The sequence below is a fragment of the Bidens hawaiensis genome, unplaced genomic scaffold, assembly GCF_021521415.1.
Source record: "Bidens hawaiensis isolate Kalapana, Puna unplaced genomic scaffold, B.hawaiensis_p1.1 tig00003372_1, whole genome shotgun sequence".
NCBI classification, from domain to species: domain Eukaryota; kingdom Viridiplantae; phylum Streptophyta; class Magnoliopsida; order Asterales; family Asteraceae; genus Bidens; species Bidens hawaiensis.
The window spans coordinates 148,901-220,989 of NW_027491187.1; the positions used below are offsets into that span (position 1 = coordinate 148,901).

The 72,089-nt window shown below is 39.3% G+C and overlaps 6 protein-coding genes across 7 annotated transcripts; 5 read left to right on the plus strand and 1 right to left on the minus strand.

The window, feature by feature from the left end:
* Nucleotides 1–1,632: 1,632 nt before the first annotated feature.
* LOC143623304 (uncharacterized) lies at nt 1,633–3,491 on the plus strand. The gene is made up of 3 exons (XM_077094239.1): nt 1,633–2,090; nt 3,054–3,253; nt 3,305–3,491. The coding sequence occupies exons 1-3, from the start codon at nt 1,794–1,796 to the stop codon at nt 3,489–3,491; spliced, it is 684 nt and encodes a 227-aa protein (XP_076950354.1). The 5' UTR covers nt 1,633–1,793.
* On the plus strand, nt 3,491–5,444 carry LOC143623305 (uncharacterized). The gene is made up of 4 exons (XM_077094240.1): nt 3,491–3,799; nt 3,902–3,987; nt 4,798–4,886; nt 4,997–5,444. The coding sequence occupies exons 1-4, from the start codon at nt 3,491–3,493 to the stop codon at nt 5,239–5,241; spliced, it is 729 nt and encodes a 242-aa protein (XP_076950355.1). The 3' UTR covers nt 5,242–5,444.
* LOC143623315 (protein DEHYDRATION-INDUCED 19 homolog 4-like) lies at nt 5,421–8,475 on the minus strand. Of its 2 annotated transcripts, none has more exons than XM_077094249.1 (5): nt 8,311–8,475; nt 8,049–8,206; nt 7,291–7,368; nt 6,139–6,389; nt 5,421–5,793 (listed from the first exon to the last, which is right to left on the minus strand). In XM_077094249.1, exons 1-5 carry the CDS (start codon nt 8,369–8,371, stop codon nt 5,673–5,675), a joined length of 669 nt encoding a protein of 222 aa, XP_076950364.1. In that variant the 5' UTR covers nt 8,372–8,475; the 3' UTR covers nt 5,421–5,672. The 2 variants fall into 2 exon arrangements, with proteins under 2 accessions (XP_076950364.1, XP_076950365.1); XM_077094250.1 differs by having other exon boundaries at nt 8,049–8,203; nt 8,311–8,474.
* A 5,117-nt stretch (nt 8,476–13,592) lies between these two features.
* Nucleotides 13,593–13,940, plus strand: LOC143623306 (uncharacterized). Its single transcript, XM_077094241.1, has one exon. It carries the CDS (start codon nt 13,593–13,595, stop codon nt 13,938–13,940), a length of 348 nt encoding a protein of 115 aa, XP_076950356.1.
* A 2,683-nt stretch (nt 13,941–16,623) lies between these two features.
* On the plus strand, nt 16,624–17,043 carry LOC143623307 (uncharacterized). The gene has a single exon (XM_077094242.1). The coding sequence runs from the start codon at nt 16,624–16,626 to the stop codon at nt 17,041–17,043; it is 420 nt and encodes a 139-aa protein (XP_076950357.1).
* Nucleotides 17,044–45,641: 28,598 nt separating this feature from the next.
* Nucleotides 45,642–46,475, plus strand: LOC143623309 (putative ripening-related protein 1). Its single transcript, XM_077094245.1, has one exon. The coding sequence runs from the start codon at nt 45,803–45,805 to the stop codon at nt 46,370–46,372; it is 570 nt and encodes a 189-aa protein (XP_076950360.1). The 5' UTR covers nt 45,642–45,802; the 3' UTR covers nt 46,373–46,475.
* Nucleotides 46,476–72,089: the final 25,614 nt, after the last annotated feature.

A 72,089-nucleotide genomic window follows, 5' to 3' on the forward strand; every position in this document is an offset into this window, starting at 1 on the left:
CCCTGGTTGGTTCTGTATACATCTATGGGAAATAAACTTGTGCAGCCCCACATTTATGGTGAATATAAACTTCCCGTAGGACTTCACCTGTTTTGATCAAATCCTAAACTTCTCACTTTGTATAAGTGTATACCGGCAAACTTAAACGTCGCCATGATAATTGCAAAGAACGAAGGTCTACAGAGGTGCATGTTTTGTTAACTATGTTAAAAGAATTTGTCTTTAAAATGTTTTCTTTCAAACAACATCACTAGCATCATAATATAAACCAAAATAGAAAGATAAAACAACGAAAATATACTGGTTTTCCTAAATCAGGTTAAACGATGGATGATGACTGATGGCCCAATTGGGTAAATGTAGTGAAACATTAGTTGTATCATATAAAATTGGAGAGAAGAATATCACAAGCCTCATTTGTATCATTACCAAAATTTACGTGAAATTATATTAGAATGATATCTTTGGGTCTAACTTTAGAAAGTTGTTGAGTTATATGATTTTAAAACTAAATTTGTAAGCTTTTATAATATTAATAATTAAAAATGTATTAATTTCTTATTTTAAGTTTTAAAATCTACAATTTACACAATATTTGATAACTTTTAAATTATAGTGTTTAATTTTTATATTTTCTTTCCAAACGGCTACAATTACAAATTTCATCAGTTATATAAATTTTAACTATTATTAAATTAAATATTAAATTACTTAGTTTTATAAGTTCAATACATTTAATTTAAATAAATAAAATGTGTTAATGATATCACAATGTTCACAAGTATTGAGTTTCGTCCTTAAGTTTGTTTACATTTTTACAACAAAACATTTAAGCTTTTACTTTTGACAATAAAACTTTTAGAAAATCTATGATAGAAATTATTGTCACAAAAAAAGGCTTTTAACTTTGGTTAAAAAACTTTTAGAAACTTTAACAATTTCTACTACCGTCACAAAACTTTTACCATAACAAACCAAACAAAAACCTAAAAAGTTACGTCGCGTCCCCACCACAACGCACAAGTAGAAATACTTGTTAATTACAACACAATATAAATATTTACAATATAATATCGTTTGATATGATATGACATGATATAACATGAAAAATAAAATATGTATATAACATTATTTTAAAATTTTAATTTTTAATACAACATGATATGATTAGATATGAATATAAATATGAATACGAGATAATATAATAAATATAATAATATATAACACGATACGATATATGTAATATTACATGACACAATACAATATAACAGATGTAATAAAATGTAATATGATATAATATAACATGAAAAATAAGATATGATATAATTTAATATAATATTTTATTAAATTTAATTTTTGAGTTTTAAGTATATCAAGGACATAATAATATCTACGTTACAACACCATTTAAATATTCAATACCATAGCTGAATGTTCTTTTTGCACATATCTGGTTTAAATAAAAAGACAAAAATACCACTGATAAGGACACCTGGAACAACAAGACGTCACAGTTAGTGGCAGGGGTAAGACTGTAATTGTGATAAACTTGCCACATAATAACATAAAACATCATAAAAGTAAAACACCGTCTTCTCCCACAGTCTCACACCCGTTTCCGTGTCTCTCTCATTCTCTTCTTCAATCCATAATAATATTAATAATAATAACAATAATAATCTTACAGTCCTCACAACAAAATTACTCACCAAAAACCCTAACAATCTCATCATTTTCAATCCAATTATTATCCTAACCGTTTTCTGCTGCTGCTATACAAAATTCAATCGGTAATGACGTCAGGTTCGGACCGATTCGCCGTTACTGGTGAACGAGTCGGTTATGATATGGATTTGAATCCACGTGGCAATCACGTGTCACGGCAAGTTCAGTTACGTGAAGAATATAATCAGCATCAGCAGCAACGGATGGCGGTGGTGACGGAGAATGAAACGGAATCCGGTGAGGCTGATGCTGCATTGTTGATACCTCCGTTACTGACGTCAGCTTCCGTTTCGAGGCCGTTGAGTAAGGTGACTAACTTGGAGAGCTTTTTGGACTCCGTCACCCCAATCGTTACCGCTCAGAAGGTATATATTATTATATTATGTATCTATGTTATGTATATATAGGTTTTGTAGTTTTGAATTGAATTGGTTATAGTTATAATTTGAATTGTGTTATTTAATTATTTGTATATGTAGTATATGAATTATTTCTGCTAGCTTAGGGAATTTAGTTGTAACCTAAATAATTAGCCTAATTTGGATTATTTATGTGCTAACTTACTCTATTTTGCTAAGTAAACTCATTAGAATGAAGTAGGGGTGCAAACGAGGCTAGTCGAAGCCGAGCCCGAGCTCGGGTCGTTTAACTTATACAAAGCTCGGGCTCGGATCGTTTACGGTTTACCAATAATTATTTTTATATGTTTTTTCTATTATAATATTTTATGTATAAAATAACATATATTATTTAGTTATTTTTATTTATTTTTTCATAACATTATATATATTAATTAATAATTCTTAAATATATATTTAAAAATTATATAAATGGCAGGCTCGTTTAGGCTTGTGAGCCGGCTCGAGCTCGATAAGTGAAGCTCGGGCTCGTGCTCGTTTATTAAACAAGCTTACTTTTAGGCTCGAGCTTTTTAACGAGCCGATCTTGAGTAGCCTGCTAGCAGCTCAGCTCGTTTGCACCCCTAGAATGAAGAAATTGGACTAGCTTTCTTGCATAGATACACACAACAAATACAAATCTAGTCAAATAAGCATATAGCAGTACATATGTGGGTCAAAACTGGTCAAATGTAGGGGTATGGATGGTTATGTAAAATGACCAAAAACGGTGAAGAGGTTATGAATGGTTTACGTGAATAAAACACTAATATGTAAACGAAACGAGAGAGATGCGGCTTTTGGTTATGCATAGAGCAATGACGCGCATATGTGTAGCATTCGGTTTAAAAAATCGATGACCATTGTGATGTTTCGTTTGTTAAATTATATTATTATACTATCTAAAATCTATTATGGCTGCACATATAGGTGAATTCAAAGGATCAGGAAAGTAGGGAAGCTGAAACTCACCCATATTATTGCATTGGGGATTTGTGGGAAACTTTTCAAGAATGGAGTGCATATGGTGTTGGAGTGCCATTCTTGTTACATGGTATACACCCGACCACACAGTACTATGTACCCTATTTATCGGGTATGCAGCTCTACGTTGACCCTAAAAAAGCCAGGTGAGTATTTCTATTTATGTTTTGTTTGCTCTTGTTGTTTAATTGTTACAGATTAATTGTTGCGATGCAACATTTTAATTGTTTGTACACAAGTGTTATACCATACAAGAATGCTATATATTCATTCGTATGTTATCAGTTGCTTGAATTCATTTCCTTATTAGTTAACTGGTTCCTTTATGGAAAAAGAAGCATATGCGAAACAATATTGAGAACTATGAATGAATCTAGTACCTAATGATTTCTGAATCAGAAATTAATAAATTTTGCATTCATGATAACTATTTTGTTTCTCTGAACAATACTTATTACCCAAATTCCATCAGGTGCCCAGCTAAAGAAAATGATGTTGCCTCTCATGAACCAAACCATGGGACCAGTTCTGGTTTGGCTCGATCATTTGATGCACTGAATTTGAACCACCAAAAGCTGAAACCGGTCTTGTCAAGGGACAGTAAATCTGAAGCTCATGGCTCACGTGGGACGCTTGCCTTTGAGTTTATGGAACAAGAGCAGCCACATACTCGGAAGTCTTTAGTTGACAAGGTTATTTATTGATTTACTGTTTGGTTGATAATTTGGTTTTTGTTTATCAATGCACTGCTGACTTTTTAATGCTGAAACTTATGCTTACTTTCTTTAAAATAGGTTTCGGTTCTTGCATCCCAATTTCCTGAGCTGAACAAGTACAGGAGCTGTGATCTTTCTCCTTCAAGCTGGATATGTGTTGCTTGGTATGGTTCTTACTTTGAGGTGGCAAATGGGTCAAACGGGCTGGGTTGTCAAGAAGCACTTTCGGTCCATAATTTTTAATATTTCTATAAACATTTAATTTATTTCAGTAATAAAACAAATTTTTGAATAAATATATTTAAGAGGTTTTTTTCTACACAAAAATATACTTTGGGTGATTTTCAAACCGTTGAAACCTTTTAGAGATACAAACACAGCCTGAATCATCTTAGTATTAGTCTAGAAGCTAAATTTTTCTACAAATAACTAGTGTGTTAAATATGATTACAAAAGTTATATTACGCAGCAATAATCTAATATTTGGTAATAAAAAAAGCCCGGAAAACATCCCTGGAGTTAGCTGCACGGTCTTAGGTGCAATTAAGACCAATATTTTTTTTAAAATCACATTTCACTTCACTAATATTTTGAAATTTACACAATTATTTATCTGTTCACTTCACTAGTTTTTTGAAATTTACACAATATTTTATCTGTTTTGCCTTTGTTTCTAATAAGATCCGTGCGGTTAACTGCCTGGTCAGTTTCTTTAAAAACAAAACATTGAGGAGGTTTTAAGATTAAATATACACCTTGGTGACTATCTCGTCTACCAAGTGAGCTGTTAACTCATTTGACCAATTTACTTTTAGGCTATTTTCTTTTCGTTTCAATATATTTATCTAGTTAAACAATTAGAGATAAAGCATGATCCAAACTGTAAGTAAACGGGTCGAAATTGATGTCTATGCTCTTACTGTTTCAAGGTTATTTGTGGATCTTGATATCATATTCAACTGACTTGATTGCAGGTATCCAATCTATAGAATACCTGTGGGCCCAACACTAAAAGATCTGGAAGCTTCTTTTTTGACCTTACATTCCTTGTCAACTCAGCCTGGTGCCTCTCTCTCTCTCTCTCTCAAACACACACACACTCGCTCCCGCACATAAGCAGATGGTTGTTATTTTTTCATGAGCCATAATTTTATGTAAATGATGCTCATACAGGCTATAGTGAGTCAGGGTTTCGAAGCGGGAAGGCTCATGGAGTTAATAATACACTTGATCTTTCTTCAAAGATTCGTTTACCAGTAATTGGACTGGCTTCCTACAAGCTAAAAGGTTCAATAATATCTCCTTGTGATCCCAAAGAGCGCGAACAAGAAAATGCTCTTTTTGAAGCAGCTAACAACTGGCTCAAACGTTTGAAGGTTCCTCTCCCAGATTATCAGTTCTTTCTTAAGCGTTATTAACCATAGAGAAAAATACATCAATCTGACTTCAAATCTCTTCCTAATTCCTAATAAGTAATAAACTTGTAACATAATATGGTTCAAGTTTATGCACCGAAACCATAAGGCTTAGTAGATTCTTGTGACTTTGAAAGGGCTGAGCCAATTTAGATGGCAATAGCAGTAACGCGAATTTTGGACAATCCATGCCCGGAGAATCAATACATAGCATTTACATAAACTTAAAAGTTGATGTTATACCTTTTTTTGGCAGTCTTCGTGGTTTTGTTTGAAACGGTATAATTTATGTGGTATTAGAATCATTAAATACTGGAATACACAGGTTCCGATCAATAGACAACTAATCTACCAAAATATTATGACCTAATGGTTACATTATGTGAGATAACAACATGAACTAGCCACACTGCCTACATGTTTTGATTGCTTTGTTACAAATCATCAGTGAAAATGGTGGATAATAATATCGTCTGCACGAAGTCTGATTTCTGAGCTTTTTCTTCATGGTCTTTGCTTGTAAAGAAACCAGCTGGGATGTCACCGTCATTGTTGCTGCCAGCCAAAAAACAGTAAACATTAGATACACATGAAAACAATATGTTTAGGATGGATAGAGTCTAAATTCTAAATCAATTATTCTAATACAAATCAAAATAGTGCGGGTTAGGTTGGGTTGACAAACAAACATATAGTGGTCTATATTTTAGATTTACCTTTAACAAATTACAGACAAAAAACATTCGACAATCATGTTTAGGATGTTATATGCATAGCTGGTATTGTGCGACTTTTAACTCATTTGACTCGTTACCTTTGACCTACTTTAGACTCATCAGAAGCAACAAAAGCGACTTAAAGTGAAGACATTTATTAGAGAAGAGTGATAGAAGTTTGTACCTTAGTGGTGTTTCATTCTTAGGAAGGATCTTTGATAAACTTGGTTCAGCAAAAGAATCAGCTTGGGGTTCATGACTTCGAGTTGAATTATTGACAAATGAGAACAGCAACGGATCAGTTTCAGAATTGGTTAAAGATGTTACAGAAGCCGATTCCCTTTGAAAAGTGCGTGAATGCTCTTGCAGTTTCTTCCTTAATAGTGATACTATAGAGAAAGGTTCATCATCATGAAGCTTCCTCTTGCAAAGACCTTGATCTTTAGTCAAAGAATTCAAGATTCACCCAATAGTCCATATAAATAACCCCAAAAGGTTCAATTTTTAAGTAAAAGATAGTCTAAAACCAAACAGAAACCAAGAAACTGTAAAATTAAACCAAAAATAGACAGGGTTGTTTAGTAGCCTCTTAATGATTCTGCTAAAAGACTACCTTTGAATCGGTCAGTGGCAGAGTGTGGTTCACTTAAAAGACACCTTTTAATGGTTCATGGAGCCTCTTCATAGGTAAGTTTTAGATACATGCTAACCGATTCAGGCTAGCCAGACAAAAACTTAAGACTAGTGATTTAAACATAAATTCTCAGTTTTGCACTCTTACTGTCATGAAGAAATTAAACTAATAGTACAATTAGCTAATTCATGTATGAAACATTAATAACAGAAAATTATAAAATGCAAATACGCCTGTTTTATATAATCAGAGCTATTGGAACTATTGACAATAGGATTGTTGAATTTATGCTGTTAACAATGTGAAAAATTTGAGCATTCACCGACTCACCTTTTATCATGCTTTCTATCGTAAACAACACAAAGTGTGATATTTCTTTGTCTATAAGTTATCATAGAATAAAAATTCATTATCTAGATATATGATTTTTGATTATGAAGGATTCTACAGACCGGCCAAATACGGTAGTGTTCTAATAAGCCAAAATACTGTACTTGCCACCCTTAACTAAATGCATTTAGTGACCACTATGGCGAGTTATTAGCTAAAGAAAATAGACACATAAGCCCAATTATCATAGTTAACACATATAAGTATCAGACAAGTACACTGTACACGCATCGGCATCACTAAACAGATTAACATAGTAAGATATAATATAACCATCATTAGCTGAACCAACTAGTTAAATAAAAAGGATATTTTTAGAGCACTTTCATGTTGAATAATTAAGTGTGATATCATATTCTTCCCCAAATTAGTAGCACAAAGAGGACATACCTGCAAGATAAAAACCTCTATCACAAACAAATAACACCCCAAAAAAAATATAACAAAAACCTAATAATCTTGTATATATTTTTTATTTATATGTATAAAAATATACTATTTGTCAAAGTTTCTAAAATTTAAAGTTCAATTTTAAACCATAGCCACTCGTTTTATTTATGTTTTCTTGATTAACTTTGAGTTTTAGACATTTTAGAGTTGGAAGTTTAGACAATTTAGAGTTAAAAGTAGGGCTGTCATTTTTATTCGTAACCCGAAACCCAACCCAAATAACTATTAACCCGAACTCGAAAGTGACTCATGAAACCTGAACCCGAATAACTCGGGGGAGATTAGGGTCGGGTACGAGTACTCAAAATAAATTTCTCAAACCCGAAGAACCTGACCCGAGAAACCCGAAACTCGAAAGCATAACCCGAATAACACCCCTAGTTTAAAGTCTTAAATTAATGATATTTTGGAGTTTTAGAAATTAAAATTGAAAACTTTGTACGAAATCAAGCAAAACCAAGCCGCTCGGTTTCAAAGCAAACCAAATTCAAACATAAATATATCGCTCGTTTCTTTAAATTAAATCCGCTCGCTTTCAAACCAAACCAAGTATGAGCAAGGCTGCTTTCTGTTCGTAAACAGCCCTAAATTAGGAATAATGAAACTAATAATAATATTACCCCCAACTTAATTTCAAGTGGATGTTGATCCTCAAGATGAACACATAACCCTAAGGCATCAAACCCATCTGAACAATACGGACACACCATCTCCATATTCGACTCGTCTTCATTCTCTTCGTCTTCTTCACTATCCTCTAGATCAATATAACTATCTACTAAACAATAATAATATTATTATTATTATTATCATTCACGTTAGACGAATAACATGTTGTTAGCAATAATAAGACAATAATAATTAACAGGAACAGAGAGTGACCTGGAAGATGGTTCAAAACACGACAGTGGAACGAATCATCGTCGTTGATTGAATTCCGCATGGTGTGTGTTTCGATTAATTGACAGTAGATGGATTAGGGTTTGATGATGAATTATATTAAATAAATTTGAGAGATAAATAAATATATAAAAGGGGAATAATAATATTATTATTAATATGGAAGGGGCTCCCGCGTAATTTCTATATTGTTTCTTAACGACCACAAGGAATCTTCCTACTTACGAATTGGTCTTTGCCTATTTCACCGACCCATAAGTACCAGGGGCGGATCTATAGTGATATCGGGTGGTTCCTCGAGTTTTGAAATAATAGTGTAATTATATATAGAAAATAATAAAGAAACCACCCTATAAATTAGAAAGGAACCACCATATAACCATTTGAAGTGTTTGTCTGTCTGGTAACACGTCGGTTTTGTAACCCGGAGGTCGCGGGATCAAATCTTGTTTTTTTAATTTTTTTTCTCTTTTTTACTAACTTACCTAACATCAGTTAGGGTTTTAAACAAACACAAACACAAACACATAACCAGCACAAACAACACAACGCCTCTCCACCCCTTACCTGATTTCAGCCTCTGACTCGGTCACTCCCGCACTCCGGCAGCCTCACTCAGTCACTCCCGCACTCCGGCACCGTCACTCCGACCATCGCCGTCGGCCATCCCCGTCCTCTGTCAGCCGTCTCCTTACAGTCCTTACTCGAATCCTCTTAATCTCCCACTTCGAAGGTAATTTTACATTTATAATTCATTGTTAAATGTTAATTGTTCTTGACTTCTTGTTAAATGTTAATTGTTCTTAATTGTTAAGTGTTAACTACTTAATTGTTTAAGTTATTTGTTAAATTTAGTTTTAGTTTGTTAGATTATTGGTTTTAATTTGTTACTTTCTTAGTTTTAGATTTGTTAGTTTGTAATTGTTGATTTGTAGGTATGTTGAATGTGAAGATATATTATCAAAGTGAACCATCGAACCTTGGATCATAAGTATTTTATTTTTATTCGTAAAGACTACTGTATAGATATTATGTGTTTTTTAATTTCTAATTACGGTGTCTCTTTTATTAATTTATCGTATATTTATTATGTAATGAACTTTTCCCGAACCATCGAACCGACCGAAACCTCAAACTGACCCGGAATTTTTTATACCCGACACGGTGAAATTGAAACATCTAAAAGTAGTGCACCACCCGAAAAAAATTTATGGATCCACCACTGCCCATAACTAAATTAACCGATGAAACCGAAAGAAAACGAAACCGAACTTTATAAAAAAAAACTGTGAGATGCTTTAATGATTTTCATAAAACTGGCGATAGAGGGTCGGGTATGGTTAATAAGATTTCCATACCCACTAAAACTGAACCGAATCAAATACAAGGCCGACTCGTGGGCCAACAAAACCAAGGAAGGGCTTTAGACCCACACTTGTCAAACGGATATCTTTTCTTTTTTTCTTTTCTTTTCTAATTTACAATTGTATGGTCACCTATAATAAGCGTTTTTTTTTTTAATTATTGTCATGAAATGGGAGCACAAAATCTTATTTCGATTTATGCCTCCAAAATTGTTAAGCCGGCCTTGACCAAATATATGTATTTTTTTTTAATTCTATGCAAACGTATAACACACTATTTTGTGGTAAAGAAACTTCAAGTCCAAACTTTCAAGTTACCAGACCCATAACTGACCTGCTATAACCTTAAAAATGATTAACCGAAACCGCCATAACTGACCACTTGTGATTATGATTATTCATTAACCGACATCTCAGTTACGGTTATTGTTTTGGGCCAAAATCACCCAAACTAACCTATACACACCCCTAATATCACTTATGGTTATTTGATGAACCATTCCATCATATGAGACAATCATCCTACAAGACAATGCATGTGGCAAAACCCTCCTCATTGCTATGGTAAATACATGAGTAGATGGCTACTACTAAAAAAATTGTCTAATTTCTGTAAATCCAAATCTAATGACCCTTAGTCGAAATGATGAACTTTGCTACAAAACATAAACATAAAGGATATTTCTTGTTATTTCTTTAGTATAAGAACAGAAAGTGAAATTATATCTAACTATTTATATAACTGTCTACCATAAAATCCTAGGTGTCACTCTCAGGTTGTTCCCCCCATTCTCTAGAGCCACCAGATTGTTTAGTTTATAAATAGAGGATTCTCATGCATTTGACCCGAATTCGCGGGTATGTGTCTCACCAAACCCGGATAGTCTTTAAATGGGTTATAACATCTCATTTATTTGTAAAACTATTTCATAATCAAACAATAATTTTCACGGGTCATTGGTCTCACCAAACCCGGATAAACCTTAAACGGGTTATAACTTATAACATCTCATTTATTTGTAAAATAGCCCCTTAATCATCAAAGAATAATTTTCACGGGTTACGAGTCTTACGAAACTCTAAAAGCTCTAAAATGGGTTACAAGATCTCACTTATTGATAAACACTTTCATCATCAAACCCTAACTTAATTTATCTTCTTTACATGTTCTTCGTTGATGGTCTATCATCTCCATCGTCAGTTAACTTTCGATACTGATTAAAAACAAAACTTTAAATAAACTCCCGTAACACGAGAGGATCAAACTAGTATATATATATAGAACGAAAAATGCAATTTACTTTATTTTATTTATTAGATTAATTAAGATATATAAATCGAGATTTTATAAAAGTTTGATGTATATTATATTAACATAAGGTATATATATCAGATATATAAATCATACATAAGAGTGATCAAACTTTTTTTGTTCTTTCAATTTGTAAATATGATCGATCAATATTTTTAAAGGTTATTTTATTATCATCTTTTTAACTTTTTAAAATAAGTTTGATCTGAACTCTGAAGACTGGACTATTTCTTGTTGGGCAGTATCGAGTTAGTCCATTCAACTTGGTTATTGATGATGGGCTGCTGGGCTTTTCGTGTTACACTTCAACTTAGGTGTGATTTTACGTTCTCAAAACTCTAAAGGCTGTTTTAAAATTAGATACAGGTGTATAAAAATAATGTTTTATTTCATACTAAAACAAAAACCTACTAAAATTCGATACGGGGTCGTCATCATACTCTGCGAGATCATTTTCCTTACCAAAACATCAACTCTCATGATCATTAACCTTTTGATTGTTCGCAGCCATGCTTTGTTGTTTTCTATACTCTCACCAAATTAGTTCGGGTTTCTTGCTTCTTACAGTTTCTTATTTTGTTACGTGCTATCTAAGACTACAACATGCTTTTCGCTCTTGTGTTGATATTGCTTTTTTATGATATGTATATGGTGCATAAACTTACTCTAACTTAATAATGGGTTTGACCCCCCTTAATGTGAATTATAAATGGTGTTTCGTTATCTAGTTAGTCAAATACGCTTCCACTAACCTTTTAAAAATGAAAAAGAAAATTGGGACTGTCTTTTTGTGGACTTCATATAATGAAATATAATAAGATGAATCAAATTAAGAATGTTACATCTTTATTTTGATCTTGTGTTTCTCGTTTGAATAGTGATACGTTAGCCTCTATGCTCCAATGCAATGTACAATAGTACTGTGTTAGGCTCCATTACACGGTGCATCAAGATCAATAAAATGTTGTCAAGATTTATAGGTGTTCGTCGGACAAATTTACCATTCACCCTTGGGGACGCATGACGTCCTGTTGCTTCTTATGTTTTTTTTTACGATTTGAGTATTTGTTGAATAAATGGCCCTATGTATGTTGTTAGTGTGTTTCCTTCATTGTAATTATAATAAGCGGTTATGACATAATGGAACCCGCGTTCTATGCGTCATGTGTCATATCTTATTTTAACATCCCTTAAAGTTTATGAATGTCACATGGCATCCACGGTCATCAATCGTCCATTTCCACCAATAAAAGTTAAGAACTATTCATCAAAGTTTCTGATTATGTTGTGTATAATTAGGCTTTATATATCTTATAAATTTTATATATCTTATACTAGTATAATAAAAAATGTGTGTGGGATTAGGTAAACCTTTGAACATGGTGTGTTTGATTTCCCTTGTATGTGTATTTTCGATATTTTTTTAAGTAATCAAAAGGCGTGCAATAGGTAAAACGAATATTTTAAACTTTACGTCCATAAATTGTTTAATTTACCACTAATCACCACGATTATCTCTTAAACTTTTTCTGGTCAATGGAGACAAGCACGTACGGTTTAAGCGCCAGATATTTGGTGATGTTTTTATTGGACCATGAGGAAATGTGAACCGGTATATGATTTTATCTATGACTTTAATAATAGTCTTTTATTTACTCACGTACATATAAACTTAAAACAGCTTCTTCTTTAGTACTTAATTATTAGAAACCAAAACTTGGACTAAAGTAATCCTACTTTTTGTTCAAAACAAAAGTGTGGTGGTTGATTAGAGTGGTTATCCTTAATTATATCAGTGTTGTAAAAATAGAGAGTAGACGATTAATCATAGACTGGTGATCAATTAATTTTTAGGTAGTTGATCAGAAATAGATAGTCGGACCTTAACTCCGGCCTTAATTCTGGCAGATTTTGGGCAATTTCTAACAGTTTCCGCCCTGATTCTGACTACTCTACCAGTTTTCAACTAGTCCATATATATATACATAATAATCATAATAATGCATGTGTATATAAATTACTTATAAAAATGTATGGTTTATATTAAAATTACTTGTGCATATATATAAATTCAATCCGATTAATCGTTAGTATCCACTCCACCACCGACTAGTAAGCTATAAGCCTATAACAAAATCAACTTTTACTTTTAATAAATCCAACTTTAATAAAGTATAACAATTCAATAATTTATTTTAAGTAGTCTTTATACTTTTGTTTAAAACTTTATTTTTGGATTATAATTCAATACTCAGTTTTCATATAGTATATCAAAAGTTAGTAATCATTACATAAATTATATTTCTAATATTAAAAAAATAATTTTTTTAACATAAAAGCATTTATTACATTTATTTTTGTACCATATTATTTTATGTAAACATTTATGATTTTAACATAATTAGCCTTTTCCGATGACCCAATATCCTGAGGGTCAAACATAAGATCCATCCAACGGTCAGGATAATCTGAAAACCCACAGAAATTATTACTTACAAAATCCACATGTTCCTATCCAAAAACCATGTCCTAACTCCTAAGCCTATTTATATCACTACATTTTCACCATTCCACTCACAGTAAAAAAAATGGAACGTATCGGTATCACAACTCAAGTGTATCAACGAGTTAAACGTTACTGGCAACCACGTCGTTGCGTGCGCCTAGGCGGCAACAACAAAGCTGGACTAAACCGGCCTAGGCGGATCCGAATAAAACTGAAGAAGAAGTTGAAGCTGAGATATTACTCTCCGAAGAGTTTATTAACCAGACTTCGTGACGCCTATGTGAACATAATGATGCGAATGGCTAACTCGCCAATGCTGGCTGGAACTGGTGGTTATGGTGAAGAGGTGGATGAGTTCGGGATGAGACTGGTGAAGGAATACCATGATGAGAGGTTGATGGTCCAGATGTACAAAATGCCTATATTTTAAGGAAGATATTATTGTTAAGTTATATGGTGTTAAATGTTAATCAACCAGTGGTATTGATATTAACTTAATATGATTATATTTCCTTAAATTTTGTGAAGAGTTTAGATTATATAAATTTGATCTTCGTTACAAATGCACATGGAAACCGACCTAAAGACACTCTTGATGCATGGCTTATTTTAGAACACAAACCGAAGATTGTGCATATCTTTTTTTCAAACTGTAAAAATGTTTTTCCTTAAATAAATTAAATACATTTTTTAATAATATTTTTTCTCAAAAAATAAAAAAATAATTATAATAGCATTACTCTAACTAGTATTTTCATTTTACATACAGAATACGTAGGCAGTTCTTTGTCCGTTCAAAAAAGTATTTTCATTTTTCGTAAAATGTTTTTAAAAAACAATCATACTATGTTTTTATAAAAACAACAAAAAAAAAGTTTTATATATATATATATATATATATATATATATATATATATTTGTTAAATAAATATAAGTTTCTTTTGTTTGGTTCAGGGTGTATACTTGAGCAATGAACCAAATTTGTTGATCATCAAGCCATATGCATTTAATCATTTTATATTTATAACATCTAATAAGATTTTTTTAAGCATCTCTAAATAATATTTAAAAAAAGACACTCTTTAAAAGGTTTTAAAACAATTATATAGATATATCTATCTATTCTTTCTAAAGCAAGAAATAAAAAAAAGTAGAATTCTTCTCGGTTCTGGTGTACATAGGTATAGATTTGGGATGCACCTAAGATCCCTCGTAGGTGTTGGCCTTGGGAGAGAAACGAGTGTTTAGCATGGTCGGGCCACTCGGGCTGATAACGAGGTTGAAATATATTTTAGCCCTCGAAGAAAGAGAAAATAGTGTTTAGGAGGGTCTGACTAGGGGATAAAAAGGTTTGTGAAAATTGTGATGGTGGGGGGGGGGGTGTCTGAAATCGGTAGTGTCTCTCGGTCGGGGATGGGTCGAATGGATAATGGAGGTGCGATTGGTGGGATGAATTGGGTTTGTGTGCTAACATCAAAGGAAAGTCGGAGTTGGAACACCATTAAAGTGTTCTTCTTTAATGTGGTTGAGTATTCTTTTTTATCTAGATGAAGTTGGATCTTACCCATTTGGGTGAGAGTTTTATTCCTTAGGACAAGGCACTTGGATCAGGCCGGGGTGCTGATTGTGATGGGCTGAGTAAGTAATGTGATTTGTGATGAAGCTACCCAAAGTGGAAGAAAGGCTAACCATGTGTAAAGTGCAAGTCTGTAAGGAAGATCCTGGCTTTCCATAGTGATAAGAGAGAAAAGTCAAAAGACTGGACGTGTCCCACGGATGATGCCATTATTAAAACCGGTAAGTCCGAGTCAACGTGATATACCCATGTAAGAAAACTAGGTAACATACCGAGATCGGATAATTAGTGTGTTGAGAGAAAGTTATGAGTGAGCTGAATGTCTGCTTCTGGTTGTTGAGGTTGTATTTATAATGTTTAAAATGTTATTCATCACATTTAATTTGATCCCTGATCATGATCTATTTCGATGTAAGGCTCATTTCCATTTATTGAACACTACTCCTTTCTTAGGGTCTCTTTTAACGATTATGCGAAAAGCTAGGTTTGTGTCTGACTCCTTAGGACTTAGCGTGGTACAACAGTTATGTTGTTGAAAATCCGTGTGTTTGGATCGGTTGATGATGAGTATGGAATCCGGAGTTGTAATAGATAGACTCTGGACCCCTAATTAATCATGTTTGTCGACTCGTATGTTCATTTGTCCAGTGTTTTATAGTTAGTCCAATCAGTCCATTCACGGATCCATTCCGTCTGATCGTGATGTTCACCCTTGATCCATTGAGTCCGAACCCGACATCCATCATTGGTATTTGTTCCTTTCAAATAAATATGCATATGATTCAAACTCTTTATTTAATCGTACGCAACATATGTTTTCCTTGAAACAAATAAATGTTAATATTAATATGAATCTTATGTAAACGGTTACCACTTTTATTTTTCTTTACTTAAAAGAGAAAAAAATTTTATTATTGCTGTTAATTTTTTTTATGAATTCTCTATTCTAGCATTTCACAATAGAGGTAGGCAAAAGAACTGGTTAACCAAACTGACCCGAAATCGAACCGAAACCGAACCAGTTTGAAACCTATTATGTAGAAACCGGTTTGAAACCGATTAAAACTGTAGCTTTGGAACCGGATTGTAATTAACTATCTCCACCAAAACCGGTTAACCGAATCAAAACCTGCTAAAATCGGCCAAAAACCAGTCAAAACCCGAACCGAAACTGATTGTAACCTGGTCAAAAACCGGTTTCAACCCGAACTGAAACCTATCATAAAATATTAAAACGGTTTTGACTTTTGTTGACAAAATCAAACCGGTTTCAACTCAAAACCGTTTTTTTTTTTATTTTAAACCGATTTGTGCATCTCTATTTCACAAGATTCATCCAACGGCGATCAGGAAAATCAGAAAATCCACAGAAAACTATTACTTACAAAATTAATAATCCACCCATCCCCATGTTCCCATACACACACTCTTTCCTAACCCTATTTAGTATTTATATCCTCACCATCACCCACCTATTAATTCTCCTCCCTATCCACATTTTAACCACCCTCCAATCACATCCATATAACCCTCCAAAATGGACGGTATCACAACTCGTGTGTACCGAGGAGTAAAAGGCTACTGGCGCCGAAGACGTTACAAGCGTCTCGGCGCCAACGGTTCTGGACTGAACCGGCAAAGACGGTTCTGGAGGATCCGAATTACATCGAAGCTGAAACTTAAGGTGAAGAGGAAGTTGAAGCTTAGATATTGCTCTCCGAAGAAGCTGTTAATTAGTCTTCGTGATGGTTATGTGAGCATGATGATGCGAATGGCTAACTCGCCTGTGGTGGCTGTAACCGGTGGTTATGGAGACGGGTTCGCGAAGTTTGGGATGAGACCGGTGAAGGAATATGATGAGAAGTTGATAATTGAGATTTACAAAACTTTGGCCAAGAGACAAGCAGCAGCAGCAACAACAGCTCAGTTGACTCCGGTATATCAACCGGAAACCTGATTTTGTTTTTTAAAACTACGTCTTTCTTGTGTGTTATGTCACCACACTTCTTAAGTTTGGAGCGCTCAGTTATCCCACTCTAACAAGATTATATTGTTTTAACCCAAAATATGCTGACTTCAGAGTTTGACTTGGGTGTTTTCCTAAAAACAGATGAACTTTTGGTGTATAACGTTAGTTTAAGAAATATTATTAATATGATTATTATTATTATTATTGTTAATTAAGTAATAAGTGTTATGAAAGGAGCAGTATTATTATATTTCTTTAAATTTTGTGAAGATTTTGAAGATTATAGATCGTCACAAACGCACATGGAAGCCGACCTCAAGCCACCTTTCATGGCTTATTTTAGAAGGCAACAAAAGATTTGATTTTGCATATCTTTTTTTTTCTCTTGTTAAATATGAGAGCCGTCAGAAAAAAATGTACTAAGATCAAGTAAATGACATTTAAAAGATTATGGTCAAAACTAAGACAAATCATGTGCTTACCACTCTTGTTAAGATTTAAGATTTTAAGGTTTGAGTTTTGCGGAAAAAAAACTCAAAATATTACAATAAAGTGACAGGTTATAAACAGGTAAAAAGTTACGTCACAACCATTTTTTTCTAGTGAGATCATCATTTCTACTAATCAAACAATTACGTATATAAAAAGATTAACTATATAATCTCTCTAATGTTATAAATAATAAAAAAATGTACTAAGATCAAGTAAATGACATTTAAAAGATTATGGTCAAAACTAAGACAAATCATGTGCTTACCACTCTTGTTAAGATTTAAGATTTTAAGGTTTGAGTTTTGCGGAAAAAAAACTCAAAATATTACAATAAAGTGACAGGTTATAAACAGGTAAAAAGTTACGTCACAACCATTTTTTTCTAGTGAGATCATCATTTCTACTAATCAAACAATTACGTATATTTATCGATCACTGTTTACAAAAGATTAACTATATAATCTCTCTAATGTTATAAATAATAATTTATCGGTAAAACTAACATGTCATGACACCTCAAGTTTCAATCACTCGAACTTTGTGTTGTTCGATCCGACGCTTTCACAAGCATCGCTCCGGTTAATTTGATTTTGACCTGAATTTGTTGCACTGTGTTGATTCTACAACAATTTCTACTTACTTGCAGTTATTTAGGTTTACGTTTTTTAATTCGATCCGGCAATTATGTTTTCAATCTGAAATGTGAATTTATTTATGTGTAACCGTGTTCTTGTTTCCTTTTGTTTCCACCTCAACCGCCTGTAGGTTTTCCTGTAAGAAGATACGAATTTGTGAATGCAGATGTCACCTCAACTTAACAAATTCCAAACCTTAAACTTACTAACCGAAACGGACTCTGTTTGCTGGATTCAGTAAAAACAAGCTCTACAAAAAGTTCACGCCATTCAAATTTTGATTTGTGTGAAGAATCACTTTAAAATGGAACTAATTATATTTAACAGAACAAAAGAGTTATCCTTTTGGTCTATGCTTCTAACTTTTTTTTATAAATACCTCTTCAAGTTTTGATGGTAGATTGATAGCAGATCACATGATGTATGACCTCACGTCATTTCTACTTTACCAGTAAAATACAGTGTGCTGGGTAAAGAGTTTAAATGGGTTAGGATTAAGATGTGTAGTAATAGTTGCAGCTTAGTCGGGTTGGGTAAAGAGTACAAAAGGGTTCGGGCCAAATTAATTTACGTAAAAATGGGTAGTTTTAGTTGTAGATCACGGGTTGGGTTAACCAGGACACGTTATTTAGTTGCAGATTGGACCAGTGTGGCCTATGATGCTTACTTTTCGAATAGTTTACAAAATCCGGATCATTACAATAACATTCTAATTTGTTTTCGTTTAAATAAAGTGCCTTTATATGCGTAACACTTACACATCAGGAATTCGACCCATTTAACTGATTCTATCCATTTGACCTGTTACGGATTAAACGATTAGCGATCGCTTTTACCAAAACATAAGCATACATGACATTCAAAATTGTACATACATCAACGACATCATCAATATTTATAGGATTGGCCCAGTGGAGCGTTCATTGTGTTGTCATTAGAGGAAATGAACATTTGACCATTCTTAGCCACCTGCTATTGCTACTACATTTTTGGGCTGTCAGGTTAGAGCTTTAGAACTAAAAACATGTAAGTTTGGTATGATATCTAGGCAGTATATAATGTTGAAAAAAGATTAGGATATTTATAAGTAGTTCCATCTTATTCGAATCAATATATAATTTGTTTTTCTTTAAAAATTGTTGCCTCTTATTTCAATCAATATAAAATTGTTTTCTTGGGCAGTTTCTATACCTAAATCTTTATATATTTAATGCTTTTGTATTACAATGTGTGTTTTCCTAATTGGATTTCTTAGTTTAAGTTAAATGTTTGCCAACTTATTGTTGCTTTTGGTTCAAGTTGCAGGCCTTTTTATCCAAAAAGGATTGGACTGCATCACTGCATTTGTCTTTCTACTTTTGTTGTTTTAGTGCTTATGTTATGTTTAGCTAAAAGATTCAGTTTAGATTAAAACCTGTATACAAATTTTGTAAAAACAAGCGATGCTCGCCACGAAGCGCGGGGAGTATTTCCCGGTTATTTCGTAAACGATGGATGTACTAGACCTCCTAACTAAATAAACTTCTGTTTAGCCAAACGCAACCGCTTATACCTTGAGATACCAACCATGTAAACACGCAAAGCAATATGCCTAACATCATATTTACCTAACGCCTAGATCAAGAAAGAAACCAAACGGTGTAGCATCAACGGCGCAACGCGCCGTGAAAACATCTAGTTTTATTAATGCTAAGAACAAAATAATTATACAACTTAAATTATGCATAAACAAAGTAATTCACAAAATTGTTGTGAGATCTGATTCATGAATTTATTGTCACACGTTGTAGTGTTACACATTCATTCAGCAAGTTGCACATTAAAATCCTTGGTACTATAAATTATGTACGAACAAATATATTATATATAATAAAGATTTTTTATGTTTGTTAATAGTAGAATAGAAAGTTGGATGCTATGTGTCTTTTTTAATGTTGATATTAAAGTTTAGGGGAAAAAGCTTTTATAAGATTAAAATATGTTTTTTTTTAAATTTTTTCAGAACCGACAAATTTTATTAAAACAAATAACCTACCAACCCGCTAACAAGCTAGCAGCTAGCGAGCGAGACAAAACACCACACGAAAAACTATTACAAATCAAATCTCCTCCATTTATTCAAGTCTAGAAGCATACTATTCAACCTATATTTAATTCATATGAATGACAAAAACTTGATTTCGCCAATTACGTTTCATGCACTTATAGGGACATCCGAGAAAACGAACATGTTACGGGCTCGCCATAAGCTTCAGCAGCCAACCAAAAATATCGAATGCACTATTTTTTTTATTGAAGTGGCCTAAGATGTGTTTATGGGCATTAAACAAAATATGTTTTTAATGTATAATCTATATTTAGCAAATAGTAGTTTCAATTTTTACATGAAGTAGAAAATGTAGCTCTAGCTTTAAGGGAACTAATATTCTATATTTAGTAATAGCAGTTATATTAATTTCTTACAATTAGACATGGAAAAGCACATTTTTTATAATTTAAGGTAATTGATATGCTATATTTAGTAAATAAACAGTTTAATTTAATACGCAAGGTTTTCTACGTTTCTTTGTATAGCATGTTAATTAATTACTCAAATGATAACAACGAAACAATTTTAAAAAATTTCCTAACAATGGAACAACTAAAAAATATTTACATCCTTACCAGGTAAAGATTATATTTTTATTAGTTGTCCCGGGAATTAACCATGCAAAATTCAATTGAAATACAGTTATATCCTCTCGTAATATCATGAATTAACCAATAATTATTGGTAAATCGGTCCTGAAAATGAGTTGGGTTATGTTAGGTGGTGCGTATATCATGAATGTAAAACCAGCAATTACATGTGAAATATTTTTATAGACAAGCATGAAAATTGCTAGGAAGTTGGCATGCAAAAAATATTATAATAAATGTACGTAGTATCAATATTATTTTATGGTGGTGATAATGATGTGAAGGGTTTATGATGATGATAACATTAGTTTTTTTTATAAGGGAATCTATTTTCACTTTCTAACGAACTTTTGGGTGTTAAAAGAGGCCGGCTTTGTATCTGGTTCACCGATCTCCAACCATTACCTTATATGGAAAATGTTAACGTATAATTGAAATTAATGTGGTAAACGTGAAAATCAAGTAGAGTAATTATATATACAAGTAGGGTAATTATGTAATTACATCATAGATCTATGATATAATTACATAATTACCCTACTTGTATATATAATTACTCTACTTGATTCTCACATTTAACACGTTAATTTCATTTGTATTTGATCAAAACCCTACCTTATATATGGCATAGATGTACAAAGCCGTTTACTTTATTTCCGATCCGAACCGGTTTGGTCAACCATGGTCCAAACCAGTCTGACTCGAACCTGTTCGGTTTAGAAACCGGTTTAAAAGCAAGAAAAGTCGAACTGGTCCAACTCGATTCGGTTCAGTTTAGAACCGGTTTAAGTTGGTTATTCCTCAAACCAGCTTGGTAGTTCAGAAGGGGAACCGGTCCCAAAACTGGTGGGCTGGGTCGGTTTTGGGACCCGATCTGGGTCAAACTGGTTTGGGTTCGTTTTGCAGTGAACCGGTCCAAAACCAGTATTTTTTTACACCTCTAATATATGGCATACCAACTCACGAGTCACGATTATGTATTAGGATTTTATCAATTGAGGCTCATATTAAATTTATCAATTGAGGCTCATATTAAATATTTATTATATTATACGATAGTTCACATATTTAAAGTAGGGAAAAAGAGTGACAAACATAATTTAAGACCAATCTTGAATTGGTCTCCTCTAAATACCAACACCATGTGGATATTAACATTTTATTATAACTTTGAAAAGAAAATGACAAATCAAATTGCTTGAACTGACGGGACCATCGCAGGAGAGATTATTCGGTTTAACGTTGCACAGCTTTTCCCTCTAAAATAATTAGTTATATTAAATAAATTTTAAAACTGGAAGAGTATTGTATTTGTAATGGATCATTTCTACAATAAATTGTGGACCGTGTAGTATTTATCTTGTCAACATATGAACTTTTATAATTTTTCTTATAAATTTCACTCTATTTTACGGGTTAAAACTTCCTCCAACTCCTTCTTCAAAATTCTAATGATAATTTCTATACAAACCAATATAAATACAACCATTCTCTTTCGGTTTTTATTCACACATTCGACTATTCCCAAATCCCATTATTCATTGTTCAATTCTTCTTTCCTTTCCTTAAGTCCACACACGATCATAAGCTCATTGACTTCAATCTCGATATTAATATTGAAAGTTTGTATCATATGCCTACTCTGGAAACCATTTGATGACATATTGATGAAACATATTTTAAAAATTGTGTGTAACTCAATTATAACAACACTAATCCGGGAGATGGGCGTACAAGAAGTAAAGACAAATATATATACATGGGTCGTGATTCGTGAAGATGGAGACATAAGTCTTTAGGGTTACTCTTTTTGTCCATAATTGGTTCCGTTGATCCTTTGTTAAGACGATAGTTAAAAATGAACATATCATTGTTCAATCGAATTGTTTGAGGTATCTCTAACGACTCTCTAATCTCTATACATCACAAAAATAAATGATGGAGCCGGATAAAAGGGTCTTTCCCTCTCAAAATGCAATTGTTTTAGAAGACATACATATGAACTGGTGAAAGAACTGCAAACGTGTTCGTCTATAAAAGTTTTAGTAGTTACTGTTAAGACATTCATCCAAACACAAGTTTTAATAGTTATGCTAACAATAAGGCTAAGGGTAATGGGGCTTGGTTGAGCCCCAAGTAATCCAAGCAAAATCTGACACGTAGGCGTTGATGTGGCACAGAATCAAGTCTCTCAACCAAGCCCCAGAGGGTGTAGTGGTCCAGGTGATCAGGGGCTTGATTGATTTTTTTTATTTATTATTAATTTTTTTTTTGTTATATACACAAATATAAATTAAAATACTTCATTAAAACATAAATAAAAAATGAAAATAAAAAGGAAAATAAAAAAATACATATAAATAGCGCTTTTATTTTTGTGTTGCCAATTCCTTCCGAATACGTTCTTTTTCTTCCTCCATTAGCGCTTGGTCGTATGACAGTAGGTGGCTAAAGTCTTTGGCTAGAAAAGTCAAACTCTTGAAACGGTTTCTTTTGTGTCGAGCTTCACCAATCGAGTGGAGGCCACTTGACAATTCCTTAATTTCTTTTTTATAGTCGCCATAAACAACCTTTTTTTCCCACGATCCATACCCCGGAGGGCGGCTACAACCTTGGTCTTTCAAATGACCTTCGGACAAGTTTAGGTCGAAGTCAATTTGATTCTCCGACCCGCTCGAAGAGACGTATGTGCCGGACGCACTAGTTTTTGTACGTTTTGCCCCATCGCCCATGTCCTCCGCACATAGTTCAATCCATTTCGAGCACTTTCTTAACACCTCCCACAAGTAGCCATCGTCAAACGTCTTCACCACCCCATACCTCCTCAACACCTCTTGTTTCCATTCATCGCAAGTGAATCGGTAAACCGCGAGATCATCGGACCCACTCGGCCGCATTCGGTTAGCATTGCGGTTATGTATGTTGGTAAACAATCCTACATATTTACGAGTATCGGTCCACCGACCTGATATCATATTATCGGTACGAGCCCTACTCCCCACTTGTTCATAAAAACAATCCCGAACCTTGGCCCAAAAAACTCGAGCTTTTTGAAAGTCGGCTACAAAATAAATAACCAAAAATGTAATAAGTACACATAAAACTTAAAAGATATATTAAACAATAAAATTCACGAAATAATTTACCCACGTTCCGATCTTGGGATATTTCAATCCAAGCTTTCGCCAACGCAAACTTCTCTTCTTTAGACCACGGAGTAGACTTCCGCTTCTCCGGTGCCGAAGGACCATCCGCTTCGCCGGTCTTCTTCCCCTTCTTTTTCTAGGATCGTTTTGCCGGCTCCGGTTGTGTTTCCGGGACCGAAAAATCAGGTTGTGACATCCCAATGAACTCTTGAAACGAATCGTCGTCCATGTAGTTACATTCCTCGGGAAATTGAGTGTCGTTGATGTTGCCCCAACCCGACATGGTTTGTAACTTGATAGATTCTTAAATTATTAGAGAGAAATGTAGTAAGAATGGTGTGTTATTGTTATAAAATGGGGTAGTTACTTATAATGTGTTATTTATTAAATAAAAGTAATTAAACTAGCCAACGGCTAGTTTTTTAAACACCAACAGCCCAACGGCTAGATTTTGTCCCGCGGTCACAGCCACGCCGGCCGGCCGCGCCCACCATCACCTGAGGGGTGTAGCGGTGTTCGCGAGCCACGTAGACGGCCGCACCCACCGCTCACCCCCACTACCCTCAGTCTAATAGTATTGTTATTTACTAGCATGATGTGAAGGGTGCAGAACGTAGACATAGTTAATGAAAAAGGATAACATTAATACTGATTTTTACATTTATTGTTGCCTACAGGTACATAGTGACAACTCACAAACACCACTCACGAGTCATGATCCACAACACACGTTGACTTAAATACCAATACGAATATCTTAAAATGTATCGAAGGAATATATAGGTTGATTCGATGCGTTAGAAAAATCCCAAATTCTAAACAAAAACCTACACAAAGTGGATTGTGACGGTGCGGTAATTAAGTATCTCAGTCTTTGTGGAGGGTTCAAATCCAATGTGTATGTATAAATGGTTTATACGAGTATTAAGAGTAGGTTAGTTTGTCGTTTAAAAGAAAAGCGTCTTCGTCGGTTTGCCCGTTCAAATCGTGGAAATAGTGTGAGCCCTTTATTTTTAAGTATTTAGTTTATATTACAATTTAATGATAATAAAATGATTCATAAACACTATAAATAGTTGCATGTTCCAAAAATGTATAATAAAGGTGAAGAAACACCAGTCGAACCCCGACAGATTACGAGTAACCTGAGGGTTAGATAGACGTTTCCCACGAGGGGTTAATTCCGGCAAGATGGTTCTTCCGATAACCTACAAAACAGACACCGTGAGCTCGTCACTAAGAAAGGGGGGGGTTCCTCCTTGTGACCACCCTCCGGCGTGAGAATCAGTCTATATTACTCTTTGAATATAAAAGTATATTATTAATGCTAGAGCAGTTATCAGGTAAATTATACAAGATATTAGATGATGAAATGATAATACCATTTGATGTCTTTTATAGCCGAAGGTGGGTTTCCAAGGAGGTTTAGCCGGCCTACTACTCTGCCAACTGTGGCCTACACACGTGCTCTGCTGGTAATTGGTGGATAGGCAGCGGCTGACAGTGACCAGGCGTGCTGTTCACTTTTCCTTTTCCACCAACTACAGGCTAGGCACGTGGTATGGCAGGAGTTGGTGAGCAGGCGGCGGCTATTGGTCACAGTGCTGTGGCGTGTTGTCTGCCATGCTGCTATCAGTGAGCTGTCGTATCGTTGGTCAGACCTTTTGTCCATACCTCGTCAGGTATCACACAAAAGATCCTCCATTATTATACGGACTGGCTCATTTAGGCGGGAGTTTTCCCCCTCCCGCCTTTATGCGGGAATGCTCCCGGCTTTGCTCATTCCTTCTTCAGGTGACTACTGAATTATTACGAGTTTGAGCCTTATGCGTGTAGCCATGCTGCGCGGGTGGCCAGTCCCTAATGGCGGGTATCCGCACCTGCGGGAACAGGCGGATACTTGGAAACCATAGGGAGGCATTTCCTGCGGGACCAGCTTGCGTACCGCATGTGAGGTCGTCACAACTCTGAGCGTGGTGGGTCCTGCGGGTTTGGTAGGTCGCGGCGCAGACGTCCCTATGGTGAAGTCTGCGGGTTCAACTGCGCAGACGTCCGTTTAAGGAGTCTTGCGTGTTCAACTGTGCAGACGTCTCCTTTTAAGGGGGTCTTGCGGGTCCTAACCACCTCTGCTGGGACCTACCTCTTCAAGTCCCCCCAGTCCAATGTTCTTCTCATGAATGTTTAATAAAGTGAGGTGAACTTTTGGACTTAAGCAAGGGGTTTTTGAAAAGGGTTTAGTTTTATGGGTTTTCCGCGTGAAGTCTTACCCACGGGTTTCCCAATGTCACGCAGAATTTCCCAATGTTCTGCTTGATCTCTGGGATGATGCGGATAGGTCTGTAACCTCCTCGCAAGTCAGGAGCGTTTAGAACCTTTTGTGTAGATTCTCCATGAGGTCTTGGTGGTTTTGAACATAGTGATCAATCATGTTATAACCACCAATTCCATCCTGAAGTTTCAAACAATCTAGTTCTTGACGTTCCCGCTATGCGGGGATGTTAATCCCGTTTCTGCAAGCATGGCCCAGAAGATCCTTCTTGGTTTCAATTCCCATGGAGTGCTCGGTATGCGAAGGGTTTTGCCTTGACGCTGTACCCGCACTTCGTCTTATTAGTTACTTTACTCCCAAGGTATCCCTGGCGTTAAATCCTTGCAGGGCTAGGTGCGTGAAGGGTTTTGCCTTGACACTGTACCTGCGCCTGACTTATGGTTGCCGAGGTGTTCCTGGCGTTTAATCCCCTGCGGGCGCTAGGTATGTGAAGGGTTTTGCCTTAACACTGTACCCGCGCCCGACTTACAATTGGGTGCCGAGGTATGACTTTTTACGGGTGTTAGGTATGTGAAGGGTTTTGCCTTAGCACTGTACCTGTGCCCGTTTTGTAGTTGGGTGGAATGCCAAGATATTCTCGGCTTCACTTCCCTGTGGGTGCTAGGTATGTGAAGGGTTTTGCCTTAACACTGTACCTGCACCCGGCTTTATAGTCAGGTTTTTTCCGGTTTCCGTTCCCTGCGGGTGCTAGGTATGTGAAGGGTTTTGCCTTAACACTGTACCCGCACCCGGCTTCATAATTGGGTTTTTCCGGTTTCCGTTCCCTGCGGGTGCTAGGTATGTGAAGGGTTTTGCCTTAACACTGTACCCGCACCCGACTTCATAGTTGGGTTTTTCCGGTTTCCGTTCCCTGCGGGTGCTAGGTATGTGAAGGGTTTTGCCTTAACACTGTACCCGCACCCGGCTTCATAATTGGGTTTTTCCGGTTTCCGTGCCCTGCGGGTGCTAGGTATGTGAAGGGTTTTGCCTTAACACTGTACCCGCACCCGACTTCATAGTTGGGTTTTTCCGGTTTCCGTTCCCTGCGGGTGCTAGGTATGTGAAGGGTTTTGCCTTAACACTGTACCCGCACCCGGCTTCATAATTGGGTTTTTCCGGTTTCCGTGCCCTGCGGGTGCTAGGTATGTGAAGGGTTTTGCCTTAACACTGTACCCGCACCCGACTTCATAGTTGGGTATTCTTGGCCTCTGTTCCCTGCGGGTGCTAGGTATGTGAAGGGTTTTGCCTTAACACTGTACCCGCAGCCGTCTTACGGTCAACTGGATAGCCAGGGTAAGGGGTTTTTCCCGCTTACTTTTCGAATCTTTTTGAATCTTTGAAATTTGAAGAGTTGGTGAAAGGATAAGAACAGTCGTCGTGCGACGGTTTCTTCTGACTGTGTCAGGACGTGCTGGAAGTTATGGTGACATGACATTATATGGTCATTTCAGACGCTTTTTATGGCACGTGGGCGCGATTTTTCGGGCGCGTGGCCGCAAAATTAATGGCACTCGTCCTTTCAACAGCTGTTGCCAGCTTGCCTGGTGCCACATGTCACGGTTTCATTGCACCTTCAATTTCTCTCTCCTCCGCATTAAATTCATCGCATTAATTGCGATCACTATATAAAGGGGAAGAGGGTCCTTTGTAATTCACACCTTCACTTCTTCTCTTCATCTCTAAGGCGATTTCTGGTGAATACTCCCTTATTTAGTTGAGCATTCCTCCGAAATCGTTTCTTCTTCCTCTGCAATATGTCTTCCCATGATGCTGAAACTGTAGCCGACGATAGGAGTACTGCTGGCGAGTGCCAGTGTGCTCTACCTGTCGATCTGTACCAGTACGTCGTCAGGAAATTCATGCTTGAGTCTCTTGAGCCTGAGTTTCCTGAACCCCAGCAGACTGTGTACGATGCCCCCAGCGGCAAGATCGGGGTATATGCTGCATTCTTTGTTTATGGGAACCTTAGGTTCCCATTGACAAAGTTTGTGTACCGTGTCCTGGAGAGGCACGGTGTGCACCTGACCGAGGTGCATCCGATGGCGATTGCCAAGATTCGGCACTTCGAGTGGGTGTGCCGAATTCTGGGCATTGAGCCCTATGTGGACCGCCTGATGACCTTCTATACTCGGAGGTGCATCCAGGGGTGGTACACCCTGACAACCCGGATCAAGGGTTTGAAGATTTGCGCGACCGAGCGCAGTCTCCGATCGTGGAAGCGGGAGTTCTTCTACATTTCTGCCCGCGCCATCCCCATTGCCATGAAGTTTAAAAATGACCAAGCAATTCCGAGCCTTCACGCCACCAACTACCAGGAGGCGGAATGGTTTTCGAAGATATCTCGGGTCCAATCTCCGGTTTACCGGTTTGCGGAGTCCGGGATGGTGATGCTGGGGATGAGCCGGGTATGGAAGGAGGCGTCTCAGGTTCCCATCCTTCTCGAATACGGTTTGAACTCTACTCCTTATGGTATGTCTTGTTTTTCTTGCTGATACGAGTTTGTCTTCTAACTGTTTCTTTTCTTTCAGAGATGAACGATTTGGAGTCGCTCCTGTACCCGCGGGAAGCTGACAGTCCCGTGCGGATGGGTACTCGTGCTCTAGACGAGAACGAGTTGCCCATCCTGGAACAAACGGCGGATCGGTTTGTGGAGGTCTATCCGCTGGGCCACGAGATCCTAAGCCACCGGCGGCCAGGTAAGGCGATACTCTATCCTCAACCCCTCAATGCTGTACCCGCTGCTAGAATTCCTGACATCCTGTCTTCTTCTGAGGAATCCGCAGATGGTCCTCCGTTGGTGCGGAAGAAGAGGGCTGCCGGTGGGAAAGGGAAGGAGAAGGTGGCCTCCACAGCTGATCCGGTGCTTCTATCTGACACCGAGTCAGATAGTGAAGAGGTGGCGGGGAACCCCGGTGGTGAGAAGACCACTGCTCCGGAGGCTACGACTGTTACCTCCGGAGAACCAACGACAACGACGGTGACCGGCATCAAGAGACCGGCTCCATCGGGCTCGTCCCCGCCCGTCCGTACGTTCAGGCTCAAGAAAACCCGTAAGTACAAACATCCTTATCTTTGTAGATTTATCACTTTATAAATTTATTGAAACACTTATCTTCTTGTGTAAGGGTGGATGTTGACGCATTCCAGGGTGGAGCGCAGAGGAGTACCCCTCCGCCGATGACGGTAGGCTCGGTCAGCCTACCTGAGGCGACGACCCAGGCGCCTGCGCCTGCTTCCGCTGGATCAGTTGCTCAATCCCTTGAGCCGACTGTTCCAGCTGAGATGACGTCACCGCCGGTGGTAAGTGCGATTTTTACAGCATCTTTCACCGAGCCGGCGGTTACGATTGCTGCGGATTCTGCGGCGGCGACCACGGCGGCCGCTACTATGCCTCCGCCACCGGCAACGACGGCCGGCCCATCAGGTACGCGCAGGGCTTCTCGCCAATCTTTGTCACCTTCCCATCTGCCCGACCTTTTGGATGGATTTCCCTTAGGTTCAGGTGATGGGTTCGGTGGCTATCGGCCTGTGATCGACCCTACAGGTGCGTAGGGTTCTTTTGGCCTTTATATTTTTCTTCATCTTTTCCTAACTGCTTTGTTTCTTTTGCAGTGTCGGATTCCAATGAAGTGTATGTTCCGCGATGGAACATCCGCCGAGGAACAACCCTTCGTACCCCTGTGGAGTGCTTGGAATGGGCTCGCCACGCTGCTCCCCATTGTGCGTTGGGGGAAGCCATGGCTAGCTACCAGGAGGGTAGGCTAACCAATGAGCTTCGGGTTCTCCAGGCCCGGATGCAGCCGCGCGTCGAGCTGCTTTGTCGTGAAAACGACAAGTTGAAAGCAGCTCGCGCCAAGGAAGTATCTCAAGCGCGGGCTCTTCGGGAGGAGAACCAACAGTTTGCCGCAGCTGCTGCGGAGAAGGAGAAGGCCTTCAAGGCCCTCGAGGTTGAGGTTCAAGCGCGACTCGAGGCCCGCTCCAAGGCTGCCCAAGCTGTTAACGAACAGCTTCGGCTGGCTAAGGAGACTGCGAGGAACGCAACCGAGAGGGCCACCAAGGCTGAAGCCGTTGCTGAGCCTTTACGCGTGGAGAACGAGGAGCTCAAGGCCAAATTAGAGGCTCTCCAACGTGCTCATGATGCCTTGGCGATGGAAGATGCCAAGAAGCTCCAAGAGATCCTGGACCAGAGGGGCGTGCTTGACCACACCGAGCGGAAGCTTAAGGGCGTTGAAGAGGCTGCTGCAAAGGAAGTGCTACTTGCCAACCTTAACAAAAGCGAAGCCGAACGCGCCCGCACCCAAGCTCAAGCCGCCCTCCAAGAAGCTCTGGTTGCCAAGGAATGGCTTCTTCGGGAAGCGTTGTCTCAGGTATGTTTAGCTTTACGTCTTCACGCTTTCCTTTGTACATAGAAAAGGTGTTTGACACTTGTATTTTCTTTGTAGGTTGTGCATCGGGTCTTCTCAGAGACTACTTACGATGATGCCATGAGCGCAGCCCTCAACGCTTCTCATGAGGATGGGGAAAAGGCCGGCTTCCTGCTTGGTCTAGGGTTCGTTGAGAAAGGCGTCCCGCCTTCCAACTTCCCTTTGTTCGATGTGGACACCGAAGCTGCATATGACCAAGCGGTGAACCAATATGCCGCCTTCCCGCATCCGGTGGTGGAGAAGGTGAAGGAAGTCGCTGCTGCTGATGATGGACTTGCTATCCTCAAGGCTTTCCTTGAACCGCCACGCTCTACTGATGGGGCGGGTCCAAGTGGAAGTGGTCCTGAAGCTTGATTCTGAAGATCCCTTCCCGCTGCTAGGATAGACTAGATTTTGTTTTGTAGGCGGGTAGTTACCCGGCCATTCTTGTAATATATCTTTTGTGAAATACAAATCTTTTTGTGGATAAGACTGTTATTTCCTTTGGGTTCATTGCTTTATAAACCTTATATGACTTGCATACTTAGTTTAAATTAGCGATTTCCCAAGTGTTTAGAATAAGTTAACCTTGAATGTGGTTGACAGTAGGTTGAAGTTTTGCTTCCCCCTTTGTGAGTGTGCGGATAGGACCGGCAATTGCACTTGGTAGGATGGCTAAACTCTTCCCCTTTAACTGTCCTGCGTGAAGGTCTTGTCATTTTCTGGGTTTATGCGGGTTTTGCCGCCTTCCCCACGCAATGACTCTTCTTGATGCGATGACTACCGGCATTAGTGTTCGAATCGACCGTTCAACGCGTGGTTGTTAATAGGTTAGTGTTCAGCTTCCTCTACCAGGATTCATGCGGATATACCGGCACTTTCACATAGTGGGATGGCTGAACCTTTCCCCTTTAACTGACCTGCGTGAAGGTTTGATGCTTTTGGGTTTGTGCGGGTTTTACCGCCTTCCCTGTGCAACGATTCTTCACTTGATGCGGCGGATACCGGCATCTCCATGTGCAAAGTTCATAAAATATAAATGTAAAATCATCAGCTTCAATTTGGAGAATCGTTTCCATTAGAAGTGGCTCTAGGCCTTTTCTTTACAAATTTGGAATTGATCTACATACAAACTGTGTAATTGAGCTCCCATTAGGCGTGGCTTAGATGGGAGCACCATCGAGCCGACATGTATCTTGTTCGGGATCTCGTTGTTTACGCAGTATGTAGTCTCCGTTGAAGCTGCGATTTTTATTCGTGCGTTTCCCCAGCTGGGGTTCACGCATCAGCCTGCTCGACGCTCACTTCGCCACAAGGTGCGCGAGTGTCCCATCCTTGACAAATGCTTCGACCAAGTCCTTTACGTCTAAGCATTCTTCAGTGTTGTGGCCTTTGGTTTTGTGAAAATCACAATACTTTCTCCGATCAGCGTTGTGGCGATGCCGGATAAACGGAGCCTTTGGCCACGGGAGCTCCTCCGTGGCGAATATCTCGGTCACACTCTTTGTGAGTGGCGTCCACCTGGAGTTCTTCTCCGGTTTCACGTTATCTCTTCCGCCCAACCGATGTTGGAAACCGGACGGGGTGTCAAAGTTTACCCTTGACTGCCAAATGCCCAGCTTCCGCTTTTTGTTTAATCGGGCGGTAAGGACGTTGTTTTCCCTCGTCTTCTGGGTGTAGAGGTTCGTGCTCTGTGGAAGATCTCTACCCAGTTGCCTCTCGGTTTCCGCAAAGCGTTTAGCTGCGGTCATGATGGCATCCCATGTGGATGGCATGCCATCTTTGCCCGTCAGGGTGCGGATGAGTTCCGGGTCGTTTGCGCCCTGGATGAAAGCGGCGCGAACGAGATCTTCGCTAACGTTGCCCAGGCTTAGCTTCTTCGAGTTAAAGCGAGTGATGAAGTCAGACAAAGATTCTTCCTCCTCTCGGACGCACTTGAGGATTGTCCACTGCTCCTCAGTGTACTTTCTTTGCTGACTAAAGTGTTGGCTGAACTTCTGTTGGAAGTCTGCCCAATCGTAGATGTGGTGGACCGGCAGACGGTCGAACCACGCTCTAGCTGCCCCGACCAGCGTCATTTGGAACATATAACACCACGTGGGTTCCGTCCAGTTACTGACGGTCGCCCCCGCGATGAATCTGTTCAAGTGATCGTCAGGGTCAGAAATACCATCGTACGTGCCTATGTTGGACATTTGTTTGGCACTTCTTGGGGCGATTGCTTCCGCAATGTCCCTTGCGAATTTGGACGTTCCCGCCCTTGCCGAAGTTGGCGTGAATGTTTTGGAGAAGTCCCGTGGGCTGTTGCCCACGTTTATTGGACTGAATGCTTCTCCAAAACGCCTTCTCGGATGGGAATCCGTTTCTTTACGCTTCCCTTTCGCCCTATGACGAGGGTTCGCGTCTTCCTCGGATTCCTCCGAATCATCGTCGTATTCGAATTCTTCCACTTGTTGGAGTGAACGTAAACGTTCATCCAACTCAGCTTGGAACTCTTTTTGACGTGCTTCGGCCCACGCTTTAACCTCATCGAGTGTTTGGCAGGGGAGCCTCGTCTGTTGATTTTCTAACTGGGTATCGGTGAATCCCAGTGTCTGATTATTTACTTCACTTGCCCCGGCTTGGGTAGCTGGGGTAGTGTTCGTAAAGTTTGTGTACTCGGTATTCCCCCTTATAGCTGGGGTCATAATTACCGGAGTCTCTTGGTTACTCGGTTTTGGGACCGGAGTATCCTTAACCATCTTTCCAGAAATTTTGAAAAAACTGGAGAAAAATAAAGTTCTAGCTTTATGCACGGATGGCGCCAATGAAGAAACACCAGTCGAACCCCGACAGATTACGAGTAACCTGAGGGTTAGATAGACGTTTCCCACGAGGGGTTAATTCCGGCAAGATGGTTCTTCCGATAACCTACAAAACAGACACCGTGAGCTCGTCACTAAGAAAGGGGGGGTTCCTCCTTGTGACCACCCTTCGGCGTGAGAATCAGTCTATATTACTCTTTGAATATAAAAGTATATTATTAATGCTAGAGCAGTTATCAGGTAAATTATACAAGATATTAGATGATGAAATGATAATACCATTTGATGTCTTTTATAGCCGAAGGTGGGTTTCCAAGGAGGTTTAGCCGGCCTACTACTCTGCCAACTGTGGCCTACACACGTGCTCTGCTGGTAATTGGTGGATAGGCAGCGGCTGACAGTGACCAGGCGTGCTGTTCACTTTTCCTTTTCCACCAACTACAGGCTAGGCACGTGGTATGGCAGGAGTTGGTGAGCAGGCGGCGGCTATTGGTCACAGTGCTGTGGCGTGTTGTCTGCCATGCTGCTGTCAGTGAGCTGTCGTATCGTTGGTCAGACCTTTTGTCCATACCTCGTCAGGTATCACACAAAAGATCCTCCATTATTATACGGACTGGCTCATTTAGGCGGGAGTTTTCCCCCTCCCGCCTTTATGCGGGAATGCTCCCGGCTTTGCTCATTCCTTCTTCAGGTGACTACTGAATTATTACGAGTTTGAGCCTTATGCGTGTAGCCATGCTGCGCGGGTGGCCAGTCCCTAATGGCGGGTATCCGCACCTGCGTGTCACACCCGGCCCTGAGCGGCGGAAACAGCCGGGCGCGCATGAGTGGGGATTGATAATTAAGCACGGGCCATTGCAAAACATTCAAAGATTTTTATTGCGCATGAGAAGTTTAGTACAAACACATTACATTGTTCAAAGATTACAAAAAGAAACATCCAAGTATAAAACTGAAGATTTCCTCGCCATATCCCCTTGCGCGGCGGGTAACCGTGCGCATCGAGGGGATAAAACCAAAATCTTCCAAAAAGCTTGTTTTAGATGTTCAGCGTGTGGTGCTCTAAGTGTGACTCCATGCGCTACCTAGTTATCTCCTGAAAGACACGTAAAAACATTTGAATCAGTATAAACTGAGTGAGTTCACAAGTTTTAGTAACTTGATAAAATCATTCTGAAACATTTCTGGCAACATCATTAACATCTGCTTGGTAAAATCGTATTAACACATAATTCTGACAATATTCTGATAAAAATCGTTCCGCGGGTTACGCGTGAACAAATTCTGGATACGGTGCTCGTCTATGTAAGTGGCGCAGCCACTACGAGCTAAAATAACGTAAAACCGTCCCGCGAGTTACGCGCAGACGTTTCTGGAAAACTATGCTCGTCTATGCAAAGAGGCATTGCCCCTACGAGCTAAGGATACCGTCCCGCGGGTTACGCGCAGACGTTGTGCCGGAAAACAAGGCGCTCGTCCATGCAAAGAGGCGCGACCCCTACGAGCGGGCTCAACCCCATAGTACTGCCCCATGCCAGGCACTCGTCCATGCAAAGAGGTGCGACCCCTACGAGTGGGCGGATCAAACCAGCAGTCCCTACCCTTAGAGTTCCAATGGTAAAGTGATCACTTACTCGAGTTCTAGCGCACATACATTGAAAACCTTAGATAACCGTTTGCATTGCTCATCATGAAACATAACTTAAACACATAATCGCTTGCATAGCTTGTAAGTATACCATGATAAAACATTATTTAAGTACGTGTCCCTCGCCCCGAAAGCAGTTTAAAACAGTGAAAACAGTGAAAATAGGGGCTGTGAGACTCACCTGTGGTTCTTGTTAAGGGATTAATCGAGATTCGGGTTTTCTTGGTGTTGGCCTCGGAATCGAAGGTCTAGAATACGATTAAATAACAAGTATATATATTAAGATCAAGAAATAGGAGAATATAAGGGTTGGATAGTAGGTCTCAAGGTTATATTCTCGGCTTACCTAGTAACAGGATCGGAGCTGGAAACAACGGATGCTTGGGAAAGGATTAGTGCAAGTTTGTAGTTCTTTGAAGTGTGTTTTGGGTGATAATTTAGGCTACAAATTTATAGGCAAACTCAAGGGAACACAATCCCTTGCTTTAGGGGATTGAAATATTTTCATATCTAAATGTAATGATGATAAAGTATGGAAGTTATTATTATCTACTTAAGAGTGGAGTGGTGGATAAAAGATTTTGATTTGATTTGGACAGAACATGCAGGTCTGGGGTTGGTGAGAATAGGGTGGCTGACAGTTGACTTTTCATGTTACAGTGTGCTTTTTCAGGTACTTTTGTCAGTGTACAGTAAAAAGTGGAAAATCTCTGAAACACGCTACTGTTTCCTTTCGGGCGGGAGTAATCTCCTTAACTGGAGAATAGACCAAGTGTTCTGCGCGTATAACTTGGTGCGCATAGCTTTCTGCGTATAGGACATGTCTTTGCTGCGGGTAGGTGCGTAACCTTCTCGCAGTTAGGGACATTTGAGTTTCATTTGTAGATTCTCCAGGTGGTCTTGGTAATTCAACATAGTGATCAGTCATGTTGAAGTCAATTCCATCTTGGAGCTTCAGACAAACTAGCTCTCAACGTTCCCGCCATGCGGGTAGGTTAGTTCCCTTCCGCACGCGCATAAACGATGTAGGATGCACCCGCCTTAGCATCATGCGGGATGGTCAACCCATAGACAACATAACGTTTAAGTTACATGAAAACATAAAGCCAAATCATTCACGCATGGCGCATATAACATATGCCCACGCTGGTTCTTAACATGGTGCGCTCGCGCAGGTTGCACATAACAACTGCACGCGCTGACTAACATGGCGCGCTCGCGCAGGGCGCACATAACAAATGCACGCGCTTAATATTTACAATCACCTAATTATTAGGTTGATTACTTAGCTTATGGGTTTGGGAAATTACCGGTTGTCACATTCTCCCCTCGTTAAACGAATTTCGTCCCGAAATTTAGGAGACGTTGCTGGCAGAAGCCATGCTCTGAAAGAGGTGAGGGTATTTTGTGCGCATCTGGTCTTCTCTTTCCCAAGTGAATTCAGGCCCACGCCTCGAGTTCCATTGAACCTTTACTAACTTGATTTTGCTTCTGCGTAACTTTTGTTCTTTCCAATCGGTTACTGCTATGGGTTCTTCTACGAAGTGCAGCTGTTTGTCAATATGAATTTCTTCCAACGGTAAAATCAACGTTTCGTCAGATAAACACTTCTTGAGGTTGGATACATGAAACGTATCATGAACTCCACTGAGTTCGGCGGGTAGACGGAGTTTATAAGCAACTGGACCGATCCTCTCCAGGATCTCAAATGGTCCAATGTAGCGCGGATTTAGCTTTCCTCGCTTACCGAAACGGGGGACTCCCTTCCATGGAGAGACTTTCAAAAGTACTTTATCCCCTACTTGAAACTCCAACGGTTTCCTTCTCATATCAGCATAACTTTTCTGTCTGTCGCGTGCTGCCTTAAGGCGATCCCTTATCTGAAAAATCTTGTCTGTTGTTTCTTGGATCACTTCTGGACCAGTCATTTGCTTGTCGCCCACTTCAGCCCAACACAGTGGGGATCTACACTTGCGCCCATATAACGCTTCAAACGGCGCTGCCTTGAGGCTTGTGTGATAACTGTTATTGTAAGAAAATTCAACCAACGGAAGGTGGGTATCCCAACTACCTCCAAAATCGATCGCGCACAGCGCGCAGCATATCTTCCAATGTCTGGATCGTTCGTTCGCTTTGTCCATCCGTTTGGGGGTGATAAGCCGTACTCATGTCCAGTCGAGTACCTAACCCCTCTTGTAATGATCTCCAAAACCTTGAGGTGAACCGACTATCTCTATCAGAAATGATGGACACTGGGACTCCATGTTTTGAAACTACTTCTCGAATATATAGTCGGGCTAACTTTTCCATTTTATCAGTTTCTTTAATCGGCAGGAAGTGCGCTGACTTAGTTAGCCGATCTACAATAACCCATATCGTGTCGTAACCCCCAGGTGTCCTTGGTAGTTTGGTGATGAAATCCATGGAGATTTGTTCCCACTTCCACATGGGAATTTCTGGCTGTTGAAGTAACCCCGACGGCTTCTGGTATTCAGCCTTTACCTTTGAACACGTCAGGCACTTACTGACATGTGTCGCGATGGCGCCTTTAAGATTGGGCCACCAATACAACATTTTAACATCTTGGTACATCTTGTCCGCGCCAGGATGTACGGAATACCGCGTCTTGTGAGCTTCGTTTAATACCTGCTCGCGCAGTCCTCCCTTGAGAGGGACCCATATGCGGTTGGCAAAATATCGAGTGTTCCCTTTAAGTTCCAAATTCTTAATCATACCCCCAAGGGATTCAGTTTTAACAAACCCTGGTTTCAAGGCTTCTTGCTGAGCGTCTCGGATGCGCGTAGAGAGCTCTGCGTGAATTGTTAGCTTTAGGGCCTTGACCCGTAGTGTTTTTATTCGCTCCTTTCTGCTTAGCGCGTCTGCTACCACATTCGCTTTCCCCGGATGATACTTGATCTCGCAATCATAATCGTTCAACAATTCAACCCATCTTCGTTGCCTCATGTTTAAATCCTTCTGATTGAATATATGTTGGAGGCTCTTATGATCCGTAAAGATTACACATTTCGTACCGTAGAGGTAATGGCGCCAAATCTTTAGCGCGAAGACAACCGCTCCAAGTTCTAAATCATGCGTTGTGTAGTTCTTTTCATTGGTCTTGAGTTGGCGCGAGGCATACGCTATAACTTTGTCTCGCTGCATAAGGACACATCCGAGTCCCTGGTGTGAAGCGTCGCAGTAAACGACGATGTCATCCGTCCCCTCTGGTAAAGATAAAATTGGCGCACTACATAACTTCTGTTTCAACATTTGAAATGCCGCTTCCTGATTCTCGCCCCAAATAAACACCTTGTCTTTCTGAGTTAGCGCGGTCAGAGGTAGAGCTAACTTGGAGAAGTTCTCAATGAAGCGTCGATAGTAGCCAGCTAGTCCAAGGAATTGCCTCACCTCAGTTGGGGTTTTTGGCGCTTCCCAGTTTTCGATGGCTTTAACCTTAGAAGGATCGACGTGTATTCCTTTCTCGTTTACAACGTGACCGAGAAAGTGAACCTCTCTAAGCCAAAACTCACATTTAGAAAACTTTGCATACAACCTTTCTTTCCTTAACAATTCCAAAATCAACCTCAAGTGTTGCTCATGCTCGGCCTTGGTTCGAGAGTAAATTAGAATATCATCTATAAACACAATCACAAACTTGTCCAAGTATGGTTTGCACACACGGTTCATCAGATCCATGAATATAGCCGGCGCATTAGTTAGCCCGAAAGGCATCACTAAGAACTCATAATGGCCATATCTGGTTCGGAAGGCTGTCTTTGGCGCGTCTTCCTCATGGACCCTAAGTTGGTGGTATCCTGACCGTAGATCTATCTTCGAATAATAACTGGATCCCTACAACTGGTCAAATAAGTCGTCAATCCTCGGTAAGGGGTACCGATTTTTGACTGTCAGCTTATTCAGCTCCCTGTAGTCAATACACATCCGGAACGAACCATCCTTCTTCTTAACAAACAGTACTGGAGCTCCCCAAGGTGAAAGGCTTGGGCGTATGAAACCCTTATCCAAAAGTTCCTGTAACTGATTGGATAGCTCTTGCATCTCAGATGGAGCTAATCGATAAGGCGCTCGGGCTACTGGCGCAGCTCCTGGGACCAAATCAATACGAAACTCGACTTGTCGCGGCGGCGGCAATCCGGGCAGATCTTTAGGAAAAACTTCTGGAAATCCGCGCACTACAGGTAAGTCTTCAATTCTTCGCTCATCTCCCTTCTCTATTACATGCGCCAGGAAGGCGTAGTACCCTTTCCTTAGGCACTTGCGCGCCTTTAGGCACGAAATCAGTTTCGTCGCAACTCCCTTTCTTTCCCCTTGAATCATCAAAGTTTCTCCGTTCAACAGTGGAATCCGAACCTGCTTCTCATGACAAACAATCTCCGCGAGATTCTCGACCAACCAATCCATACCTACCACAATATCGAAACTTCCCAAATCTATTGGCAACAAGTTTATATTGAACTCATGACCTCCCATGACTAATACACATTGCTCAGTCCTTTCATTCGCGCATAACTGCCTACCATTGGCTAGTTCTATAGTATAAGGTTTGTCTAGCCTACTGGTCGCTAAGCCCAGGGAGTTTTTAAACTCATGGGATATAAAACTTAGGTCAGCGCCAGTATCAAATAAGACAGATGCATAATGACCGTTAAGCAAAAACGTACCGGTTACCACATTCGGCTCTTCCTTTGCTTCACCCGCGCCGATCACAAAAGCTCTCCCGCGAGATTGGTTTCCTTTCTGTGGGCAATCCCGACTGAAGTGTCCAGGCTTCCCGCATGCGTAGCAGCTGTCGCTCGATCCAGCTTCTCTGATGCGACAATTCATCGCCTTGTGTCCTGGTCTGCCACATTTGGCGCATTCGATTTTTGCGCATTCACCCTCGTGGTGATACTTGCATTTGCTGCACCATGGGCGAGGCCCGCTGTATCCTTTCCTTGATGGTTCCGCGGCTTGAATCGCGTAAACCCTTGTGCTTTCCTGCTTCTTGGGCGGTGGCTGCTTGAAGTCTGACCCTCGGTGGGAGTTCCATTTCCTCTTGGAGTCAGAGGTTCGCTGCTCGTTCAAGCGAGCGGTCAACATACCCGCACGAACCGTATCCCTTGTAAGGGTGATGGCTCGCGCAACCGCCTCGTCAAAGGTCGGAGGTGCGGCGGCGTTGAGCGGGACTCTAACGACAGGAGGTAACCCAAAGATGTACCTCTCGATTTTCTTTTCTTCTGTGTTTGCCATGTCTGGCACCAGCTGGCAAAGCTCGTTGAAACGATTGGTGTAGGCATCGATATCCGTTCCTACCATGGTGTGGTTCCAGAATTCTTGTTGCAAGCTCTGAATTTCTGCGCGAGAGCAGAACTTTCTCATCATCATTTCTTTCAATTCTTCCCAGGTCTTGTGAAGAGCAACTTCTCGCCCCAAAGTCTTTACTTGGAGCTTCCACCAAGACGAAGCTGCTTCTTGGAACATGCAGGTCGCGTAAAGGACCTTCTGGTTTTCACTACATCCGCTGATGGAGAGAACGGTCTCCATCTTGTCAATCCAATTGTAGAGCCCAATGGCTCCTTCGGTGCCTTTGAACGGCCAAGGCCTACAGGCCATGAATGTTTTATAGGAGCATCCTTTGTTCAAGGCTCCGGATTCGGGTTCTGGGGTCTCGTTCTCTTGGCGACCCTGACTAGATTCGGCCTTGCTGGCCTCATGCGTTGCAATCGCCTGCGCGATTATTTCTGCGAGCTCCTCGGGTGTCATGGTAATTCCCTTGGCTCTGGTTGGAGGCATTCTTTTCATAAAAAGAAAATATAACAAACTTAGCGCATGTACTCAGAGCACATAATGTTCTTATCTCTAGACACTGACCCGTGTTCCTAAGTGCGTGTGTGATTTTTCTTTTGAAAATATTCTTTTGAAAATATTCTTTGAAAAATATTTCATGCGATTCCCCAAAGGTTATAGTCTAGGTTAAAAACTTCTTTTCCTAGTTCGCTATAACCAGTGCTCTGATACCAATCTGTCACACCCGGCCCTGAGCGGCGGAAACAGCCGGGCGCGCACGAGTGGGGATTGATAATTAAGCACGGGCCATTGCAAAACATTCAAAGATTTTTATTGCGCATGAGAAGTTTAGTACAAACACATTACATTGTTCAAAGATTACAAAAAGAAACATCCAAGTATAAAACTGAAGATTTCCTCGCCATATCCCCTTGCGCGGCGGGTAACCGTGCGCATCGAGGGGATAAAACCAAAATCTTCCAAAAAGCTTGTTTTAGATGTTCAGCGTGTGGTGCTCTAAGTGTGACTCCATGCGCTACCTAGTTATCTCCTGAAAGACACGTAAAAACATTTGAATCAGTATAAACTGAGTGAGTTCACAAGTTTTAGTAACTTGATAAAATCATTCTGAAACATTTCTGGCAACATCATTAACATCTGCTTGGTAAAATCGTATTAACACATAATTCTGACAATATTCTGATAAAAATCGTTCCGCGGGTTACGCGTGAACAAATTCTGGATACGGTGCTCGTCTATGTAAGTGGCGCAGCCACTACGAGCTAAAATAACGTAAAACCGTCCCGCGAGTTACGCGCAGACGTTTCTGGAAAACTATGCTCGTCTATGCAAAGAGGCATTGCCCCTACGAGCTAAGGATACCGTCCCGCGGGTTACGCGCAGACGTTGTGCCGGAAAACAAGGCGCTCGTCCATGCAAAGAGGCGCGACCCCTACGAGCGGGCTCAACCCCATAGTACTGCCCCATGCCAGGCACTCGTCCATGCAAAGAGGTGCGACCCCTACGAGTGGGCGGATCAAACCAGCAGTCCCTACCCTTAGAGTTCCAATGGTAAAGTGATCACTTACTCGAGTTCTAGCGCACATACATTGAAAACCTTAGATAACCGTTTGCATTGCTCATCATGAAACATAACTTAAACACATAATCGCTTGCATAGCTTGTAAGTATACCATGATAAAACATTATTTAAGTACGTGTCCCTCGCCCCGAAAGCAGTTTAAAACAGTGAAAACAGTGAAAATAGGGGCTGTGAGACTCACCTGTGGTTCTTGTTAAGGGATTAATCGAGATTCGGGTTTTCTTGGTGTTGGCCTCGGAATCGAAGGTCTAGAATACGATTAAATAACAAGTATATATATTAAGATCAAGAAATAGGAGAATATAAGGGTTGGATAGTAGGTCTCAAGGTTATATTCTCGGCTTACCTAGTAACAGGATCGGAGCTGGAAACAACGGATGCTTGGGAAAGGATTAGTGCAAGTTTGTAGTTCTTTGAAGTGTGTTTTGGGTGATAATTTAGGCTACAAATTTATAGGCAAACTCAAGGGAACACAATCCCTTGCTTTAGGGGATTGAAATCTTTTCATATCTAAATGTAATGATGATAAAGTATGGAAGTTATTATTATCTACTTAAGAGTGGAGTGGTGGATAAAAGATTTTGATTTGATTTGGACAGAACATGCAGGTCTGGGGTTGGTGAGAATAGGGTGGCTGACAGTTGACTTTTCATGTTACAGTGTGCTTTTTCAGGTACTTTTGTCAGTGTACAGTAAAAAGTGGAAAATCTCTGAAACACGCTACTGTTTCCTTTCGGGCGGGAGTAATCTCCTTAACTGGAGAATAGACCAAGTGTTCTGCGCGTATAACTTGGTGCGCATAGCTTTCTGCGTATAGGACATGTCTTTGCTGCGGGTAGGTGCGTAACCTTCTCGCAGTTAGGGACATTTGAGTTTCATTTGTAGATTCTCCAGGTGGTCTTGGTAATTCAACATAGTGATCAGTCATGTTGAAGTCAATTCCATCTTGGAGCTTCAGACAAACTAGCTCTCAACGTTCCCGCCATGCGGGTAGGTTAGTTCCCTTCCGCACGCGCATAAACGATGTAGGATGCACCCGCCTTAGCATCATGCGGGATGGTCAACCCATAGACAACATAACGTTTAAGTTACATGAAAACATAAAGCCAAATCATTCACGCATGGCGCATATAACATATGCCCACGCTGGTTCTTAACATGGTGCGCTCGCGCAGGTTGCACATAACAACTGCACGCGCTGACTAACATGGCGCGCTCGCGCAGGGCGCACATAACAAATGCACGCGCTTAATATTTACAATCACCTAATTATTAGGTTGATTACTTAGCTTATGGGTTTGGGAAATTACCGGTTGTCACACTGCGGGAACAGGCGGATACTTGGAAACCATAGGGAGGCATTTCCTGCGGGACCAGCTTGCGTACCGCATGTGAGGTCGTCACAACTCTGAGCGTGGTGGGTCCTGCGGGTTTGGTAGGTCGCGGCGCAGACGTCCCTATGGTGAAGTCTGCGGGTTCAACTGCGCAGACGTCCGTTTAAGGAGTCTTGCGTGTTCAACTGCGCAGACGTCTCCTTTTAAGGGAGTCTTGCGGGTCCTAACCACCTCTGCTGGGACCTACCTCTTCAAAAGGGCTAAACATTTGGTTCCCGTATCTAATATATCATCTGGTGGTTAAACCTGACTGAACCATGTAAGTTTCAATTCGAGTGAACTGATTAAATTGTTTTGATTGGAATCGTCACATATTTCAATAAAAAAAACATGTGTAATGGATAATGTCTCTTTATATACCCCTTCAAACATTGTCAATTGATCAAGACACATATATATGAGCTTTATTGTAAAAACCTTTATACACTATTTATAATATCAATGGGGATGCATGGTGTAGCTAGGAGCTTTATTCACTCATATAGTGCCCATAATGCTTCATTACACATAATTTAAAGTTGATATAACAAAGAAAGGGGAAAACATTCGACCAATCAACTTCTTACATGACACAATAACCACCAATAGAAACAAAGAAAAAATGATTAATGTATAATTACGTGGGTAATGGTATGGAAATTTTAATGCAAATGGTCCGAAGTTATAACTTTGCTTATGGATGGGGTACAACATCTGAAAGGTTTCAGTCTCTTAAATGTGTGTGTTTGTAGATCAGATGGGGTACAAGCAACTAAAATTAAAAAATCGGATATGAAAATATAATTCGACAAGAAACAACATTACAGCTAATGCATTCGAATTCGCATAGTAGAATAAGAGCTATGGAGCATGGATGCATGGTTAGTTAACCAAAAGCGCGCGCTGCCACGTAACTAACTAACCCATCAAGCTTGTGTAGTTGAGTGGGTTAGTTAACAAATAAATAATTAAGCATAGTGATGGTGATGATTTGACCAATAAAAAACATTAAAAAAATTGTAATGATGGTGGTGCTGGGCGTGAGTACAATCGTGATGGAGAGGGATGGCGCACAAGTTGATTTATGTGTAATGGTGTTTGACGCTCCTACCATGGTGACATAGAGGTGAGTGGCACACGTAACATATGTTTTTATAAAGTGGATCGACCGGAGTAAATCCGGAGCGATCTAAAATGATCTAAAAAACCGTCAAACCGTATTGAAAAATTTTTGTCAAGTCATGACCAAATTCGTATTTACTAATTAATTAAAGTAATTAACAACCAAATCATCAATTACTTGATGATCTTTGGTAACCGTTCGTTTTCTTTATTGTAAGCTAACGTGTCGGATGACCGAGTTTTAGTGTTGGTATCGGTAAGGCGTGTTTACTTTGATTTAAATTCTTTAACGATTTTTTTTAGTACCAACCAAATCTTAGGTCCTCCGCAACACGCCATAACAAAATACTTTGTTTTCCAAAGTTACAATTTGGCTTATAATGGGGTATAACATCTGAAAAGTTTCAGTCTCTTAAATGTGTGTATTAATAGATGAGATGGAGTAAGCATTTAAGATAAAAAATGAACGTGAAAACATACACATGCCAATTTGCTACGACCACAACATATACGAACCTCTTAGTCGTCATTGATTATATTTTGTTAGGTGGATCGTGGATGTCAATGATTTGGGTTTGGGACGGGTTTAGATAAGCCGAACCCCATTCTTGATCATAAAAGCTTGTCTCATATTAAAACTCGATCCTATACTCGTCCCTAAACCCTAAACAAAACAGAAAAGACCCTAGAACCAACGTTTAATCTGAAAATCGTATAGTACGTGTAGTTGTGATAACCCATCAGCGGCCGTGGCGTAGGCCGAAATTTTTTTCCTACGGGTTCGGAAAATTTCGAGGGATGGACGACCGATTGTTTATCACTTAGATTTTGGGTTTCTACGGGTGGGTTTAATGTTGAAATATCTATAAGTCCGATGTCAAAATACACTAATATATAACACTAAAACAAAATTTTGTACGAGTTCAACCGAACCTATTCCCTTAAAGCTGCCTACGCCCCTACATCACCTTAGACTACAACGTTATCTTTATGTGGCTGCTCAAAGCCAAAGACAGTAGCATTGTCTTTATGATCAGACTAATCAAAATTTGAAATAACAACAAAAGTGAAGCTTCTTGTCTTTTTCTAACAAGAAAACATTGTATTCAACTTTAAGTGACTACTTGTGCCCTCAAATTATTAAAAAGTTATGAACTTTGTTAGCATCATCAACATATATATTGGCCAACTATACAAGACATTACATACACATCTTAGTTTATACAAGAAAAGAAGAAAGCTAGCACAATGAAGAACGTTGTTCTACAAACATCCTTTTATGTATTGGTCATTCTCACAATTTCAAACTCGTTACAAACTAACGGCCACACTTGCGTGCCAAGCGGGCACATAAGGGGCAAGCAACCCCCTCAAGGACAATGCATGGAAAATAGTGATTCACTTTGTTGCATTCCACACAAACTTTACTCCACATACAAATGTTCTCCTCCTGTTTCAGCTAACACCAGCGCCACTCTTACAATAACTAGTTTCGAGAAGGGCGGTGATGGTGGTGTGCCTTCTAAGTGTGATAACCGGTATCATTGTGATGACATCCCTGTGGTGGCATTATCAACCGGATGGTACAAGAATGGAGATAGGTGTCATAACTTCATTATGATCCAAGCTAATGGGAGAAGTGTAAAAGCAAAGGTTGTAGACGAATGTGATTCTTCGATGGGTTGTGACAAAGGTCATGAGTATTTACCTCCTTGCGGTAACGATATAGTTGTTGCTTCCAAAGCAGTTTGGGAAGGCTTGGGAATTCCTAACACGAGTTGGGGCGAATTGCATATCACATGGACTGACGCTTACTAGCCTTTAATCCTTTATATTTCTTTTGTGTCATATTGTGGACTTGAAGTACATGTTATATATGTTCTCCTTTGTAAGATGTGTATTTTTGTGTCGGTTTATTATGTGCGATTTAAATGCTCCGTGTTATAAGTTTCTGTAAACTATTATATATGTCGAAAATCTATAGCAAAACAGAATACTAAAACATCTTTGTATTGATTCCATATTAACAATCAACTCCTACACATTTCACACTATCACAACACATGTTATTGAGGGAAAAAATATAAGTATATAAAAACAAGAAAGTACATAAAAGAGAAATAATACTCCGTATAAATTAACAATTTATGTTTCTCACTGATTACAAATTCTATAGGCTTTTATTAAGATTTTGATGTACACATTTATTAGCTTGGGCTGAGCATGAAACTTTGCATAAAGGCTATGCATTATGAGCCAATTCTTTTTAATCTGTATACGATACAAGGAGGAAACGTGGGGCTAAACATTATGGGCCGAGTCTTTTAAAAAGTCAACATTATGGGTCGAGTCTTGGGTTGTATTTTTCAGCCCAAGACCGAGTCCGAAACTGAAAATTTCGCAAAACTAAGAATTGAGAATCGGGTTCGGTTTGGTTTCGGTCCTTTTTGGGCCGGATTTCGATCTTACTAAGTCCATTACGAGATTCTACAATTTTCCGCCTTTTAACTTGAATCCGGATATATACATGTAAAGAGTTTTTACCAGATATACTCTTCTTCCTCTTGTCATATGAGTCGTTTCACAAGTATATGGATGATTAATAAATTATTTTTTTTTGTACACGAATGTTTAAGACATGACGATTCCTTCTATACTTTCGTTTAAAACGTTAAAACATTATGATTTCCACTATGAGGGCGTTATGAGCGTATAGCTAGGGGGTGCCACCCGTACGAGCGTATTGCTAAGGGAGGAAGAGATGCAACCCGAACGTACCTGACCTTCATCCTATCACGATTCAACAGCCCATCGCAAGCGACACGTGCCTGACCCTCAGCGAACCCCGGCAACGGTGTTTATTGGGTCGCCTTCTTTCTCCTTCCTACACTCCAAGCCCTGGTGAACCTTGGGGTCAACGGCGATTTTTCTATAGAACCCACATAATCCGGACCTCAATAGCCGCATGCTCCCCAGTGGCGGCTCATGGGCTAACGAAATAAAGATAGAGCTTTAAGCCCACTCCTAGTTAAGACCCCCAAATTTATAATCCAAATGTAACTCGGTTTGTGTTATATATAAAAACCTAATATATATATTCTAAAAAACATTATATGTAGATGTAATAATTAATTGGCGGATTATAAATCAATATGTTTATTGTTAATGTGGTAAGCTTGTTTGTTGCTAACTTACAGGTTACAAGTTCAAGACTCATTATTAGCACATTTTTTTTGTTTTTTAATAATTGTTATAAAAGAATCATAAAATCTTATTTTTATTTAGATGTTCAAAATCGTTGAGCGGGCATAAGGCTCCACACCTCCTAAAGAAGATCAATAGATCACGCCGCCTAGTTATTGAACATTTATTTATAGCAAAAATAATGTTTTGACTTTTCTAGATTGATCATTATTCCATGTTGAAGGTTGTTGGAACATAATTAGGATTCGATGATGACTTGTTTATCAATAACAACGTATATTACAACCCATCGAATCCGACCTCACCCACTTTCCTCTTCAACATGTGCTCCTTTTTTTCATTTTTCCTTTTTTCCAGAACAACGATTTTCTTGTGTGTTATAAGGTCACCACACTTTTTAATGTGGAGCTTGTTTCTCGTTTACCTGTCGCTTCATTGTAAATCGTTTGGATGTTTCAACATAATGTGGAGACTTTTGTTGTCCCACTCTGACCAAACTATATTGACTTAATTGAGCTCATGCAGGCTTCAGAGTTTGAGTTTGGCTTGGGCATTCTCCCGGGAAACCATACCACCGACTGTCACTTGGCAGTCGTTGGACCATCACAAAAGTAGAATTCTCTGGCATAACACACAGTGGGACTAAAACCCGGGTGGACTTGAGATTCAAACTAACAACCTCGTAAGGTTTAGCTCAAATCTTTATCATCAATATCCACCCAAACTATCAAAAATAGGAATACAACTTGGATATTAATTAAATTAACTCGAACCTCCCAACTCTAGACCACAAGTGCGGATCGAACATGTGCTCCTTAATTCTTAAACAATAAAAGCAACTTAATCATTTTCAATTATTTCACCACTCGATGACCAATTCACCTCCCACACTTCATTTCCAATTCCACATTGCCACCAATGACACACTTTCACAAATCTCTCTTTATCACCATATTAATCATTACCGGAACCACCACTTTCCGGCCAGCCACCGCGGACCAACTCTCGTGTACAATGTGCGACGAATGTGACAACCCTTGCCAACAACAACCTCCTTCACCACCACCACCTTCAGCCGTCACTAACTGCCACCACCACCTTCTCCACCAACTTCCGGTGGCAATGTTTTCCCATATTACCCTCCTTCACCACCAGCTTCCGGTGGTGGTTATGGTTATGGTTATGACTACCCAACTCCGCCACCTCCGAATCCGATTCTTCCTTACTTTCCATTCTATTATTACAATCCACCACCTTCAATTTCCGTTCATTTAAACATCAACATATTTCAAATCCTTGTTCCACTTTTATTTATCATGTTCTTATTCTGAGATTAGATCAAGTTAGGCCTTGGAATGGAACACAGTTCCGAATCCGCTTTGTGTACGAACAAGGAAGTTATAAGTAACAAGTTAATAGCATTTCACTATTTCCCACTTTCATTAAACTTTGACTATTGCTAATTCATGATCATCAAACATATATTCACCGGATCAGACCAATGAAGAATGTGTTCACCAAATGCTTCTGTAACTTTTCTTGATTATTATTTGTAACTTTGTGTATTATCTTAATTTTCTAAGAAATGAAATTTATTTGTATTCAAATAAACTTCAAATATATCACCTAAAAATTAATATTTTATTAAGCGTGTTAATATAAATTTGAATGACCGAATTGAAACATTTTTGAAAACTATTGAACAGTACTATTCAATGAGATTACCCCTTTTTAAGATGAAAAACGTATAAATAATTAAAGGTATAATATGAACAGCAGAGTAATATGTTAAAGTTTTCTAATTAAAGCAATTATTATTGCACTACTTCATTTTGTTATAACGTATTAATAATTACTCTAATGTTAATATGTTATCATAATTACTCAGTTATTTGCTCAATAAGATCTATTTGTACCGAATGTCACCTTTGTATGGCTATCTCTTGCATCGAAATACTTAATCGAAGAATTCGATACATAACCGTTTTTAAATAAAAAAACTATTATTCGTGTATTACTTTTATACGTAACATTTGACAGAGATAAATCATATTCTGAAAGGCTGAAAGCCTAAGAAGTTATCTCATAACATTTGATAGATATAAATCGTGTATTGAAAGTTGAGGGAGGCTGGTTACAAAATTGCTAAATTAACATACACAAATGTTTATATGTTATTAGATTCTTAGTTTTCTACTTAAAACTAAGAATCTTTTTATATAGTTGTAAACGTTCAATTAAAATAATAATTCTTTATTATTTTGTTTGTAAAAGTTCAATATCTATTTTTGCGGGAGTGAAAAAATTTATAAGTTTTGAAAGTAAAAACTATTTATGGTTCAATAATTTCTAAAGATGTAAATAGGAAGCTTGCAAAAGCAGAAAGTGGTAGACTGGTAGTGAATATATTTGGGCTAAAATTTTATTCGCTTTAGGGCCTCCTTTGCAACAAATGGGCTAGGAAAAAGTGGAAAAGGAAGGGGTTTTCTTCTTTTTATTGTTTAGTATAGAGAAAGCAAGAAAAGAAACTCGTGAGAATTAACTTTGTTCCAAAAGAGAACCTTTGTCAAACTAGGTTCACTGCACTAGAAAAATGTAATTGTCTTCACACTTTATGTTGTACTAGTTCGAGGCCCCTCATATTACACGGGTAGTTTTTGAAAATACAATATTTAATAAATAATCAGTATACAATAAACAATAAACCGTTAAACACTATTAATACATTCGTTGTACAATAGTCTTTAAAACAATTTTAAAGTAAAAGATAATTATCAATATCAAATGTTTCAAAAAAAAAATAGAAAGTAAATATTAAATTAACAAATTTTAAAGCATAAAATTTAAAAATGATAACTATTATTTATTATTATAAATTTTATTAAAAATTGTGATGTTTAATGTAAGAGTGACAAGTGACAAAACTTGTAGGCTTTTATTAGAGAGTATAGATAGATATATATATATATATTTATTAAAATGTAATATTTTAAATCTTTATCGATGTATGTATGTATTTTTTTATATGAACGACTAATAAAAGCTTTTCATTAACACATTATCAAATACTAGCAAGATGCTAGTTGCACAAAATCTATCCATACAATCAAACAGTAAACAAGAACCCCAATTCCCCTTTACAATGTAGTAACATTAAACGTGTCCCATCTTTCCTATGTTAAGTTAAGCCGTTGATCAATTTTTTACCTACAAAAAGCTAAAAGCTTTAACTTTCCCAGTTGTACTCCTTAAGACTTAAACACACGGCTTCCTTTCGAATACCATCAAGTTTCTTGTGTATATAGTAAAACCATTTATTGACTGTTGTGCAGTGGCGTCTTTGTCGCCTAACTTACCGTTAAAACCATTTCACTTATTAAAGAGGAGTGCGCCGAAGGGTATTTTGCCACTTCGAACGTGAGTGGGTTAACGAGGACAAAGTTGTGGGGCCAAAATTGATGTCAACCAATCACATTTCATATGATGTGACGTTTTTCATTTTTTAGTTAAACCAATACATATAGTCTAGACAAACGTGATTTGAAAGACAAGTATATTTGATGGTATAAACCTTTTTTTTTTTTAAAGTTGCATTAGGATAATTAATACATTTTTTCGAATATGTTTTATTAGTTTAAAACCCAACTATAAACGACTAATGCTTTTTACTTAGCATTTTTGTTTTTGTTTTTTTTTTTCATAGTTGACTTCTTACAAAAAGCACCGAAGCATCGTCTTACTTTGTTGGATGTCACAATAACGCATGTAAGCTTGAATGTGAAGCTTCTGTCGCTGCTCTTTAAAACTTTATCTTCATGCGTCAACCTCTTCTCCAATATTTGTTTTTTGTTAGAAAAAAAAAGGCAGAGAGAATCACATATGCAACTAATGTCATCCCACTCCATTGCCAAAATCACATGAAAAAATAAATTTTTCATGTTAACATCGAACATGAAATCGCACCTGAAACCATTAGGCTAATGGACAATCAACATGCAAGAACATTTACATCATTTGTCTCGGCTTTTCCAGTTTATTTTCGTTTAGTTAACATTTCGTTTTCATAATCTTTATTACCATCATTATCCTTTCCCGTTTATCTTATTATCACCTATTATCCGCATCTAAATTCTTATTACTAATTATTTAGTATTTTATTTAATACATTTTATATTTAACTCGTGTAAAAAGGCTATGCGTAGTGGAGGGGCTACAAATTCGGGCGAAATACGACACGTGGCGCCCATTCAGCAAGGGGTGTGAATTTGTTTCTGAGGTGTAATGGTATAGGGGCTACAAACTGGGCCCACGGTATCTTTTTATAATTAAATTAATCAAATAAAAACCAATTTATTTAAATAATTAAATAAAAATGCATTAAAATTAAAAAGATGATAGAGTTACAAATTTTGTCCTTTAAAAAAAACTAAATTACGGTTCGTGTCCTTTTTTTAGTTTCTTTGCAGGCGGTGTCCTTTAAACATTTTTTTCCTACACGTTATGTCTTTTACGCTAACTGGTTTAGAAAAACTCAGTTAAATACCCTCACGTGAGATGCATGTGAGGGCATTTTTGTCTTTTCGTCTGTACCTGCAAATTTATAACACCTCCCACCACTTACAAAACCCTAAAATCCACCGCCAACCCCACCTCCGGTTTCCGGCCACCTGAACCACCACCTCTGTTCACCTCCGTTTCTGGCCACCTGAACCATCACCTCCGATTTCCGGCCACCTGAACCACTACCATCTTTTTCAGGCCCTATCTGAACACACCGTTCTGATCTTAACCTCGTTCAAGTGATTACTTCTCTGGTTCAATTCATTCTCTGTAAATCCTCACTCTGTTAATATTAATCGCTCTCTATCTCCACACACACCCATTATGAAATCTTCTTGTTTCTTCTCAATTCTACTCATCTTCATCGCAATTTCAGTCTCATTCATCATCCCAAATTCAAATCAAACCAAAACCCAGTTCCTAAAATCCACCACCTCACCATTCCTCAATCCAATTTCAAAACTTCTAGGGTTTAACTTTAATCCCCAAATCTTAAACCCTAATCCATCAAACCCTGATTTAACCCCCATCATATGGATGGCACCATTCATCTCCGGTGGAGGGTATTGTTCCGAAGCTTGGTCTTACATATTAGCCCTTAATAATCACTACAATAATAATCAAATCAAACCAAAACCCGACTGTAAACCTCGTCCAAACTATCTAACTTGTCGGCGTTATATTCTCCGGCGATATTTGGTTCAAACTCGTCGGAATCGTAGCCGTTCGTCAGAGTTTGACCGGAAAACTGGATTCCGGCGGGTGTTAACTGGATCTGGGTTTGTGGATCTTGTTGATTATTATTATTGTTGTTGTTGTTGTTGTTGTCTGGTAGATTGGATGTGAAAACAGTGGAGGTGAACCAGGTGTTGAGTGCACAGAGTGATGACGACGGAAGGTGCAGGGTCTCCATGGTTGTTGAGAGAAGAGAAGGGCGAAGAATATTTGGATAGGGAAAGTGGTATGTGTGGTTGTGTATGTGAATTTATTGTTATTATTATTATTAATATGAGTGTATGAATTTGTTTTGAAAAGACAAAAATATCCTTACATGCGCCTTATGTGAGGGTACTTAACTGAGTTTTTCTAACCCAGTTAATGTAAGGATATAACGTGTAGGAAAAAAATGTTTAAAGGACACCGCCTGCAAAGAAACTAAAAAAAGGACACGAACCGTAATTTAACTTTTTAAATGACAAAATTTGTAATTCTGTCTAAAAAGAAAAACAAAATAAAGTACATAACTAAATAAAATACATAACTAAAAAAAAGATACATAACAAAAAAAACATAACTAAAAAAAATACTAATATCCATAATATTCGCGCATTTTTTCGACTTGTCGTCGTTGCAACAATGCGGCCTCTTCGTGTGACCCGGCCGCTTTGAGGGATTCGTATTCTTTACTCATTTCTCGCAACTTCATCATAGCGTCAATCTTTTCGTGTTGTTTGTTAGTTTCTCTCATGGTATCGTTGAGTTCCTCGACAAACTTTTTGTGTTTTTTGATCATTCCTGTCTTTATAGCGGTGAGTTCCACGGGTTTCGGTTGGTTCGGGTTGTTTTTAGGATTCATTTTGCTAATTTTTTGTAAAAATTTGGGTATGAATTGTGTATAAAATGAATATAAAATGGAGAAGAATGGTGTATGTTTATATATATATACTAGTTTACGTACCCGTGTGCAACACGGGTTGGAATAAATAAATTTATTCAAACGACGAAATTATAAGAGATACAAAAAAATGTGTTAAACTATTTATATAAATATGTATATACGGTATATTAAATCACATATTAAACAATATGAAAAATATATATATAATATACATGTCAGAAATCATATATGTGCAAATATTTCTTTTTGATTTTTGTTTCAAATAGAATTCAACTTATTTAATACTTTACCCGATTTGAGATAAAAGTAGTGTTTAGAAACTGAACCATATTGGACGTTCAACCAACAAATAAATAAATAAAATGGTTAGTTGTTCGCAAACCAACTTTCAAACCACAAAAAGAACTGGAAAAAAACAACTGGGATAACATTAAATATTTTTAAAACTGAGTAGTTGTACATAATAGTTCATGCACCGCCTAATGATACTAATAAGTTGGATGCACTACCTTTTCTTTTATGGATGTTAGTTTTCTTCTAGATTTTTCATTGAAACAATATGGGATGAAATATAATTTTATTTTGACCCTTGAAGTGCCAAGTGACACAAAGATGGTTCAATTATGTGTCAAGTGATATAACCTTGTTTTTTGTTTAGTATAGAAACATCGTTCTCCGAATTTATATGTGAGCTTTTGATCTTTTAGAAATCATCTTATCATTTGAAAAAATAAATGCATTTATAAAAAGGTATCGTATGAATGGTAGAAGAAGTATAAAATAGCATTAACGATGAATTTAAAGCGTAAACAACATGAAGAAAATTAAAATTGGCCAACCACCTCCTATAGTCCGGTTTGGTTTACACGGTCCATAATTATAAAAATCGTAAACCAAACCGTTAGTCATGATTTTACACAAATTTGAGTGGGGTACCACCTTTATGTTTATTGTATCAATAACATGCGACCATTTTTTTATAAAACAACTTCATTTTAATTTTATAGTTTAACCCCTAATTAGTTTTTATTTTATACATTTATATAGTTATGGAATAATGAAATGGTTCCTGCATGTTTTTTTGGGAGCTTTAAAAAAGTTATCATCCAATAGGTACATGTAAATTGTATATGAAAACCACGTGTAATGTGACGTTTGTAACCCAAGTATATAATATATGTATAACACTGTATAAACATAAACAACTGAATTAAAGGCGAATTTCATTTCAAGATTGTAAGTTTTGCTTGTTTAATGGTTTTAAAGGAAACCAAGAAGACACCTAATTGATATATATACATGTAATTACATATGCTTAAAAGTGCGAATAATACAATATTAATATATGATCCGCAATTTAAAATACGTAATTGGATAAGGTAAATTGATTGAAAATGAGCAGAGCTATCTCGAGTGTGTTTGTGAGTACCGACACTATCAAATAAAGGTGTTTACTACTAAAGAAATTTAGTTTTCGTTGTTGTTGCTGACGGAAAATCACTAATGAAATAAACAAATTTTATGGTAACTAATAGCTACTGTATAATAATTGTCTACGTAATTAGTGATACGTAACTTAAAGGAAATCACTAATTAATTATTAATTGATAATGAAATTTTGTTTCAAAAGAAGAAAAAAATCAAACAACTATTATGATTAGTTGATGTCTAATTTTATAATTAAAGATTAAAAATCAAGTAATACATATAGTTGTGTATATGGAATGTTTTAATTTTTTAATTTTAATTTAATTAGAAATATTTATAACTCAAAGCTTCAAAGATAGAGTGTCACATGTCAAAATATTAGGCCAATTAGGGTTAATGTAGTTCAACCATCATTTTTGTTTATTATAATAGTAGATATATATTGTTTTAATTAATTATTTTTTTTTTACTTTTGACCCTTAGCAACGGTATTATTAATACAATATTATTATTATTTAAACCTCGTCGGCGACAAAAGAACCCCGCCTCTGCCCCTTTTCGCTCACATATCGCAGGGGCGGCGCCCAAACTCGTGTCCCAGTACACATGACCTAAACAAGTGTGTTTTCTGCCAAAGGAGCTTATTGTGAAACTTATCAGAAATAGAAAAAGACTTTTTACTATTTGACTATTTTAAAAGGAATTTAGTAAACATTCTATTTTTTATATAATTGCTGTATATGAACAAGTCAAGTTACCTTTGGTTCTTTTTCATCCTTTATATTCCTTGTTATGTTAATAACATACTGCATCTTACATTAAAGTATTAAACACACCCAACAAAAAAGTATACACAAAGATGTCAAGTTTGACCTAATGCAGCAAGCATTGTCAAACCACCCGTAATGGGTGCGTTATGTGTAGCATGAAGGACGAAAACGCGGGGGTACATCGCCCCTCCTGCGTTATGTTGAAGTTACATTTGCAAGCGTTGTATATACAAGGCTGAGAATGGCACAAAATCCAAGGTGACCATTGCAAAAATGACCGTTGGAAAATTAAAAAAAAAAAAAAGTATTTCCTATATATTAAACCATTTCATCCCCAATCAAACCTCATTAAATTTATAAAAATTCTCTTTCAACTCTATAAAAATTCCTTTACACCAAATTCACTATATATGGATCCTCCATCTATATATAAACAGTTTTTCGGGCCCGACCAACAAACCGAGGACGTGGAGGAGGAACGGGCGGTTACGAGTGCGATTATGCTCGCGACACAGTATATGAGTTCCGTTACGGGTGCGATTAGCTCTCCACCCCCCGTTTCAACAAGAACATATATCGAACGTGATCGTGCCGAAGCCAACAACCGGTTGATGGCGGATTACTTCTGCGACACACCGAGATACAAGAACCCGAAGACCTTTAGGCGTCGTTTTCGGATGTCTAAAAATTTATTTATGCGCATCACCAATGATTTGGAGCGTGAGTTTGATTACTTTAAGCAAAAGCCTGACGCTCGAGGGATGCTAGGATTCACGGCTATTCAGAATGTTACGTCAGCCGTGCGCGTGCTCGCCTACGGAAACACGACCGACATCAACAACGAGTATTTAAAGATGGCCGAAAAAACAACTCGGGACACCTTGGAGTATTTTTGTTACGGTACGTTTTGTTTTTTTTAAATAGTTTATCACTTGTTTACTGTGATCATTTATTTTATAAAAATTTTGTAAAATATAGGAATATTTAAACTATATGGACCACATTATATGAGAGAGCCCAACGTTAACGATCTACAACGTCTTTACGAGGCACATACAAGGGTACATGGTTTCCCCGGCATGATAGGAAGTATAGATTGCATGCATTGGGAATGTGCTAATTGTCCAACTGCATGGCGAGGTCAATTCACACGAGGTGACCAAAAGGGACCAACGGTCAGCCTTCAAGCGATCGTTTCATACGACCCTTGGATTTGGTCGACATTCTTTGGTGTTCCCGGTTCCAACAATGACATAACCGTCTTAGAGCAGTCTCCTGTGATGGAGAGTTACATATCTGGGACCGTTCCCGTCGCTTCGTTTTGGGCTAACGATAACTTCTACGATCATGGGTACTATCTGGGTGATGGAATGTATCTAGAGTTCGCGATAATTGTTAAAACATTCAGAGACCCGATGGATGAAAAAAGACAGTATTTTAAGAAAGTGCAAGAGTCTGCGAGAAAGGATATCGAGAGGTGTTTTGGTGTTCTTCAACAACGATGGCATTATGTTAAAAATCCTTGTCGTCTGTGGTCTTTAGAAAGAATGAGATGTGCTATGTATGCGTGTATCATAATGCATAACATGATCATCGAGGACGAGGGAAGAGCAATATGTCCAACTTTCATACCGGACCCGGATCCACCACAGACTCCGGCAGGTATAGAGCAACGACTCGAAAACTCGGATTCCGTGCGGTCAAGAGAGATACATAACGCACTAAAGGAGGATTTGGTCCAACATCTTTGGATGTATCGGCCTCTGCCTGGTGAAAACGATGAGGAGGACGACGACGATGAAGACAACGACGACGATGAGGAGGACGACGAATAGTTTTTTTTTATTTTTTTTTGTAATATTTATTTAATAAAATATTATTGTTATTTGATTATTCTTATTAAAAATTTAAAAAAAAAAACAAAAAGTGTAAAAGTTACTGGGCGCCACGTGGCGCATAACCCCTGGATGTGAAGAGTTATGACTACAGCCTGTTTTTGTACAAAACCATAACTCTGACTGGACGTCACGTGACGCATAACCCCTGGATGTGGAGCTTTACGACTACACATGATCTCAGCCAGATAATGAAATAGTACACACATGAGTTGTCAGTAGACCATAAAGGCATAAACATTGAAAATATCACCCCCTTTTGGGCTATACTACTACTAATTAAGGCCCTATATGTCACTGTATCAGTTAGGGTTCCAATTTCCCCCAATTTTCAATTTTCAATGATTTACCTTTGGTTTGATATTACATCAATATAGCAGGTAGACGGGTAACAAGCGCCGCCACTCCTTTCTGAATTGCAAACCAAAAAAAAAACAATTTCAAAATCAAAAACATCCACCACACGAGATCGCCATTAACAGTATTGCAGCTTGTTCTTCTTCCCGTAGCTTGTTCCACCACGGCTTACCTCTTTCATAAGATGATCTCTTCCTCTTATGCTGCTGCTGTTGTTCATTAGTCACCATTAATCTCACCTTCAACGAATCACCGCTTCCGTTCGCATTTTTTGGTGACTTTCTTTTGGTTTTATCGATTCCCCTCATCTGCAATCTTTTCCGCTTGTTGTATTTGATTCCACACGCATTGCAGAGTGACTTCAAACATAATTACAAACGATTATAATATATAGAGATTGGATCAAATACAAATAAAATTACTGTGTTAATTGTGAGAATCAAATAGAATAATTATATATACAAATATACAAATAGAATAATCATGTAATTACACCATAAATAACTATGTAACCTGTATATATAATAATTGTAACAATTAACATCTAACTTTCCTTGTAATATATAATGATAAGACGGTAAATAAATAACCGATTAAACGATTACAATGTCAGTAGAAACATAACTCTAAGCATAACCATAAATACCTTGGGACCAGCAGGACCGCCTCTCCAAAGAGGAGTACTCGTGGTTTGACAAAAGCTACAGCAGTTGGTCTCGTTTAACGGTGCTAACAGACTGCTGCTGCTCTCGGTTATTTCTTTAGCTTCTTCTGTTTGTGAATCAACTGATCTCTACACAAATGTTAAATTTGAGCTTGTTAAAGTTAACAAGTTCATAGAAATTGAACGAATGAAAAAATATTGAATAATGTTACCTTATGTTTCAGATCCATGATTGAAGTAAACAAAAACTTATTTGTGGAATTAAAATGTGTGCGTTGATAATGGCGGTTATTGATATGATCACACAGACAGTAGCTCACTGTGAGGGTTGGATTTAGATACCAGGGGCTGTTGATTTGTTTGTATTATTATATGTGCAGCCTTTTGAGTTGTTACTTTGACCATGAAGACAATATATATTAATAAAATATTATTATTGGAGAAGCTGGAGGGGTTGCGTGGGTGGCGATGTCAGCCGGACACAAAACCCTAGTTAAGTCAAGAGTATTGGTTAATTACTATGGTACCCCTCACGATTCACTTGCTCTCCACGGAATTTTGAAATGTTACATTTAATGGTGTTTAAAGTTTTGATAAATATTTTTGTTATTAAATTTGTGTTTTTTTTTGAAGTCAGTGGTGGAGTAGTAAAGAAGTGATTTTGTGTTTTAGGTTATCCAACATTTAATTTCAGCGACACCAGGGTGATGATGAGAGACTAGGCGTGTAGGTGGCGTTCATTAGTTGAATCCTTAAAATGACGGGTTTTATTTCACCGCACTGTCATGCCTTTGGACGAGTGTTCACCCCTCACGGGCGTTGGCCTTAGGTGACAATTTTCCCAGGTCGAAAAACAAGTGTATCCCAATTTGATGAATATAGCCAGCAATAAATTTGGAGAATTCTTTGGCCGCTAAAAAAAATCAACTATATATGTGTTTTTACACTATTTTATTTTTACCACCAAAACAAATATATAATTTATAAAATGTATAAGTTGACTATGTGAGTTATGTTTCATGGGGTGTTTGGGATTTCTTATTTTACTTTCTTAAAATTTTTGTCATAAGTTAATAAGTTATAACGTTATAACCTATTAACTTGTATCCCCTCACATAATATACAATATCTAATATCTTTTAACTTTTTCAAAAATTAATAAGTCATAAGTTGTTTAAAATAAGCAATCCTAAACACTCTCTTAATAAGTTTTTAACTTCTTATGAAACTTATCAATGTTAATTTCTTACATATGATTGCGATTTATATATTTACTGATAAGGTTGTGACGGGTGGTAGGCATGATCCTGTCTGTATATAGTCCAATCGGCTAAAATAAACCTTCATTTTAAAACTTGGAAGTGTACACGTATGACATATATATCTAACGCATCTTTAAGTTATAAAAAATATTGTCACAAAATATATATTAAAAATAAAAGTATTTAACACTTGTAATAGTTTAGGGTGTTTTATTGTCGAAAATAATGTATAATCGATTAATCGACCACCATGATGTTGCCAAGAAAGTAAAGAAGATAGGAAGAACGACAAAATACGGGGCATGTTATAGTGGTTGGTAGTAAACGACGCCAATCCCTCAATATAGTCTTTATTTGCACTTTTGTCTTCAGAATATTGGTTTTTATACAAAAATAAAGTATACACTATACAATGATTGCATGCATTCTTTATTTCCAATCATTTATTTTTAACAAAATTATATTATATCAATAACAACGACCTGATCAAATCAATATTAGATATATTCACAAGATAGACACCACAAATGTAATATTTGTGAACGTTTACAACATCAACTGTTGTTAGTAGTTGGTTCGTAATATTGTATGGTTTTTTGAACTATCATCGCGTGTTCATATGAGTTGTATTTGTAAACGATTAGGCGTTAAGAATATACGATTGTGATAAAGGTACAAATTTTTGTTTAACACCAAACATTGCGTTTTGGAAGAGGTTCCTCATGTTTTGTCCATCTTTATGGTTGTAACATATGTTATTACTATGTACATTTTGGACGCACACTCTTTCTTACACTTGGTGATAGTTGTGAAATATATTGTGCTATTAGAGTCTTATTAGGTTGAATGTATCGTGTGACCCTCCTCGCTAGCGACTTATTGTTAGTTGTTGCATGATTTTTGATGACCTCGGTGTATGATACCACATTCACAACACAAAAGGGTTTGTTAGTATACATTTCCAACAGAAAACAGGTACATCTAAAATAGAAAGAGTAGACAGTAACAAACAAAACATCATATGTTCTTAACTACAATAAGGCCCTTGTTGTGATGACACGATTATATCATATGTTTCAACAACAACAAGGAATCATCATTTTCAACATGATAATAGTTGGATTGACATTATTTATCATGGTTGTGAAGTGACATCGATAGTAGAACTATTAGGTAACACTAAAGTTGTTACGAGCCAATCAATAAAATTCATAAATACATACGTATATAATACGAGTTAAAAATATATTACATTAGATATAATAAAAAAATTACATTTATAATTCAGAAAACCATTGATCTTAAGTTGTTATAAAGTAAATATGAACCCGACCCTGTCCCTCAAATTGATTGAAACATTTAAGCACATTTTCACCCTGACCCTACCGATAGCGTGCTATGCGGTGAGATATACAGGGTTTTATTAATTAATTTAAACACATTTTCATTGAATAAAAGAAATACGACATAACCCGAATCACAATCAAGTAAGTTAATTTGAAAATTTAATTGTTTAAACACTATAAAAATAACTCTTTAATTTTAAGGCACATTTTTTTTGTCACATTCGGCCCAAAAAGTTCACTTCTCGGAGATAGCCCTGATCAAGAGGGGTGTTAAAAGGGGTTGAGCCCCAAACGGCGTCAATAGGTTAACATCCTTTTTTGGAGCCGATCTACAACAAGGAAGTTATAAATCAACAATACAACAATGAAAGTTCTACCATAAAAAATATAGTAATTATGAAAGCCTAGTACTTATGGAAAAAATAGACCTCAAACCAAGGTAACATGTGAGGTTAAACTAGGAGGCGCTGTCAGAGTGCATATTAAAGATAATGAATTAAGAGATTTAGCAAGTGAGAATTTGGAGGAATTTTGAAAGATATGATAATTGATGAGGCTACTCTTCATAGTTTTTTTTTTTGAACGACCAACTAAGTAACGCCGGGTACTTCGTACGCAGCCCCCGTTGGCCAAAGGTAGCCCGAGCCGGCCACTATTCCGGACGGACGAAGCCCCTAGCGGTCCACCCTATTGAGGGATCACCGGATAAAACCCGACTCTCACACCCGTCTAATGGCATGACAGCGAAGAGCCGGTAAAACCGGGTGAGATCAGGACTCGAACCCTGGCAAGTCAGGGTCATCCCTCATATCTCCCATATAAGTTGGTGATAGTGAGATTTGAACCCCCTACCTCTCACTAGTAAAGTTAGTGCTCTACCATTGAGCTACATCCAACTTATATGGGAGATATGAGGGATGACCAATAATTTATTTGTGCCACAAATGAAAACTCAAATTAGAGTTAAGTGTTATCCATGTTGTACAAATTCACTCAACCTTTCTTGTTTTATTACGTAAGCAAACATGGGCCTCCTGCAAAGAGAACACCAATACTTTATATGCATTAACGCTCAATTATGTTTGTTACCATTTCTTATGTTGCATCGTAAGATGGTTAGAAAAGGAAACTGATGTTAATTGTTGCTACAATGGGAAAGAAAACCAATTCAAAAGGCAAAACCTATTGAGGAAAGTGTTTCTTGTGAGTTACTTGCAAAATCTTTTGAGGGCATATATATATACCACTTTCTCTATGCATTGAGGAAGTGGGTTTGGAAAGTTGTACAATTTATCTTTTGCTCTAAATGATCCCAAATATGATAAGTTTCGGTATTCCATGAGGATTATTCGAAAGTTTGGCATACACAATTATGGTTACTCTCAGTATACACATAATAATGTCAAAAATATCATTCACTTGGAAAATACTTCAATGAATGTAGCTTTGTGTGATGTTTTTGTTGTTGAAAGTTAATGGCGAATCATTTAGGAGTTAATACTTCTATGCATTTTATATCTTGAGGTCAATAAAAGTTCAAAGAAATGGATTTTTATGTAAAAATAATTGTAGTAATAAGAATAAAGAACATTAGTTCGTTTGTGTGTAAGTTGAAGGCATGATAGCGTAACAGATGCCAAAGACTTAATAAGTCGTTAGATGTTAGCAATTGATCTTAGTATGCTTAAACAGTTAAACATGCAACTTGTAAGGGTTGAGGTTTTTATTAAATTAAAATATTTATTTCTATATTCCTAGATTTCTCTCCCATTTTTAATTGATTGTATTAGTATTGGTTAGCTAGATCTACATTTTGTTTCGCCAATCTTTTAATCAACTTGCATATCTTGTTGATTTTGACATGTATACATAAGAATAATTCTTGCACGATATATGTTTGTTGTTATTGTTAATCCTCGGTAACCATGTGAATTTCGTCCCACATCGCCGAGATAAATAAAACTATTAGTGTTTATAAGCGTAGATCAAACTTCTAGGTTGTCGGGCTTGGTCACGCGAGCCTATGACCCAAGTGGGTCGGAGGTGGGGAATATCCATGGTTGGTTGGTCATGTAACTTAATGTAATATAAATAAAGTAGTTTAGGTTGGGCACAGCGCAGCGAATCACGGATGTGTTGGGGATTCCACGGTAAATAATAAGCCCGGTGTGGGCACCGATGGATTGATTTTCGGTCCAACCATGGTCGGATTACCGTATAGTGCTGACTTAATCAGAGCAGCTCCCAATACAGCAGTAACTGCGACCGTTCCTCTTGTGTCTTGGCATAACTGTTCCGTGGGCCCGTGGCCCTCCCCCTCGTCCAACGTCCCAACTTTTTTAAAACGGTGAATCTTTTTAAAAAGCCGCATTAACTACGAACCGTTTCTCTTGTGTCTTAGCTATAACCGTTCTATGGCTCTTCTCCTCTACCAACATCCTAACTTTTTTTTATTTGTTTATTTTATTATTATTGCAATGCAGGGAACGTATATGAAAATAATTTGTTGGTAAATACATTATCGAATTATTGGGTTTATATAACTCACATACATTTCATGTTTCATGCTAGTAACTTTTAATTGGTTTTATATCTTTTGCATCTAATATATCAAGATATTATATATGCATTGGACATTGATAATAATGCTAAATATAAAATTATACCGATGAAGGCGAGTTTGGGGCTAAACTGAAGTTGTAGTTAATCGGAGAAGATTAAAAGATTAGTGTTCATTGATTGGTTTTATATCTAGGTTCAGTTCGGTTATAAGTCGTCTAACCGGATAAGTTACTTTTGACAAAATGTGTCCGCCTAACCAAAATTGGGCCACATGAATTCAGGTCTAAAATTTTGGATAGCCTTTTAAAATTAATTGAAGAAACGAAGACAATTGATAATCATGGTATTCCTTCCACTGCTACATATTGCACGAGTCACTTTTCTTTTGTAAATTAAATAAAATAAACGTCAACGATACTCTAGACCATGTCTAATGTATGGAGCTTCTATGAGAACGTTATGAGTCATGTGGTGTCACGTCATCATAGATGTTTTTTGGCTAAAATGGGTGTGGTAGATGAAGTTTCTTTAAATCATTACCTCATAATTTATTGTATTATTATTTTTATGTTTAAAGCAACCAATCACCATCTACTTTTTCTCCCCCACCAGCGCTTTGTGTGAAGCGCCCCCCCCCCTCCAAAGCGCCCCGAGGACGGTGTTTTCGGCGCTTTAAGGGTTTTTTGCTTAACATCCATTTCACCTATGCAAACACATCTTGTATAGTTATTGGCACTGAAGAGGTAGGTCCCAGCAGAGCCCAGTTGGACCCGCAGGACTCACCTTGAAGAGAGACGTCTGCGCAGAAACCAACTGGATCCGCAGGACCCACCATGCTCAGAGACGTGACGTCCTTATGCGCAGTACGCAAGCTGTTCCCGCAGGAAATGCCTCCCAATGGCGAAGTACTCCGCCTGTTCCCGCAGCTGCGGATACAAGCCATCAGGGAAGGCCACCCGCGCAGCAAGGCTACACGCACAAGGCACTTAGCTCTCAAAATAATTCAGTAGTCACCTGAAGGAATGAGCAAAGCCGGGAACAATCCCGCACAAAGGCGGGAGGGGGAATACTCCCGCCCAAATGAGTCAGTCCGTACGATACTGGAGGATCTTTTGTACTGTACCTGACGAGGTATGGGCAAAAGATCTGACCAGAGATACGACAGCTCATTGACAACAGTATGGCGAGCAGCATGCTCTTGTACTGTATGTCACTATTAGCCGCTGCCTACTCACCAACTCCTGTCATACCACGTGCATAGCCTGCAGTTGGTGGAAAAGGAATAGTACACAGCAGGCCTGGTCACTGTCAGCCGCTGCCTACCCACCAACTACCAGCATGGCACGTGCGTAGGCCACAGTTGGTAGAACAGGAATACTATTCAGCCGGCTATACCCTCTTGGAAACCTACCTTCGGCTATAAATACCCCAAATGGTATGATCATCTCATCTTATCTTGTATCTTATATCTTATACCTGATATCTGCTCTAGCAATCTCTTAATATACACTTATATTCAAGAGCAATCTAGTCTGATTCTCACGCCGGAGGGTGGTCACAAGGAGGTACCCCCCCTTCTCAGTGACGAGCTCACGGTGTCTGTTTTGCAGGTTATCAGAAGAACCATCTTTGCTGGATCTAATCCCTCGTGGGAAACATCTATTTAACCCCCAGATTATCCGTAATCTGCCCGGGGTCGATTAGTGTTTCTTCATTGGCGCCATCCGTGCATAAAAGCTAGAACTTCATTTCTTTTCAGTTTTTTCAAACTTCTGGAAAGATGGTTAAAGAAACTCCGGTAACCACAACCCCAGCTACTGGGGGGAATACCGGCGACTACACAGTTTTTACGAACACTACCCCGGTTACCCAAGCCGGGGCAAGTGTAGTAAATTTTACGAACACTACCCCAGTTACCCAAGCTGGGGCAAGTGCAGTAAATAATCGCTCACTGGGATTCACCGATACCCAGTTAGAGAGACAACGAACGAGGCTCCCCCGCCAAACACTCGATGAAGTTAAAGCGTGGGCGGAAGCACGTCAAAAAGAATTCCAAGCTGAGTTGGATGAACGCTTACGTTTACTCCAACAGGCTGATGAATTCGTAGAGTACTTTGACGATGATTCGGAGGAATCCGATAGTGACGCAAACCCTCGTCATAGGGCGAAAGGGAAGCGTAAGGAAACGGACTCCCAACCGAGAAGGCATTTTGGAGAAACCTTCAAACCAAAAAACGCGGGTGGAAACCCACGTGACTTCTCCAAAGCATTTAGACCAACTGCGGCAAATGCGGGAACGTCCAAATTTGCAAGGGACATTGCGGAAGCTATCGCCCTGAAAAGTGCCAAACAGATGTCCAACATCGGCACTTACGATGGTATATCTGATCCAGACGATCATTTAAACAGATTCATAGCGGGGGCAACCGTCAGTAATTGGACGGAACCTACGTGGTGTTACATGTTCCAAATGACGCTTGTTGGGCCAGCTAGAGCGTGGTTCGATCGTCTACCGGTCAACCACATCTACGACTGGGCAGACTTCCAACAGAAGTTTAGCCAACACTTCAGCCAACAAAGAAAGTATACCGAAGAGCAATGGACAATCCTCAATTGCATTCGAGAGGAAGATGAATCTTTGCCAGACTTCATCACTCGCTTCAACTCAAAGAAGCTAAGTCTGGGTAATATTAGCGAAGATCTTGTTCGCGCTGCTTTCATCCAGGGCGCGAACGACCCAGAGCTCATCCACACCTTAACGGGTAGAGATGGCATGCCATCCACATGGGATGCCATCATGACAGCAGCTAAACGCTTTGCAGAAACGGAGAAGCAACTGGGTAGAGACCTCCCCCAGAGCACAAACCTCTACACCCAGAAAACAAGAGAAGACAACGTCCTTACCGCCCGACTAAACAAAAAGCGGAAGCTAGGCATTTGGCAGTCAAGGGTAAACTTTGATACCTCATCCGGCTTGCAACATCGGTTAGGCGGAAGGGATAACGTACAGTCGAACCAGAACTCCAGATGGACGCCACTCACCAAAAGCGTCACTGAGATATTCGCCACTGAGGAGCTCCCATGGCCAAAGGCTTCAATAATCCGACATCGTCACAATGCTGATCGGAGCAAATACTGTGACTTTCACAGGACAAAAGGCCACAACACTGAAGAATGCACAGACGTAAAGGACATCGTCGAAGCATTTGTCAGAGATGGGACGCTCGCGCACCTCGTGGCGTAACGAACGATGAGCAGGCTGACGCGTGTAGAACCCAGTTGGGGAAAACACGAATAAAATTGCAGCTTCAATGTTGGAGACTACATACTGCGTAAACAACGAGATCCCAAACCAGGTGCATATCGGCTCGATGGCACTCCCATCCCAACAACATGGAAGGGAGCTCAATTACACAGTTTGCATATAGATCAATTCCAAATTTATAAAGAAAAGGCCCAGAGCCACTTCTAATGGAAATGATTCTCCTTAGAACATCGATGCTGATGATCTTACATTTATACTTATGAACTTTCCACACGGATATGCCGGTCTTCACCGCATACATAAGTGTGAAAGAAAGTCGTTGCGTGGGGAAGGCGGCAAAACCCGCATAAACCCAAAAAAAAACGGCAAACCTTCACGCAGGTCAGTCATAGGTAAACTTTGGTCAACCCACTAAATGAAAGTGCCGGTCCTAACCGCACAAATCATGATAGAGGAAACTGAACTAACCTATTGACAACCGCGCGTCGAACGGTTAACTTATTCAAAATACTTAGAAAATTTCTAACAGAAAGATGAGGAAAACTTCCACGCAGGTCAGATATAGGTAAAGTTTAGCCATCCTACTAAGTGCAAGTGACGGTCTTATCCGCACAATCATGAAAGAGGACGCAAAACTTTAACTTATTATCTACCACGTTGAAAAGTTAACTTATCTAAGTACTAAAGAAATTAAGTTAAATCAGAATATGCGTGAAATAAACAAGGCAAGGGATTGGCAAATAATCTTTATTCCATCGAAATTCAAATATTACAAAGATTGCTGGGTACATACCCGCATACAAAAGAAGCTATACAAAAATAAAAATCTACTCTAATGGTGGAAAGGGATCTTCAGGATCAAGCTTCAGGACCACTTCCACTTGGACCAGCACCATCAGTAGAGTGTGGCGGTTCAAGGAAGGTCTTTAGAATGGCTAGCCCATCATCAGCAGCAGCAACTTCGTTCACCTTCTCCACCACCGGATGCGGGAAGGCGACATATTGATTCACTGCTTGGTCATATACAACTTCAGTATCAACATCATATAAAGGGAAGTTGGAAGGCGGGATGCCTTTCTCAGCGAACCCTAGACCAAGCAGGAAGCCGGCCTTTTCCCCATCCTCGTGAGAAGCGTTGAGGGCTGCGCTCATGGCATCGTCGTATGATGTGTCCGTGAAGACTAGATGCACAACCTACAAGAAAAAATACAAGTATAAAAACCTTTTCTATTTACAAAGAAAAGCGTGAAGACATTAGGAAGCTAAGCTTACCTGCGATAACGCTTCTCGAAGAAGCCATTCCTTGGTAACCAGAGCCTCCTGAAGGGCAGCTTGAGCTTGGTTACGGGCGCATTCGGCTTCACTTTTGTTGAGGTTGGCAAGCAACACTTCTTTAGCCGCAGCCTCTTCAACGCCCTTTAGCTTCCGCTCAGTATGGTCAAGCACCCCCCTCTGGTCCAAGATCTCTTGGAGCTTCTTGGCGTCTTCCATCGCCAAGGCATCATGAGCCTGTTGGAGCGCCTCTAGTTTGGCTTTAAGTTCCTCATTCTCGAGGCGTAGAGGCTCAGCAACAGCTTCAGCCTTGGTGGCCCTCTCGGTTGCGTTCCGTGCAGTTTCCTTAGCCAGCCGAAGCTGTTCGTTAACAGCTTGGGCAGCCTTGGAACGGGCCTCGAGCCGGGCCTGAACTTCAACCTCGAGGGCCTTGAAGGCCTTCTCCTTTTCCGCAGCCACTGCGGTAAGCCTCTTGTTCTCCTCCCGGACAGCCCGCGCCTGAGCTACTTCTTGAATACGAGCTGGTTTTAACTTGTCGTTTTCACGACAGAGCAGCTCGACGCGCGGCTGCATCCGGGCCAGGAGAATCCGAAGCTCGTTGGTTAGCCTACCCTCCTGGTAGCTAGCCACTGCTTCCCCCAACGCACCACTGGGAGCTGCGTGACGAGCCCACTCCACGCACTCCACAGGCGTGCGAAGGGTTGTTCCTCGGCGGATGTTCCATCGTGGAACATACACTTCATTGGAATCCGACACTGCAAAAAACAAAAAGCAGTTAGGAAAAGATGATATAAAAAAAAAGGCCAAAAGAACCCTACGCACCTGTAGGGTCGACAACAGGCCGATAGCAGCCAAACCCATCACCTGAACCCAAGGGAAATCCATCCAAGAGGTCAGGCAGATGGGAAGGAGGCAGAGGTTGGCGAGAAGCCCCAAGCATACCTGAAGGATCGGCCGTAGCTGCCGACGTCGGAGGAGGTATAGAGGCCGCCGCGGTAGAACTCACCGGAGGTGAACTCACAAACGTGTCGCCGCTGCGGAAGTACCCGCAGAAATAGTCACCGCCGGCTCAGTGAAAGATTCAGTAAATATGGCACTGACAGCCGGCGGAGATGTCATCACAGTTGGAACAGTTGGCTCAACTGGGTGAGCAACTGAACCAACAACTGAAGCAGGCGCAGCCGCCTGGGTCATCGCCTCAGGTAGGTTGACCAAGCCTACCGTCATGGGTCCGGAGGTGCTCCTCCCCGCTCCACCCTGGAATGCGGTAGCATCCACGCCTGCACAAAGATATAAGTATAATGGCGGAAAGATATGAAGTTAAAAAGTAAAGGAAGTTTGTACTTACGGGTTTTCTTGAGCCTAAGAGGCGAACAGGCGGGGACGAACCCGATGGAGCCGGCTTATTCACGCCGCTCACCGTCGTTGTCTCAGCCTCCGGAGCAGTGGTCTTATCACCACCAGGGTTCCCCGCCACCTCCTCGCTCTCGGTCTCTGAATCAGACCGAGGCACCGGATCGGCAGTGGAGGCAACCTTCGCCTTCCCCTTTCCGCCGGCAGCCTTCTTCTTCCGCACCAACGGAGGACCATCTGCGGATTCCTCATCAGAAGATGACAAGATTAGAGGAATTCCAGCAGAGGTTTCAGCATTGAGAGGTCGAGGGTTGAATAACGCCTTACCTGGCCGCGTGGCGCTCAGAATAGGGTGGCCTGGCGGGTAGACCTCCACAAACCGATCCCTCGTTTGCTCCAAGATGGGCAACTCGTTCTCATCGAGAGCACGAGTACCCATCCGAGCGGGACCATCACTCTCCCGCGGCTGCAGGAGAGACTGCAAGTCGTTCCCCTCTGAAATAAAAGAAACAAACAGTTAGAAGACAAACCTATATTAACAAAGAAGACAGAGCATACCGTAAGGGACAGAGTTCAAACCGTATTCGAGGACGATGGGAACCTGTGACGCCTCCTTCCACACCCCGCTCATCCCAAGCATCACCATCCCAGACTCCGCAAAGCGGTATACCGGAGTTTGGACCCGGGAGATCTTGGCGAACCACTCCGCCTCCTGGTAGTTGAGGGCGTGAAGGGCGGGGAGTGCTCTCCCATTCTTAAAGGTCATCGCAAGGGGGACGACGCGAGCGGAGATATAAAAAAACTCACGCTTCCACGACCGAAGACTGCGCTCGGTAGCGCAGATCTTCAACCCCTTGATCCGATTGACCAAGGTGTACCACCCCTGGATGCACCTCCAAGAATAGAAGGTCATCAACCGGTCAACATGGGGCTCCATGCCCAGAATGAGGCACACCCACTCAAAGTGGCGGATCTTGGCGATCGCCATCGGGTGTACCTCCGTCAGATGCACACCGTGCCTCTCCAAGACACGGTATACAAACTTCGTCAATGGGAACCTGAGATTCCCATAAACGAAGAATGCAGCGTACACCCCTATCTTGCCCTTGGGGGCATCGTACACCGTCTGGTGTGGCTCCGGAAACTCAGGCTCGAACGGCTCGAGCATGAACTTCCGGACGATGTACTGAAAAAGCTCGGCAGGAAGAGCGCACTGGCACTCGCCAGCAGTGCTCTTGTCGTCCTTATCAGAAGTGGACGACGGATTCTCGACGAACACGTCAGACTCCTCGACAAAAGAAGACATGTTTGGATGTACAGAAAAACGATTTCAGAAGAATGCTCGACGGAATAGTGAGTATTCACCGGAAATCGTTTAGAAGATGAAGAGAAGTGAAAGTGTGGATTGCAAAGGACCCTCTCCCCCTTTATATACTCATCGCAATTAATGCGATGAATTTAATGCGGAAGAGAGAGAAATCGCAGGTGCAATGAAACTCTGACACGTGGCAATGAGCAAGCTGGCAACAGCTGTTGAAAGGATGCGTGCCATTAATTTCGCGGCCACGCGCCCGAAAAATCGCGCCCACACGCCTGAAAAAGCGCCTGGAATGACCATATACTGTCACGTCGCCATAACTTCCTGCACGTCCTGACACTGTCAGAAGAAACCGTCGGACGACGTTTCAACAGTTTGGACTGTTCTTATCCTTTCACCAACTCTTCGAATTTCAAAATTTCAAAAAGATTCAAAAGTAAGCGGGAAAATACCCCTTACCTTGGCAACCAAGTAACTATAAGACAGGTGCGAGTACAATGTTAAGGCAAAACCCTTCACATACTTAGCACCTGCAGGGAATTGAAGCCAAGAATACCTCGGCGACCAAGTAAATATAAGACGGGTGCGGGTACAGTGTTAAGGCAAAACCCTTCACATACTTAGCACCCGCAGAGAATTGACGCCAGGAATACCTTGGAAG

Bases quoted from the DNA above. Each gene is read 5' to 3' on its own strand.
- LOC143623304 (XM_077094239.1), top strand. From the start codon at position 1,794: ATGACGTCAGGTTCGGACCGATTCGCCGTTACTGGTGAACGAGTCGGT. The intron at 2,091-3,053 runs GTATATATTATT...CTGCACATATAG, and splicing joins CAATCGTTACCGCTCAGAAG to GTGAATTCAAAGGATCAGGA. The intron at 3,254-3,304 runs GTGAGTATTTCT...TAATTGTTACAG, and splicing joins GTTGACCCTAAAAAAGCCAG to ATTAATTGTTGCGATGCAAC.
- LOC143623305 (XM_077094240.1), top strand. From the start codon at position 3,491: ATGATTTCTGAATCAGAAATTAATAAATTTTGCATTCATGATAACTAT. The intron at 3,988-4,797 runs GTATGGTTCTTA...ACTTGATTGCAG, and splicing joins AGCTGGATATGTGTTGCTTG to GTATCCAATCTATAGAATAC. The intron at 4,887-4,996 runs GTGCCTCTCTCT...ATGCTCATACAG, and splicing joins TTCCTTGTCAACTCAGCCTG to GCTATAGTGAGTCAGGGTTT.
- LOC143623315 (XM_077094249.1), bottom strand. From the start codon at position 8,371: ATGCGGAATTCAATCAACGACGATGATTCGTTCCACTGTCGTGTTTTG. The intron at 6,390-7,290 runs ATATCCTTTTTA...ACTAAAGATCAA, and splicing joins AACATGAAAGTGCTCTAAAA to GGTCTTTGCAAGAGGAAGCT. The intron at 5,794-6,138 runs GTACAAACTTCT...TTTGGCTGGCAG, and splicing joins AAGAATGAAACACCACTAAG to CAACAATGACGGTGACATCC.
- LOC143623306 (XM_077094241.1), top strand. From the start codon at position 13,593: ATGGAACGTATCGGTATCACAACTCAAGTGTATCAACGAGTTAAACGT.
- LOC143623307 (XM_077094242.1), top strand. From the start codon at position 16,624: ATGGACGGTATCACAACTCGTGTGTACCGAGGAGTAAAAGGCTACTGG.
- LOC143623309 (XM_077094245.1), top strand. From the start codon at position 45,803: ATGAAGAACGTTGTTCTACAAACATCCTTTTATGTATTGGTCATTCTC.